The sequence below is a fragment of the Ornithodoros turicata genome, chromosome 2 (genome assembly GCF_037126465.1).
Source record: "Ornithodoros turicata isolate Travis chromosome 2, ASM3712646v1, whole genome shotgun sequence".
Classification (NCBI taxonomy): Eukaryota; Metazoa; Arthropoda; class Arachnida; order Ixodida; family Argasidae; genus Ornithodoros; species Ornithodoros turicata.
Window position 1 is genome coordinate 63,249,389 of NC_088202.1, and position 67,679 is coordinate 63,317,067.

General features: G+C 46.0%; 3 protein-coding genes across 3 annotated transcripts in view; 2 read left to right on the plus strand and 1 right to left on the minus strand.

Moving 5' to 3' along the window:
* Window positions 1-583: 583 nt before the first annotated feature.
* LOC135383624 (motile sperm domain-containing protein 2-like) lies at window positions 584-7,099 on the plus strand. Its single transcript, XM_064613012.1, has 6 exons — window positions 584-1,164; window positions 4,869-4,971; window positions 5,130-5,226; window positions 5,308-5,434; window positions 6,268-6,496; window positions 6,655-7,099. The coding sequence occupies exons 1-6, from the start codon at window positions 1,106-1,108 to the stop codon at window positions 6,805-6,807; spliced, it is 768 nt and encodes a 255-aa protein (XP_064469082.1). The 5' UTR covers window positions 584-1,105; the 3' UTR covers window positions 6,808-7,099.
* Window positions 7,100-12,130: 5,031 nt separating this feature from the next.
* Window positions 12,131-35,378, plus strand: LOC135383625 (motile sperm domain-containing protein 2-like). The gene is made up of 6 exons (XM_064613013.1): window positions 12,131-12,233; window positions 14,146-14,248; window positions 14,304-14,400; window positions 23,310-23,442; window positions 29,041-29,263; window positions 35,003-35,378. The coding sequence occupies exons 1-6, from the start codon at window positions 12,175-12,177 to the stop codon at window positions 35,153-35,155; spliced, it is 768 nt and encodes a 255-aa protein (XP_064469083.1). The 5' UTR covers window positions 12,131-12,174; the 3' UTR covers window positions 35,156-35,378.
* Window positions 35,379-61,090: 25,712 nt separating this feature from the next.
* Window positions 61,091-67,679, minus strand: part of LOC135385491 (titin-like) — a 9,121-nt gene continuing 2,532 nt past the window's right edge. The window contains exon 1 of the mRNA XM_064614833.1: window positions 61,091-67,679. This exon is cut by the window's right edge and continues 2,532 nt beyond it. Coding sequence (XP_064470903.1) covers window positions 61,174-67,679 — 6,506 coding nt within the window. The 3' untranslated portion in view covers window positions 61,091-61,173.

The window sequence follows — 67,679 nt, forward strand, 5'->3', positions numbered from 1 at the left end:
AAAAGTCCTTCTCGTACGGTGCTACAACAACGCGGTTTCTTTCTCGCGAGCGCGAGAAATGCTCCATGTGACATCCCATCCTGGACCCCATTCGCACAATCTTCGAAATCGCCGCAAGAAATATCCCACCAACATCCATTTCCAAATGTGGACATTGGGATCTATGTTGGACGTCCACAGGAGATAGTGTTCCCTCTGTGAATGTTGTTGTTCTTGAGACAAACAAGAAGAAGGAACGCAATGTTCACATCCGGTTTCGGTTTCACGATAATAAAAGGATGAGCTACCGCACCTTGGAGGACGTCACATGGTAATGCGACAGAGACAAAGGTCATTCAGAGCCGTTTAGAGATATGGCAAAACGTAATCAGAATATTATGTTTGGAATCGGTGGCTCGATTGCTAGGCACGGCAGAAACCGGAAGTTTCTGATAGGAACTTCACGGCCGCGGAAGCGCTGGCCACACAACGTTTTCACGTGGACGCCGCCATATTGAAATCGCAGCACCGTCTAGCCGGGGCAGCAGTTGAAAACTGTTTACCTCACAAACCAGAGATAAGGAAAGCACAAGTGTGAGGATGGCGGTGCATAACACCGTTTTCCAGCCAGGCTCACACCCAGCGCTTTTGCAGCCTGCCCAAGCCAGCAAGGAGGAAAGCGCTACCGGGGAGGAAGCATACGGCCCGTGTGCTTTCCTTCTCTCTGGCTTGGGCGGTAAGCAGTTTTCAATTCAATTATAAACGCTTGGTTGCGATGTTTTTCTAATTTTTTCTCGCGGTAATTCTGGGCATCACAACAAAGGATGTGACATCATTCCTTTAGATTTAGTGTGGGTCCAGACTCTTGCTCTAAAAGCACACGGCAAGCAGAACAGCACACGGCAGCAACGCCCTGGATGGATGGATGGATGGATTGCTGCTGGTAAAAAAGCGTGCTTTCGTACTTCGAGCTATGTATGCCGAACATTTATTTACGAAGAACTTTAAAGATGAAATTGTGCTAAAATTGGTCAGTTGACGAAGCCGTCATGAGAAGCGTGAAGAAAGAAGGAGACGACGTAGCCCAGGCGTGAGGGACGTCACACGCGCCTTTCTCTAATCGAAGATGTCTCCAGCTCGCAGTGGTGATTCCAACCCGACGGAAGACAACCTCATAAAAATTGAGTACGTTTCTCTGCTCATCCTAGGGACTGTTATTTCAGCTAAAAGTATTATTCTGCAGAACAGAGTCGTTCGTACCATACCGCTCTAGGTCGAGGAGGGTTGAGAACACATGACAGGTGTAATGCGTAGTGTGTTATTCTCTGCAGCAGATTGTGTTGGGCGGGAAAACCACTTAAGTCCTGTGCGGCGTCAGAGTATTACGTCTATTTTAAGACATATATCGTTGTACAGTGGTAAAATCATGGCAATAAGATTTTTATCAATGGTCATTTGCTCGCGTAGTGAATTTATTCTGGGCGTTGGAGGCTTACGTGTTTGTGTCGTCCATGTTTGTAGCCCCCCTCGGCTAATTTCTTGTTGTTTACGTAGCCTTCATGCGTACGATGTTTCTTTCTTTTAAATGCAATGAAATGAAAGTCTTGCTGGAAAAGTAGGAGCATTTCGACGCCAACTATAGATCAGCCGAGGCCACTTGATATTCAGCAAAAGTTTCAACCTCGTGTTACTAGCATGTGTTACTTGACAGTGAGCTGTATAAGTATGTGTAGCACGTTGCGCGATCAAATTTTTCGTTCGAAAATGCAGCGGCAACTATTATTAAACTAATACGGTTTCCTGGAAACCATACATTACGGAGGGCACACCTTTTTGGGTTGAGTAAGACATATCTGTATATTTGAGTCCCGAAGAGAACCCCGATTTCGAAGTAGAATGGTGAAAAATATAGAGTAGAAAAATATTTGGAAGAGCTTGGACCTCAAAAACGGACGAAAATTGGGCCAATGTGAAGCAAAGTTCTATCGATGCTTTACATCGATGTCTTATCTGACTTCCTTTTCTTGGAAATTCCATCAATACCATTTGGAAGGTCTACACTCTGCGACTAAATATTGTCCAGAAAAGGTTGCAGTTCCGGTTGAAGACTCCAATACTCAGTACTGGAAGTAACGTTCCCGGCGTTGTACGGGCTTCACAAAGCAAAGTTGACGTCTAATTCATTTGTCAACCACAAGAAGAGGGTTCGGATCCTGGGATCCCGGAATTTCGGCATAATTTCATTTCCCAAAATCCCGAAATTTCGCGAGGGCAAATCTCGGGATTTCGGGATAATGAATTTCGGCTTTCTGGCAACGAATATGCGGTCGTACGAGTGGAAAGGAAAGACCGATGTCTTACCGACTTTTGGTTTCATGCGGCCTTCCCCTAAAAATATAATTTGCAATCCGAAACCGAACCAACCTCATCGTCCACGACACATGACAAAGACGTTGCCTGCTGACTTATGTGAACCACGCAAGCTATAGCCAGGAACAGCCCTCAATTTCCATTAGAATCGAAATCGTGAGTCTTCCGATCCATAAGTCACACAAAGTATTTGAGAAGCTACTTTCTCTCTCTCTCTTGTTGACCAGAGGTGGTGGTGGTTGTTTTTCTCTCTCAGCAGGGTTTCTCTTTTTTGTTCTTTTAATCGCCATGAATACGTATGTTCGAAAGAGAGAAGAAATAACTGTGACAGCCTTTTCAGAAAACTAGATTTGGATGCTCCAGACCAAAACACAACCATTACTGTGGATGAGTAAAAGGGGAGAAGAGCAAAACACACATACCCCATCGGAAGACGCGAAAAACTCATTGCTTTTAGCAGCCGCTTAAGTATACATAAGTGCTGAACGTCATGTCTTCTCGTGCACTGCTAACCGCGGGAAATATGCTGGGGCGCATTTACAAGATCTTCCATAGCGGACGGGAAGAGGCGCATTATAACGCAAAGTCGATATTCCTACACGGTGCAAAAGCTCAATATAATACGGGGCAAAACTTTTGCCCGGTGAGCACTCTTTTTTTTTCTTTGTGTGTGTGTGTGTTTTCTTCCAATAGAATGTGCCGCGGGGATGATAGGAAACGCGCACTGTGTCTCAAGTTGTGATAGGATGATGGATGAGCGGGTGGATACATTTCTATACGGCATCCTAGGATAAGCTGCAAAAAAAATCCGATCCCGTCCTGGGTTCCCGGGATCCACATCTAGATATCCCGGGATTGTAAAAACTACCCAGGATTACGAACCCTACACAAGAACAAGAAGTCAACTTTTTCGAATCAGCTTCTCAACTGGAATATTTTCTTTCGAGAAAGCAAATGTTAAACATGTTCAAAAATGTTCAAAAATGTTCAACATGAGAATGCAGGAGGGATATATTATTATGTGGATCTGAGAAAGGACGTATCCTTCAGCAAGTTCCAATGAGCTAGTCATGTTCCACAACTTTTGCGTTTACCAACACAATCAGCACGAACAGAATTCGTAATTCCTTCCCGCACGAACAAAGAAGAAGAAACTCAAAATGATCAAGCTAAAGTCTTGCCGTGCGACCAGAGCAAGACGCAGCACTACTTGTGGACGGCCGTTCTGGTTTCCGATTTCTAAAGAGTATTTCCCCTCCCCGCTAACGGCCCGAAGCCATTCTCCTCTGCCTCTATCTCAGAGATAGAGATGTAAAGATGGGAAAAAACACAAATATTGTTTGTTTCTTCAGACGCTCAAATGTTGACAAAAAATCAAATTCTGGATGGCGTTTTTCGTGCGCCAGCATATTGTGAGGCACCCGAGTTTTGGTTTCACATTCAGCCTACAAAGCACTTCGATGAACAGCGGCGAACGATCGCAATGGTCCATTCATCGCTTTCGCTTTGACCGCAATGTTTATGGCACTGGCACTTTTGTAAAATAGTTAGTCCGCTGTCGAATGTTGGAAGCATTTCCCCTTGTGCGAATCGCCAACACCAGGGAAAGGCGAGCAGTGGGCAATTACTGCAAGCCAGATGGAAATGCTGTTGTTCAGAAGTTCTTTGCCGTTTCATTTCGCTTTCGTGGAACAGTTGCGTTTTGCTCGCGAAATGAACAACGTGAGAAACGAAATTGCCGATGTAATTAGCAGGCGACAACAAAATCAGATATCGTCTGCTTACTGAAGGAGACGCAAATAACATAAGATGTCCTTGCATATCTCTGCCAGAGCGACATGTGGCCGTCTGGGAGCAATCTCTCAACTGCGCTTTGCACCACCGCCATCTTGATTATTTTGAACACGAGATCCTACGTTTTGCAATATAACTTTGCACTGTGATGCTCAAGAGCTTTATATGTAAGACAATGTTCCGCTTGCATTGAGTAATCGTAGAAGCACGGTACGCTAGCACGGATGGACTTTTAGTGGGTAACACCCTGTATATACATGTCAATACACAAGTTACAGGATGCAGTAACAGTATCTACATTATTTTTATTTTTCGAACTTTCGGGAAAAAAACACGACAATACCTGGCGGGATTTCCCGAGGCTCAAATTTTCCGAAAATTATACGTCCCTGCTCAGGGAGAACAATGACGCACGAACGTATCCGCACGAAACTTTCGTCCAATATTTCCATGAAAAAGGCGGTACTGGATAAATCGTCGGTGCGCTGCTTACCCGTCTCAAGTGGCAGCCTTCATAAGAAAAGCGTCGAGCTTGGTTGCGAAAAATGGTTAAAATATAGCCGCTCAATGCAAATTTTCTAATAGATTACAATGGCATATGCTCATTAATTCATTTCATTATTTATTTCATTTCTCTTTGTGTGCATGAACAAGGTTGTATTTAGTATAACGCGTAAGCTATTCAATTTATTACCTAAAGACTATGTACATTTTCTCTTGCATAGACCGGAGGACGACCTGGTCTTCATAAAGGATGACGCTGAGGACAGCAAGGCCACGGGAAATGTTGTCATTACCAACACGACGAATGGCCACATTACGTTCAAGGTGAGCAATGTCGTATGAGACAACAATTTTATGAGGAATTTGATAACGACGAGTGTCTTGGCAGTTCTGACATGGCACGAACTTCGACACGCTCACGCTGACTCGGGCGTCTTGTACAGACAACAGGGGCTACCATTTAACATTTTTCTGAACTTCAGATTAAGACGAACAACATCGAAGGCTACAAAGTGAAGCCTTTCTTTGGAGTCGTCCAATCTGGAAAAACATTCCATATTAAGGTGGAACAAAATCCAGGTAAGCTATTCTTCGTCAATAAGCCTCTGGCGCGTAGAGGCGAGCTCCTCACGGTAAACGCCAATGTGTGTCCACGAACAGGTTCCGTATTCCACGGGACAGATAAGTTACTCGTCCTTACAACTCCTATCGCCGCCGTGGAGATGTCCCCCAAGGAACTCCTTGATCTCTGGAAGACAGTCGCTAAGGACGCTATCAAGGAACATAGGTAACCTCCATACAACAGCTTGCAACCACCAACAATTATTGGGCATCGAACTATGACCAGTGCGTAAGGAACTGCCAGTATGGTTCTGTTTATCACAAACATTAACGAACCAAAGAAAACATTGAAGAAAGATCGACGATACGGTACGAGCAGCCCTTGTTCCACGGTGTGCCTTATTACAAAGTCATTGCTTTTGCATTGCGGTGCATAAACAGTTAACGACACTCTCAGTCCTAATCAAAATATGGTGTTTTGAATGCGCGCAAACAATGTCGTGTGATGTTGCGAAAAAAAAAAAAATATGGGATGGGTCAGGAGCGGGCGCAAGAAGTGCCCGCAGCTCCGAAAATAATCCATGTAGCGTGTCTCTCGTGTTGTCCTCGTACCTATTTCGCTGCATCGATGGATGATCCATGAAGTTTACTTCCTCTGCCAGCGCATGAAATACTTTTTTAATACTTAGATCAATCTAAGAGCATGGTTTATAGAGCGCAATGCATGTGATGCTTCTGGTATCCTTGCTGTCACAACAGCAGTGGCATCCATGTCGAATTTCTGTGAAACGTTCTTTGTGTTATCTTCCAAGAGCACTGTACGTTCTAGGCTTTATTTCGCTGCCGGCCCTTGATAACGAAAGTAGGGGATGCGACTATGTTACCGCTCCCTGCAGGTATTGGCAAGGCCCCGCATTAAGCACGATGAAATGAAGGAGCGTCCCCATTCCTAGTTCGGCGTGCATGACCTATCGCGTACCATCAACACGTGCATAAGGAGCATTGATCTACCGTGGAAATTGAATATGCGAGTAGATATCTCTCTACCATCTTATGTAGGCTCCGTCTGGTGAACCATAACAACGTCCAATCGAAGGTGATGGTTACCAAGGATGAATCTGCGTATCGGTCAGTGGGCTCCCTCCTCATGAAGCCCAAGTCTCCATCGCGGAAGGATGTGACCAAGCAGGAGTCCAGCGTCTCCTTTGGTCCCAGCCGGCAAAGGCTGTCCACGGGCACAGCGCAGCTGGACAATATTCAGGAAGGCCTGGCTGATCTCCAGTCCAAGGCAAGTTTAACAAGATGCAGATACACGGATACAGAACCGTTGGTTACTAAAGTATCGCACAACTACATAGTTACATTTGCTCACATAGTTACATTTGCAGAGGGACAAATATGTAGCGCTGCTAAAGCAGACGCGATGTTTCTTTTCAATCTTTACAGCTGGGTGAGCTAGCCGTCGAATTCCAGACGACATCGAAGAACGTCGAGCAGATATGGTTTGTGGCAGGAGGATCTGCCGTTGCCCTCTTGGCGACGTTGACGCTTCTCGTCGTCATCAAGATATGTCTCTCAACTCCGGAATGGTTTTGCTGAAGTCAGTCGCGAGAAAATCAACTATTGCTTGGAGACTCGCAAAAGGAAAAATCCATAAAAGGCTTAAAGCTTACATCTCTAAGTTTGGCCTTCGTGGTGTGAGTTTCGGAGTTCATGTTGCTGGAAATTATGCAAATATTAGACGTTCATGTAGTCATAACACATTTACCAGAGTTCACTGGGCAAACTATAAGTGCTGTCACACAAACTATGAATGCAATGGGGTTCACTAAATCATCATGATCGAAAACTTGACAGCAATGATCTAACAATAAAGTATCAAGTTGTCTTACCTCTTAAGATTACCTTGTTCGCATTAATCGTAGAAGTATTTTTTGTTTTGCTGACTCAGATTGACCCGCTAGCAGGTACCGTGTGGAGTCGTATTTATACGTGGCCCTTGCATGTTAACATACAGCTCAGCACGCCACGCGTATCGCGTAGTCACTAATTTTGTCACTGATTCAGTGCGTACCCAAAAAGCAAGATAACACCAAGCGTCCAGCTTGCTCACAAGAAAGACTGGGCACCGCTCATTATCTTCGCGCCATTTCTCAGTGTTAAGGCATCACCCGCTCGCAGCCTCTTGAGTTTAGAAGGATGGTCTATGGTGAGAATTCAGTTCATACAAAGTGGTATCGGTGCACTCAGCACCATTGGGCCTCTGACATCTGACCCCACGTCGCCTGTCTCTGACTACCGCAGGAACATGACTACCCACTAAAATTATTTACCAAGGAATAGCAAGCCGTCCTTTCTGGCAGACTTTTCCTGCCAAAATAGACCCCCACCACCACCATGGGGCCATTGGTGGTGACTCGAAAGCGGGGAGAGTAGTGATAGATATAGCACCTGGTAACAATGGGCCGCTCAGGTTACATGCGACATGCACACGCACGATAAGATATATCGGAAAACAATGGGGAATCATGTATCGATAGTGTGAACAATGGGCTCCCAGGTATCAATAACATGCGCCGCCAGGATAAGGTAACTGTTAACTCAGGTAAACAATGGGAGCTCACGTGTCGATAGTGTTTGATAGGCACCTGAGCACATTTAATGACATTTAATAACACTCAGTGACATGTAATAACATGCAAATGACATTTAATGACACGCAATAACATCCGATGACATTTAATAGCATTTTCCGATCGGGCTGACGTCACGATCAGTCCGTCACCTGAGTTGATTGCCGCGTTAAGGCGGGGTCCCATAGCCTCGATTTGAGCAGCAGCAGCAGAGCAAGAGCAGCGGAGCAGCAGAGCTGCAGCGACACGAGCGGTCCCATAGCACTGGGCGAGAGCAGCAGCGCTGCCGAGCTGCAGAAATAAATTCCCTGCTGCTCTCGTATCCGAATTTTTGGTTGCTGTGCTGCCCTGTTGCTCTGCAGCCTGAGCAGCCGGTCTCGAAAGCCAATCAGGAGGCTGGTTGGTATTGTTTTCGTTCGACGGTGTTTAGGGTTTGCAGCGCGGTGAGTGACGGCAGAAGGTTTGTTTCTGGTTGTTCTGTGATTTGATTCTGAAGACCTGGGTACGCTTGTGATTGCCAGTAGTTTGGAGCGAGTGTTCAATCATCGGGACTGCGTGAAGTGCGCTTTCAGGACATAATTCAGTTCATAAAGTTCAATAAAGTGTTCGACCGAACCTACGTGATACATATGTTGTGTACCAGTTGTAGCTACATGTTCGCTTGTTTTCTGAAAAGTACTTCAAAACCCGTGACCTGATAACGTACAAGCACTTTCACGTCCATGCCGTGTGAAAACCAAACCGAACAAATTTATTGTGGTCGGTATTCCAAGACCTTGCTAGGTGGTTGTAAATGAAACTGACCCTTGAAAAGGGTTAGATGGAGACAGACACCGTTCAGACAACAAAAAAAGGTTCGATAGAGATAGATAATGAACCCATTCCTTGTGAAAACAAGCTGAAAGCAGTGAGTACTAGCAGAAGGGGCCTTTGTTTTCGTTAGACAATTTTATTTCACTAAGAGCAACGTATACGCATTTGACAGTCACCGTAAATCAAAATATCGAATACTATAGTTACGAGGCAATATTTATACGACAAAATCCCGTAGAAGAATCTCCACACAACACAGAAAGGACTGTTCTACACAGCAGTAGGACGAACCTACGTTGAATGTCATGGAACTGACTACACATCAACGAAGAGTAAATCAGGTAATACGAGGCTCAGACCACCACCACACTCATCTCAAAGTTCACTTATGAGCTCCAAATCCACAATATATCTCTCACACAAACGCCTTTCACCTAGGATTGCGTTCCTAGGTGTGTGCACTAAAAGGCTTAGCCGCTGCGTACGCCTTCGGAATGTGCGAAATGTAAACAATGACACAGTTGCCAACACGTTTTGTGTTTCCTAAGCCGCTGCTGCCGCTAATTCAAAACGAAGCTATGGGACGCCTTCAGCAGCAGAGCAGCGGCAGCAGAAAGCTGCTCTGCTGCCATGTTGCCGTGTTGCTGCTGCCGCACCGCTGCTGCTTTGCTACTGCTGCTCGCATAAAGCTATGGGACCCGGGGTCGGATTCACAAACAAGTTCGTAAGATTCGCTACGATGTCGTAGTCTACAACCGTCGTAAGACATCGTCGCAAATTGCGGGGTTCAGTATTCACGAAACGATCGTAAAGGAGAGGCAGTTTCACGATGGACAGAACGAGCAAGAAAGAGCAGCTGACGTGCTTCCTGAAATGTGACCGTGGGATTAATGAGCGATGGGGCCCGAGGTTATGTTATTGTTATAGCAACGACGTCAGCTCAACCAATGGGGCCCGTTGTATCCTATGCCACATGCCACGGTGTTTGTCAACAAAATCGCTCGGTATTTTCAGAAGTGTGTTCTGAAGTTGATATAGAAGGCACTCATCGGGCCTCAAAGCGTGTCCACCCGCCGCATTTTACGGAGAGCGAGATAGAGACCCTCGTGGAAGGGTACAAAACAAACAAAAACGCTATCGACGCCAGTGGAGATGGAGCAGCAGGAGCTAAAGACAAGCAAAAGGTCCCTAAGCACATCACTGCAGCCCTCTTCGCGGTTTCGGGAATTACACGGAACTTTGCAGAAGTAGAAGTGGACAGACTTTAAAAGTTCGAGCAAAAGAGAGGTATACGATGTGGACGTTCGCAGGAATAGCACAATGGGAGGGTTCATTGGGAATTACAATAGTTGTTAGGATGTATATTACAGAGAGGAAAGGAAAGGACGGTTATGAAATTTCATAACATTCACAACTATATTAATTTCAAACGTTAGGAGCAAGTGTAGACCGCAGCGCGGCTAGTACCGGTGACGATACTGGAGGAAAGAGTGGTTGGGGCCATTGACCGAACTGCTGTCCATGATATTCCTGGCAGTTTCGATATTGGTGTGTGTGTGAGGGGGGATGAGTGCACCAAACACCCTCACCACAAACTTGTGTTAATTAATTCGCTGAGAATGCTGTGCTCAGCTCTGACTCAGCACAAGAACTCACCAATCCAGGCCCATCCCATCGACCATGTCCAACGACGCCTCTTTCAGGGGGTACGTTTCCTCCCATGTGTACTTACCTTCAGAAAAAGCGACTGCGGATGATATCTATGTAGAGCCTGCTCAGCAGCCTCAGGCATCCGCCTCATGGTCAAGCAATGACTCATGTTTGAGCAGGGGCATTCAGAGTAGAACCACGCACAGAACCACAAGCATACTGTACCTCCTCATGCTTCGTCACGTGCATTCACAGTGTACAGTCAATTGAGTCAATAATTATATGCCTGTCTTCTCAGATTAGTGTGTGCATGGCATTTCATGAAGGCGTCAAGATGACAGCCGCACTGGGGCAGAGGAAGTTTTGGAGACTCACAAGAAAACTGAGAAACATTTAGCAGGCCTGCTTGTTCTGCAATGCGAATGCTTGCCATATAGAGCAGCATAAGTATGGGGTGAACACATTGTCAGGTGGCAGCTTAAACCATGGCAACAGTGAATAGACTGCGTACATAAGTATGTGGAATCTTCATTTATTTAGTTGACTTCAGTTACAAAATTATTTAGGAGCGTATTCAGACATAAACGTGTTTTCTAAAACAACCACACTTTCCATCCCCCGGGCACTCCTCCTGCACAATTTCAGAATATGCACACGTATACGGAATGTTCATAGAGAAGGACCTTGCTTACGCTACATTGCATGTCAACTGCCTGGACATGACCAAACATAATTTACCCAGGGTGTTTTTTAGAAGTTCACTCGGTGTGCGAATGAACTTCATTTGAGCGTCCACACTGCACTTGTTACACCAACGACGATGCGGGAACAACTGCTTTGTTTCACGGCCGCCAAATCTCCAATCACCAACTGGAAGCTTCCACTTGAATAAAAACGAAACGCAAATATCACCTGCACGTCCCCGCGAATAGCGTGGCACCGATCAGTTGGTCACCTCAAGGAGGGAGCCAACACGTACGTCGCACAGGCTATACGAATCCCAGCACTTGACATCCTATGATAGCGTAGCAAGTGGCTCTCGGAGACGTCAAACAAGGTCACACGTCAAACAGCACCATGAATTTTTCAGCGCAATCTTTGTCAGTCCGACGAAAGGAGGTTGGAAACCCAGCCCTCCCAGACATCGCAGAAAGAGATAAAACAGGCACGGCTTATCACGTTCGACTTTCGCTGGGATAATGCTTTCCCTCTCGTAATTTTAGGAACAGTTACTTTTTCTACTATCACTCTGTGGGCTGGCTTCGGAACCTCCTTTCGTCGCACTGAGAGCGATTGCGCTCAAAAAATATAAGTCATCGCGAGCTATGGTCCGGTGCCCCGAAAAGCATGATATTCGGCTATTTTTTCCGATGGGATAGCTCGTGAATATCACTGTGAATTATCATGGATTTCGGCAGTGAATCCGGCACGCTCTGCATATTGGTGGGGTATAGAAGTGACCTTTACTTGGCAAATTTCCGAGTTCAGTTCGCAAATAGTTACATAATTAAACTTGGAGCACATGACATTCACATTAGGAGGTGGCAAAAACCTAATAAGAACGAATGCTGTTGACCGCATGATTCTAGGAGGCGTATTTTTTTTATTATAATTCAAGGACACATTTTCTGGGACACCCTGTATATGAGGCTATGATAACACATAGGATACCTTGCCAATCGCCAACTGTAGGATGGGATAAGCGTTAGCTTGCGTAAGCGTTGCTTGTCAATATGAAGCTCCGTTCGGACCGCCTTCCGAGGTATATCTAAAGATACCTTGCGCCTTCCACATCCTGAATAGAAGAAGCTGAAGAAGAGCGCCTATGCAACACTCGTTCTACTGGCAATCTTTCAGCAACAGTTTGAAGATGCAACTCATTCGTGGTGGAGATTCTGGACCAGAGTGGACCAACCTCGTGAAAATCGAGTAAGCTAAGGGTAGTCTTCACACGAGAAGGGCTCCTCATGCTACATTAGCACATATCCTCCTCACTGCTGAATGACATCTCATACCTTTCTTTTCTTGTTCTTGTTATTTATTGTTCTATGTCAGTCCATTTCACGCGGCTTTCTTAGATACATACAACACAGCAGAGTGAGTGATGCATAATTTTCAAAGTAACAAAGCCTAAAGTCAGAAAATTGCACTTGCAATATTTACGACAAGATCTATATAGTAAACTACGAAAATAACACACCTGCAAGCTATGCGACGTCTGCAAAACAAAGTTGGACGACGACACGGGGGCTCAGACCAATCCCGGCACCGTCTAGAGCGGGCGCGGGGGGGGGGGGGGAGGACCAGTTGTTCAATGAAGACCACGAAAATGTGTGAGTGTTCTGCGGTGTTCACACTTCCGACGACAACACTGAATTCACTATTCTGTCCGTGGACATTGCTGTTTGGCTCGGTCTTCCACAGCAGGGAAAACATTTTTGAGGACTTAATATACAGTGTGCAGCCTGTAAGGGATGCCTTACATTTGAAATGTAAGGCATCGTTATTGCCGCCAGACTTTTTGAAGCAGAGAAGGAACGTTATCTCTTTTATGTAGATTACCTTGTGACATATACATTGTAATATGCAGGGTGTTCGTTTTTATCCGTTACATATTATTTATAAGTAAGGCTATGAATGCAACATAGTTGTAGTTTTTGCAGATGGGCTCTACGGCCAGGTGAAGATTCTCTCAGGGAGTGTATGTAAGTATACAAGATGTCTAATTACCCAAAATTCATTCATTAATTAAATTTTCCTGCAAAAATGAGATAGCAGAATGGGACACAAACCTCGTTGAAAATCTATATTTTAAAAATGCTGAAACGAACGCGTGCCGTGAAATATCCATTGCCCAATTTCGCTATGCAAATGAGCCGGAAACAAATCCGCGCGCCACAGGAGCGCATGACCTTCGGCCATGGCGTCTTACCTAGGCCTCAAAGCAGTCGATCTGGCCTGCAGATGAGCACCTACTCCAGTCATCTGCATCGCTCTAAAGTACGTGGCCCCCTTCCGACGTTGGAATGCTCGTCGCGCTGCTTGCGCTTGAGAAGTTGCGCAGTTCTGCTTTTGGCTCATTTGTATAAGAAAGTTTTGGCAAGTTATATTTCAAATACGAATGGATTTCACCAATAACTGGAGCTTAAAAAATAATATCTTTAGCTAATTAGTTTCCAGTATTTACATACGCTTTCCGACTGGACATCCGCCTGGCCGTAGAACCCACATGCAAAAACGGTACGTGTACCTTTCATTGCTTTTTGAAAATCTGTAACGGATAAACATGAATACCCTGTATATTGACATATTGTTACATAGTGTGACCAATTCATAACAACCGACTATCGAAACATAAAACGTTTAGTATGTATGCATGATACACTAGATATAACGTCCGTTCTTCATCGGTGGTTCGTATTGGTTCAGATGCAATAGACATCGATAGAACGGAGTGAGCGCAGACTAGCTGGTACATGATGACAGGGAGAAAACACGGAAACACTGAGACAAAAAGGAACGAATACCAGCACTTTCTCAAACACAGCAGCGATTTATTGATCAAAAACCACCCTATATACCTAGGAAGCCCCGAAGAGAAGGAAGGGGAATAAGGGAAGGTTTATTAACACAGTTCCGTCTTCTGGCTATTTCGCTTGACTCTTAGCACTTGTTCGATTGGGTGGTTTTCGTTCAATGAATCGCTGCTGTGTTTGAGAAAGTGTTGGTGTGCCTCCTTTTTGCCTCCGTGTCTTCTCTCCATGTCTCTGATATTTCTCCTAGTAATAGACATGTCTGTTGCAATTATATGGTGCACAAAAATAATGTTCCCTCTCCACAGACCGGAAGAGATAATATATCTTGACAAGGGCGAAGTGGAAACTGGAAGCTGTCCAGCTGGTGTTAGTATCGAAAACAGGTCCAATCGACATGTCACATTCAAGGTACGTAGTTACGGAAACATTTGCCATCCCTGACCATTCGTCCTTTTCTTTTTAGATCAAAACGAACAATATCGAAGCATACAGAGTGAAGCCTTTCTTTGGAATCGTTCGACCCAGAACGACGTTCAACATAAAAGTGGACCGAAACCCAGGTATCAGGTCACTGATAACGATTTCAAGCTTGAATATTTGACGCAGACGCCTGAGCAGGACGTAGTTTAAAAAAAAAAAAAAAAAAAACAATACATTATCGGTCAGAAAAAGGGTTCAAACAGTTCAAATTTTCATCATCTGGAAAGTGCCAATTCTCCGAAGCCGACCCCAACACGTGACGCGAGGTACCAGGGCACACGTCGTACACAAGAACTCATATCACCTCAGCGTCGAGCAATAGAGTCATAGCTTATTTTATGTAACAAAAACTGTTAGGTTCGTGCCCAATATCCTTCAAGTTAGTGTATCGACCTTCAAGTTAGTGTTTTTTTTTTCTTTGTTCTACGAGGGGTGTTGAAGTCAAACCGGGACTTTCTGTACAAATGAGTGTACAAATGGCTCGCGCTACTTCTTTTTCGTCATTTTCACACGCGACAGGCCTCCGCCTTCACCACGTGGTGGTCCAAAGTTTGTGCAAAACAGAAGGCACATGCTGGACAAGATGGCCGACAACGAGGGGAGCGCGCACATCGAACAGCGAATTGCCATGGAGTTTCTCGTGAATGAAGGTGTAAAGTCATCTGAAATTCACAGAAGACTTCAGGCTCAGTATGGCCACGGTACGCTTAGCCGCAGCAAAGCGTTTGAGTGGCGCAAGCGGTTCCGAGACGACCGTACATCAGTGCAGGACGGTCCCGGCCGGGGCGGCTCAGCGCCCAGTGTCAGAGTTCCTGAGAACATCCAACTTGTGGAGCGCCTGATCCTCAAGGACCGACAGATAAGATGTCTCGAACTGGCTCGAAAGACGGACCTTTCTGTGGGAACGTTGAACACTATCATTCATGAACACCTCCATTTTCGGAAAGTTAGTGCCCCTTGGGTTCCAAGGCAGCTCTCCGTGTTTGACCGGCAGAGAAGACTGGAAATCTCCCAAGAGCTAAGGTACCGTTTCGACACTGAAGGACAGCCGTTCCTTGATCGGATCATCATGTGCGATGAAACGTGGGTGCACCATTTCAGTCCTGAGTCTAAACGCGCATCAAAACAGTGGAAGCATCCGGGCTCGCCAGCTCCCAAGAAGTTCCGAAGCACACCGTCTGCGGGTAAGATCATGGCCACAGTTTTCTGGGACAAGGCTTGCGTTGTTCATGTTGATTTTCTGCCCAGTGGTACCACCATCAATAGTGCATATTACTGCCAGGTTCTCAGGGATGTGCATAAGGCGCTGAATCAAAAGTGGCCGGGCCTCATCACCAAAGGAGTCCTCCTCCTATACAGGACAATGCACGCCCGCATACCGCGCATCTCACGACACGCACCTTATAGGAACTTAGCTGGGAGTTTCTGCCACACCCCCTTACAGCCCAGACCTCGCCTCCAGTGATTTCCATCTCTTCGAGCCACTGAAGGCGTTCCTTGGGGACCGCCACTTCAGCTGCGACGACGAGGTCAAGAATGCGATCCGATCATGGCTGCTACGCGCCGGTAAGGATTTCTACGCTGCTGGCATCCAAGCCCTCGTGAAACGCTCGGACAACAGCATTAGTGCAGCTGGAGATTACGTTGAAAAATAAAACTAATTTCTCGCCTGTAAGTTCATTTTACTTTAGCGAAAAATGAAAAGTCCCGGTTTGACTTGAACACCCCTCGTATATTCTCGGGGTACACCCAGAAATAACGTTGTACTGCTGTGGAGAGACTTATTTCTTGGCGAAGCGAAGTCCAAGGAGTGACCGATAACTTACGGTCTCCGGAGCGGTGTGGAAGTTCTTTGGAGATCGCACGACTGTAGAGCTGTGTGCCATTGCTTTTCCGGGTTCGTTGGGAACTTCAAATCCCAGTCATTTTTTGTTCTACAGAGAAAGCTTAATATCGAACATCGTAGTACAGTCGACCCCCGTTTATCCGGACTTCATTTATCCGGATCCCGCGGTATCCGGACAGAAGGCACGGGAACGGATTTTCCTCCATGTATTTTGTTCTCGTTTATCCGGACTTCAGCTTCCGGACTCGGACAAGAATTCCAGGGAACGAAAGTAGAAAATTCTTGTAATACAGCTTCAGTTATCCGGACTACCGTGAGCAAGAGGAGACGCTGACCCCGCTTCGTCACCCTTTTCGCTGTGTTGGGGTTATTCCCGTCACACGTCAGGGGCCTACATTCCTCCGTAGGGGAGACAACCCTGCACGATGACCCCCTTTTCTATTTGTGTGCGTTGGGTCACGTTGACCAGTCGAGTCATTTGGAAATATCTCGAGCAACTGCCCGGTTCTAGAGGGGGGAAATCCAACCCGAGGACCTGCTGCGATCCCTGATGCAGAGGCTCACTGCGACTGCCGTAGATGATGCTGCGGTTTCTGACTACGTTGACGTTGATAAGGATGATGACGCGTGTGCAGCTATGTCTGATGACGGTGTGATTGCTGATATTGACTCCGATGATGTGCAGCAAGACGGTGCCGATGACGCCAGTGAGAAACAAGGCTCCGACATTGACACTTTGCGTCCGCACTGACATTCTTCGAGCAGCGCAACAGCGTGGCTCAACTCTATGCAATTAGCAAAAGTTTGCAGGAATCGAGTGCCTACACTACTATGTAACCGCTGTCATTGACGAGGTTTCTATGTTTTAATTAAACCTTGCTATGTAGGACGTTTCTATTCGGTCGTTTCATTTATCCGGATGCCCCGGTATCCGGACGATTTCGCCGGGAACGGCACCGTCCGGATAAACGGGGGTCGACTGTATATAGATAGATAATAATAATAATGATAGCTCGCTTATGATCTCAGCGGAGATCATAAGCGAGCAATCACTATCTTGGGTTGTTTCGCGCACGTTTCATATAATCTATCAAGGCGCGTTCCTACTACAAATATGGCGGATTACCGCGCAAATGGGAATGGCACACGGATTTTCCGAAGAGTGTGCACATTAGCGTTCGTCGTAGCACCGAAATATCTCTGTGGCCCCGTTTACATGGGCGCGCTAGAAGCGCAACGTGTCGGAACGCTTGCGTTTACATGGGCTGCTCTCAGCGGCTAGGAAGGAGGATGCGAGACTAGAAAACGAGGGAAAATGGGTAAAAGGACGTGACGTTTCTGCCAGACTTGGGAAGTAACCTCGTAACAAGAAACCAGGTTCTCAGAAACTAACTAATAACTAATTATTCTTCCTCGGACAGTAACATTCAGCTCCAACTAGTTACTTGCTTCAGTAACTATAGTTATAGTAACTAACTACTTTCCTTCAGAATTTCATGTTCTTCGCTAGAATATACCTCTCCCTGTTTACAAACAAATGCCGTCATATGGAACAACAGCGCCGCCAACTTGGTAGTCTGGAACTACTATAGCAAAAAATAAACAAGTCACAAGAAAGCCACGTTTAGATACAGTTTTTCATATTGTAGGGTTTTTATGCATTTCCTTGCATCCTATTAGTTGTATGGCCTTGTTCTGCTCCATTCTACCGGTCACCCTTTTCGGTAGCCCTTTCTAAAGATGGCTACCCGGCTTTCCATCTTCAGGAGCCTTTTTTTTTAATTCGGTGTTAGCGCCGCGAAGCAACCGTGGCTATGAGCGGCGTACAGACGTGGCCAGATGGAGAGAGGACAGCAGGAAGGAGTGGGGGACAGGGGGGTTAATATGCGTCCTGGGCAGTTCAGGAGCCTGGAGGGCACGAGTTTCTTTTGGGGTGCACGTGGTGTCTCTGTACAAAGCAAGCACGAACTAAGTCTTAATAGCAAACCACATTCCGCACAGGATTGCGACGTTGTCTCTCGATACAACCTAGAGTCACTAAATAGGGGTACAGAGTATCGCATTCCTTTTCCGCGCCGGAGCCGCCGTTCGGTATCTGCGATTGGGCCGATCGAGTCACGTGGTCTCTCCTTCCAAGAATTCGCCGTCTATGTTGAGTCCCTTTCATGTAAAATTAGTTTCCTGGGTTGCGAGCTGGCTCGACTGCGCGTTGTTCTCCGCCGGAGAAGGGGGAGATTGGCATCCCGTTGCTAGGCGACGCAGCCGCGCCTGACTCAAGATGGCGGGCTCGCTCGCCGGCGTGGCTCAGTGTCGCTACCCTGCTCCCTATTTAGTGATTCTAATACAACCAACCCTTGGGTGGAGTCTTCTTTTCTGTCCGCGGTGGACCGGGAACGGGAATGAAGACATCAAAGCGACAAAAAACGTGACGCCATTTCTGTAGCATTAATGCAAAGAAACGACCCCTGACCTTCGTGAAGGAATACGGCTTTGTGAAACGGTGGTGTTCTCTGTCCCAGCTGTTTCGGTTTCGCTATGTCTACCAATGTCTACATTACGTCACGGTGACGTTTCTTCTGTAGAGGTCTATTGCGGCAACGATTTAAATTTTGTTTCACGGACGTTGCCAGGTGGTATTCGTGGCTCACGTTACTGTCCATATCACTGAAAGAACCGAGATTTGAAAAGGAATGCAGTTACCACTCATACTCAGGAACAACAGCGTGCAGTCGCAATAACTACTTTGTGAAACTATTAACGCCGAAACTGAATTTGGAAGGTGGAAAGAAAGTGGTCGGAGCACAGCACTTATTTATTTTACCCTCAGAGCCGTAGTAATATTTGCTGTAAACAATTTCCCTCTGATAAGAAAAATCATTCGCCGGTATAGATAGATAAATTTTACTTACATTGTGTAATGGAAAGTAACGTTTATCTATATGGCTATATATTTTCTTATCACACTAGTGCTGTGCTAGGAGCACTTTCCACCCACCTTTCAAAAATGCTTCGGTTTCCGTATCGAGGCTTTCAAAAACAAGTTAAGCTAAGTTATTGCGGCGTCAGGCTGTTGTTTCTGAATATTACTGACAACTGCATTATTTTTCAAATCTCTGTTCTTTCAGGGCTATGGACAGCTACGTGAGCCACGAATACCGGATGGCAACGTCGCTGAAAGAAAATATAAACCGTTGCCGCAATTTTAGCGAAGGACACGCAGTTCTGAAGGCAATTAGGTAGTTGCTGTAACTGTAATAGTTACTGAAGCAAGCAGCTGGTTGGAGTTTAGAGTTACTCTCTGAGGAAGAGTAATTACTACTAGAGAATTTCTCAAACTATAGTTACTGGTAACGAGGTTACTTCCCAAGTCTGGCAGAAACGTCACATCCTTCTACCTCCTTCTCATTTTCTAGCCTCGCATCCTCTTTCCTAACCGCTAGGAGCGGCCCATGCAAACGCAAGCATTTTGATCCCAAACTCGGAGCGATCAGACCCGGTGCGCTTTTAGCACGCCTACGTATAACTGGGCCATTCATTGACGCCGGAGAAGAGGCCTTTGGCAACACCTCATTGATATTTCTGCAGTTGCGCGCGTCTGCAAGGCACTGGGAAAGCGTCTTCAGGACATAACGTCGGACGTCAAAACTATTGCTTATCGGCAGTTCATGACGGGGTGCATTTTAAGTGCCAAATACTAAAGTACCACTTTAAGTACATTTCTGGGTACTTGTATTTTAGTTTATGTGCTCTTCTTTAGCACTTTCTTGCCAAGTACTCAAGTACACAGGTGGGAAAGCAATGACAGATTGTAATGCCAATAAATACTTTGTATGCGTGGGAGGAGCATTTTTCAAAAGTAAAGTGACATGTTCAGAATGTTGAATAGTCATAAGAACTTGTACTTTTATATTCCTCAAGACACAATACGCACACTGAAAAATACAAGTTTACATAGCTGTAGTGCGATAGTCACTGAAGTGTATTTACCGGTTCGTGATCGTCTACATCTTTTCCATACTTCCTCGACCTGACTTCATTTCACTTTTCGTTTACGTTGCCCCTACCATTGACAGTTGCTAATAACAACTTTATTTTTGTGATGATGACTATGTTTGGGCAGTTGTTGTATTACATAATAATTCCATTTCACCATGCGTGACTGAATATTAATAATTATCTGATAAAGGCAAAAAAAAAAAAAAAGGCTGGAAGGCACACCTGCTTTCCTTCTACTATCTGACGTGCTAACAGGGATACTTCTGCTGCAAAAAACAAACATACAAAGCTTTGCATTGCATTTCATATTCTTTCATTTTTTTTAAAGCGTAATACGTCAAATGTTCCATCGATGCTGATCCGGAGGTGCGGTACCTGTGGCAGAGCCTGCTACTCAATAGCTCGTAGGTACTCAGGCCACACAGACAGAGAGTGGCAGGTCATAGTTTCAAAGGGGCGTGCAAGACCAATTGGCGAGTTGCAATAAGGCCACATTTAGCGGCAAGTAGTTGCAATCGTTTCCTGAGAAATAAAGCGCGTTCACCTTCTGTGATGAAACAAGAAATCACCGGAAGAAGCTCGATCCCTTTCTCTCTCTACCCCAAATACTTACATGCTCCGCGACCTTGCACCGCAGATCGTCTTTTTCATGCAACTTGGACTAGTATTAACATGTATGACTTTACTGCCCGTTTGCGCTTTGCGTAGTCCTGTGCAGGGGTCGAAACCGGAACTGAACCGTAAACATTTTTTCTCTCCCCTTGAACGAACCGGAACTGAACCGAAAAAAATATGATGCTGTAACCGGTTCGCAGGACGGTAAAAACGCCTATAGCTCACCACTCGACTGCCGCGCACCAGCTCCTTACATCGTTCGGAGTCTCGCCGAATTCATAGAGCGGACAAATGACAAACCAAGAAGTGGTGAGTCCATGCACTTCCTACAGCCTCACCTCCAAAAAGTTCACGGCATCCCTATACATTTTTGTGACTCAAGGTGTAAAAAAAAAAAAGAAACAAGAAAAAGATGTGCTACAGCTAGACTTTGCATTGTTGCCTCGGCTGCTTGCATTCATTCAGCGTCGCAGTGTGAAGGCGACGTAAATTTTATTAGTTCACAAGCAAGGCAGACCTCTAGCGACTACGGGAAAGAGGTTTTTTCTCTCTCTCTCTCGTTTTCTTTAGAAATTGGAAATAGCTTTTTGCAATGGAGTTCAATGGTATGCTAGCTGTACGGCATTTCCCAGCACTTTCTGGTGCAGTAAAAGATTGCAGACCACGTGTGGGTTTCTTAGTCAGATGTAGATGATAAGCATTGCTCCGCTTTTATCCATTATCACCGAACTCCTCATGTAAATATCTCATTGTCACACTTGTAGATAGCTTTTAACTGCCATGCTCGCTTGCTATCGTCATCCCCCTCTCTCTTATCCTGGTCAATCAATCATCGCTCATCGCTCATACCTGTAGATAGGTTTTAACTACCACACTCTCTCTCACATCATCTTTCCCATAATCGTCTCCGACACACTCAGCATAGTTTTGGCGCTCTATGGCCTTTGTTGCCTTTGTGCCATTAAACACATAATCAATCAATCAATCAGTAAAAGATTATCTGCTGTGAACTGCATGGTTCTTTGCACCTATGAAGTGTAGAGGCGAGGGAGTAAGAGGAAGAAAGGAGCAAGTCATCGCCGGAACCTGATATTAATTTTCACATATGGTACACTGATTAGCACAGCACACGTAAACCGGTTCAAACCGTTATTTTGAACCCTGTCCTGAACCGAACCGATAACCTTAGACCGGAACTTGAACCGAACCTAAAAAAATAACGGTTTCGAGGCCTGGTCCTGTGTTTCTAATATCTCGCCTTCTGCGCTGACCTATTCTTGAGCGGCAGTAAACCGCTCAACGCCTACAGTTCTCGCTATTGCGATGACCTATACCCCAAATAGCTCCGTGTTCTATAATTGTACGAGCCCGCATGCAGTATTTCACTCAGGGTCGGTGTCAGGAATCGTGTGTCGCGTGTCACTCTGAGGAATGCGCGGGAGCATGTTCCGTAAACTTTTGTCCAGAACTGTACATGTCCTGTGCGTGTTCGGAACGTGACCTATCTGCACGGCCGATTTTCATTTTTCGATTACATTATCTGAGCTCACTTTCCTCGCCTCCTCCGGTTCTACCGACAGCACTGCTGACGACGGTAGTCCTTCTTGGGATATCGTCGAGCGCAAGTAATTTAATTATCTGTGATTTGCGAAATTACCTTTTCGCGTCAAACGCGTCAAAAAGCGTCAAACGCGATGCAATGCGCGCCTATATTCTATGCAATACAAATCTATTTTATATGGCGCTATGTCTCAAATTTCCTTTTCTAACGGACATTTCCGTGTCTATCCAAGATACGAAAGCATGGATTGTCGTGCACATATGGAACTTAGTTTGTTGAGTGCAGTACCAGAAAAAGCGAATTTCGAGCAAAAGATGCCTCCGTTCAGAGTTTTTTCTACTGACCGATACAAGTCATATAGCGGCCGACAAGTCATATAACTCGAGTCATACAAGTCATATAACTCGAAACGAAAGGTACGTGACGGTGCCGACGGGGGTAGGAGGGGGGCATTACATTTACGAGATGCGAAAACTTTAACATATCTCATTTGTAGCGATGTAATGTGTTTGTGGACACTGTAACAACACAGTCGACAGTACGTTGAGCTCCGTGTTTGAGAGCAGAGAAAAAAAATGTTCCTACATAAAAACAGGATGTGTCACACCGTATACTTCTGAAACATGACAGAGCAATGCGAAGAGGACACGGACAGACAGCGATAGAGTCAATCTTTGTCCTCTTCGCCTTGCTCCGTCATGGTTCCAAGATTAACCCACATTCTCTGCATCTTCTTACACCTCCCTCGTTCTAATGTGTTTCCCCTTTATGTTCACTCTGCGTCCCTCTTTGTTGAAACGAAACTTGCAACGGTGCGATTCGGTAGCTCAAGCCGCTCTTGTGCGGGGGAACTGAAAAGCTTGTGTCGGCGTTTCGTATGTAGCCTCTGTACCCCATCAATCTGGCCCTGCTTCCACCTTTCACCTTGAAACACCAGCAATGTTTATTAAATCTTTGTTTTGTTGTCCTAGGGTCAGTGGTTTTCCCGACGGACAAGGTATTGATACTCACAGCCCCCATTGAGGAGATTCAGATGAGCCCGAAGGAACTCCTCGATCACTGGAAAACGATAGCCAAGAATAGCACCAGCATCAGAGAACACAAGTGAGGTGATATGAGTATTCCGAGCGTGTATGTCTCTGTGAAACTAGGAACGTGAAATGTATCGATAGGTCATAAAGTGTGCGAAATTAGCGGTTCTAACGATTCAGCATGGCATAACCAGGAGTCGTGCAGTTGTCAATGTAGGCCAGCTCCCTGGTACGTACACGGTGGCCTTGTGTGTATGTGCTTCGCATCGCACGCAGGTAACGGAAACATATTACGTCACTGAAAGACCCAATGCCTCGCGACAGACCGAAGCTGTGCCCTGGGCTGTACCACGAATTTTTAGGGGTGCCCATTGTACTTAAGCACAACAGAGCCAGAATGTCGTGTAGTAAAGAGTTGCCCGTTCAGACAATAAGTCTGCAAAAAGACAAACTGTGGGCGGACAAACAGTGCGAGCACAAGCTGTACGCCTCTAAACCACAGCAAGAGAAACGTTGAAGGGAGACAACTCGACCCTGACGATGCTGAGTACAGCTTCACAGAAGCACCAGAAGGTACGTATAGCCGGTCATGGAAATAACCGGTTGTGCGCTGTCATAGCAGTACATGGCGCGAAAATTCAGTAAGGATGCATGTCATGGCATGTTCTACTTCTGTTCTGTGTAGCAGCATGGAATATGAAGCAGTTGCTAAATAGGCCCTGCTGTGAAGCGTGTGAAGCATGACATTCTCTTAAGGCGAGTTTATTTCTTTTAGACTACAGTGAAGATGGTCCTGCAGACTGATGGAGATATGTGCACAAAGTCTGAGCTTGAGTGGAGCGGAAGGCAGTAGGATGCGTCGGTGTCTCTGCGTGTACAACGAAGTGGGCGCGCAACTGAATGATGTGCGCCTATGGGCAAAAAAGAATGGCAAGTTACGGATCTGCGTGGATTTCACTGAACTTAATAAGCAGTCCGTATGAGAACGAATGGTCAATGTCCACCGTCGAAAAGAATGAATGGTCATGCCCACCGTCGAAGAAAATCTTGTGGAGATACAGGGATCAAAAGTCCTTAGCAAGCTACATGCTAGTGCCGTCTGTTGGCAAGCTCACTCACCTGTCAGCAAGGAACTGGTCAGCTTCATTACACCACTGGGTCGGTATCAACTTCTCTGGAATCAATAAATTTCTTTCTTTGGAATTGCAGCAGCACCGGAATTTTCTCAACGCGTGTATGGCGTGACACACAGATGCATGATACGCGTCTGCATGAGGCAGGTATTACATTGAATACGGAGAAACGTGAGCTCCAGAAGCCGCGGATCCACTTAACTGGGCATATTCTCTGGGCGGACGGAATTTCAGCTGACTCAGAAAAGGTGAAAGCAATCCGTATTATGAAGGTACGACAGTCGGTTGCAGAGCTGCGATCATAATTCTCAGGAATGGTAAACCACCTGACGAAATTCCTCCCAGGGCTAGCCGAGAAAACAATACTCTTACGAGATATTTTGTCGTCAGAGGCGGCATGGCTATTGGGTCCTCAACAGCAACAGCGACCTTTGATGTAATCAAAGACGATCTTACCCAGACTCCGGTCCTGACTTACTGTACCGTGCGACAGCAACTTAGTGTCAGTATACGCATCATCATGGCCTTAGAGCCGTATTTGTTACAGGAAGATTCTGACGGTCTGTAGCGACCCGTAGCATCGCATCACAGGCTCTTTCCGATGCGGAGCCGAGGTACGCGCAGGTGAAAATACAAGCTCCGGCAGTGACGTGGGGTTTCGCATGCTTTGGTCTCCGTTCCTGGGGTGAGACAGATCATAAAGCCACTCCTTCCTACCTTCTTGACTAAGCGAATCAACGAATTACCGCCAGGGATACAACGCCTGCGATTGCGAAGTTTAGAATATGACTTTTCGGTTTCGGGTGCACCTGGCAAGGAGATGTACACGACAGACGTGTTGTCACACAACCCAGGCAGGACCTCCTTCAAGAACGGTCTGGACTTCGCTCCACGAGGTCATTGAGAACTACGAAGTGCTCTCAGTACAGCTTCTTCAAGCATCAGCGAACATGCCGTGAGTGGCGACACAGAAACTATACAGTTTTTAGTTTACTAACAAACGCAAGGGCCCGCAATGGGCGTGATTTCTCCAGACCTTCGTAAATATAAAAAAAAATGTTGCCGGAGAACTGTCGGTAGTGGACGGACTGCTAATGCGGGGAACACGATTAGTCATTCCTGCATCACTACGGGAAGAGGTCCTCGATCACACGTTTGCCGATCACACGAAGCAATGCCAAATTCGCAGACGTTCGGGGACGAAGGCTGCGCTAAGAAACGGTACTACTTGGTCGTTGTTGACTATTTCTCCAAGTTTCTTTTTTAACTCCTGGAGCTAACGAACATGACTCATGATGTCAGTAAGGCTCTGCAAACGATAGTTGCCTGCTTCGGGAATCCGGAGTAGACACGGTCAGACAAAGGCTCGCAGTTCGCTTCAGCAGAGTTTTGACTGTTCCTGGTTCAATGTGGGATTGTGCATATAACGTCTAGCTCGAATAAAATAATGGGCTAACGAAATGAGCAGTGCAGACAGCGAAGGCGCTGCTGTCCAAGTGCTGAATCCGGTATGGAAACTCTTGAGATCCTACAAGAGGCACATGGGAGTGGAGGAGACGCTTACGTGCCACATTGTGACTTCACGACCAACCTTACGACGTAAACACGAAGTCGTGGGTTCTAGCAGGAGCACTCTCGCACGGAACAATAGTTCAAGAGGCCTTAACTCCAAGGGCCTACCTCCTACACACCTCTACCAGGTTATGTAGACGGACACAGCAACACTTAAAAGGGTCCGCGACTGGTTAAGAAACCGCTACATCGGTGCAAGAAAGCAGTCATCCTCACGAGGCGGTCACGACTTGGTTGTGAAAGACGGTAAAGCCGCCGGACCGGCTACTGTATTGCACATTTGTTATGTGCGATTTTGTTTGTGAGGTCTGCATAGATGTCTTCTTCTGGTTAGGTCGGCTTGTTACCTACGGAGGAGGTGTCGGATGTCTGCACGTGGACAACGAAGAGGGCGCGCGAGACGAGAGACTGTCTCTTGTGGTCACAGGGTTAAGTGGAATAATAAATAATAATAATAATTAACAGACGGGCGGGTTTGTACATACTCTAGAGGGTGCGGAAATACTTCGTGTTCTGAAGTAAAACACAAAACCACATGTATGTTGAATTTGTGACAGGAGTAGTACATTCGATTCCCATGTCATGTGGTAGAATATATGTGGGAGAAGCTGGACGCTGTCAAAACGACAGACCCCGAGAACATTCAGGGAAAGTGAAGAATAAACCTACAAACTTCACAATTGGTGCACCATGCGTGGATGTGAATCGAAGTATAGTGATACAAAAAATTGAGGGCGGTTAATCTAATTAATGCGATGACAATGCGTTAGCATTAGACGTTCGTCATGCTTCTAATTGCTTCTCTTATTCGTATTTTCTGCTGCTTATATTTTTATATGTTTCGACTAGTATTTTGACTAGTAGAAGGTCCAGGATTCATTGGAGAACGTTGCACGACACGACACGACATGAGACACAAACTCAGCCGTTCTCGAAACTCTCGGGGAACGCACAGACACGTCGGAAGACGTCCAGAGACGAGGCGCAACTGACGACGGCTGCAGCTCCAGCTGACGAGCTCCACGCTTCCACGTGATGGAGAAGAACGAACGAGTTTGCGGTGTGCAGACTGATTCGCTGCTCCGTAACGTGCCGCGCTGTACACGCACACCACAGTCACGCCGCTACGACGACAGCTTTTCTTCAAAGTGCGGCTTCTAATGCTAACGCATTAATAATCAGGTGGTCGTCTGACTTACACACGCGACACACGGTTGAGACTAGTATACGATAACGCGAGAACAAACAATTGTGTGAGCAAACCCACCGCACTTCTCACGGAAAAACGATATCTTACCAACTCGTCGAAATGGTTTGGGTGATCAAATCTAGAATACTTCTCTGGCCAATAGGATGTTGATGAATGTATACACCGTTTTCTCGTGGACGCCGCCATATTGAAAGCGCAGCGCCGTCTAGCCGGGGGAGCACGTTGAAAACAGTTCACCGCCCAAGCCAGATAGACGGAAAGCACACGTGTCGTGCGCTTCCTCCATGGTATCGCTTTCCTCTTTTCCGGTTTGGGCGGAAAACAGAGGCTGCAAAATCGCTGGGTGTGAAGCTGGCTGGAAAACGGTTTTTAAAAAGCCTTGTATTCCCCTTTTCCGCTATTTGAAATAAATAATGGTTGAAAATAACGTTCGTCTGCGACTTATTCAGCAACGAGTAAAATGAGCATACCTTTCAAAATCGACTGTTGGAAAGAGTTTCTCGGAGAATGAGAAGAGGGGGGTGGTACGTCATGAGTGACGTAGCCTATTTCCCCGGCATGTGACTCGTGGCCTAGACTGGCGCAGCTCAAGTGCGTATAGGCAGCGCATGTGCTGAGAAGAAAGAAAAAAAAAACATGAACGGCATAGGGACTTGCTGACGTCACGCGAGGATCGTGCAGGCCGTTCGCGGCTACTTTCTCCGTCTGTTTTTGTAAATTTGATTGTGCAGTGACAATACACCGCACACTGAAAACATTTTTGCGTGATGACTCCTGATGAACGCCTTGACGAATGAGACAGGATTTCGATCCATTTTAAGTGTCACTACATTGTTCCCTTCATACTTGTAGAGTTACAATAACATACTTCATATCTGCATAATTGTTTATATCCTTAGTGTCACTGCACATCTGCACTTATCCCCAAGCAGGTCGCACTGAAGGGAAGCCGTTGCGCGCTCATTAGCTGCGTTTTCATCAAAGCGATACCCTTAAGTCGACCTAACTGGATAAGTCGGTCTATCATCTGCATGTAAACTGACCTGTATCGGCTTAGAGAGAAGTTGACACAGTAAGGATAAGCCGCTCGACCTGGGTATTTCAGATGACAAATATCGACTGAATTCCGCCACGTAAACCGCGTCAGTCCCATACGTCATATCCGGATGCCTCGCCCTCCCTCGCCTCGTTATAGTAAAGGTGGATGACTGCTAGAGACGTAAGATGAAGAAGAATAGGTGGCAGCGCAGATTCTACTGTGGCCTTCAGCCGACATATCCGTCCATGAAAACGCAGCTAATCAATGTAGTTATTTAGAAGATATCGTTCTTGACCACATTGCTTGGGACAGTTTTATACTGTTGCCACCCTGGGGATGTCCTAAGAGAAATAATATACAACTGTACCGAACGCAAGCACGGAATGCCTTCCTATGCTCAAGACGCCCAGCCCAGTCCCGCAACACGCTGTTTCCCCCTTCTACCAATCCGCACGCCGTCGTACTATCCGTGCGTTCCCTATACGTAAACCTAACTGTGGAGTTGCGTGAGCGGAGTAAGTGGATGCGCATAAACCCAGATAGTCTTACAGAAGGCACGTTGCAAACGTAGAAAACGTCGTGTTATCATTTGTTATAACAGCACAAACTTGAGTCCAGAGGAGACACTCGTATCGATGTTGCGTCAACTGCAAACTGAGAGTTCATCCACTAAAGAACTAGCATGCTGTGGTATTTTGACTCTGTTTGCTTTTTCAGACTCCGCGTTTTGAACCATAGTGCCAGTCCATCTACGCCCATCCCCACTCAAATTGAAGATCAAAGTCTACGGCCCTTACCTATCAAGTCAACATTGGCAAGGGAACCCAACGCTCTCAGGCCGGAGTCGAGCGTTCCACTGGGTCCCTGTGGACAAGATTTGCCAAGGGAGCAATCGACCTTGGATATCATCCAGGAGGGTTTCGCGGAGCTAGAAAAAACGGCAAGGGAGTTTTTACGTCTGGTTCATTGCGCTCATTCAGGAACAAAAGCAAAGCTGTCACACCCATCAGGCTTCGAAACACAAGAGAGTACTGACACGGAGACACTATTCTCGTAGGGTTAGTTCGACAGCGCTGATATTGCAGCTATGTCAACAGTGCGTTTCAGATGAACCACGTCATTTTGAGCAGTTTGGAAGTAGTTCTCAGAAAGGTTATCGCTGTTCACTGGCACTCGTCTCTCCCCTTTTATTCTTTATTTTCGACTTCGCCAACCGAAGACGATGTAGCACGAGCAAAATGGTTTGCGGGCAAGACATAGCGCGTGTATGAGCAAGGCCCACGAACAGGTTGCGGTAAGCAAATACAGAAAAGCAAGAAGAAAATTAGAGAGATTGTCATCAATCGGTTCGGCTCGAAAGCACGGCGATCCCATGCTCACATCAAGCCGATTTGCGAGACGTCTTGTTTACATTCTCATTCACAATCGGTGCGCAAACAGTACAGTTACGCGAAAGATACGTTCGTGTTATTTCTGAGCGCGTTCGCGCAGCTTATACAGTTCTTACTCTGTAGGTGGCCCCTTCTTGTAGGTAACATTAGCACCCATCGATGCACCACCCCTATATAGACAGAGAAAGGTGTGAGGAGTAGATCAACGGCTACACATCAGGTGGCCACATGAGCCTCCCTGCCGTGAAATAAACATGAAAAAGGGAAGCACACAAATAGCAGCACTTTAGGAAACCGTGTCAGTATTCCTTCTGTTTCCTCTTGTCACCTATCAGGAAACTGTTGGGAACGTGCAGTCATGGTCAAAAGTTTTGTGACTGACATCATTTAGTTTTTTTCACAGGTTGCTGAGATATTTTCGCAAAATGTTTCTATGGTGTATACATATACTGAAGTGGAATAATATCGATTGTATGAGTTTTTAACGTTATTATGTACATCATTGATATGTATTATGTACATCATGTACATTATTGACATGTACATCAAATTTTACACTGCTGACACTTTCAAAACTTCTGCAATCAATCCTAGCATGCTGGTTCGCGGCTTAAATCCTGACTGAAGCCGCACCGTTCTCGCCTTATGAGTACTTCGAGTCCATCAGGATACCTGCGTTTTGTTTTCCCACCCTCTTTTTAAGGATTAACCACAGGTTCTCAGTCGCATTGAGATCTGGGGAGTTCGCTGGTGATTCACCCAAAATTTCAATGTTCTCTTAACCGAGCCATCTTGTTATTAATTTTGCCTTGTGACATGTGCTCCATCATGCTGGAAACAGCATGCTCATCTCCAGATTGCTCCTGGATCGTTGATAGCAGTTCCATTCCTTGTTCATGGTAGTGTTCTTTTTTTCTTTTTTTACAGAATTATGATCGAGCCCACTCCCTTTGATGAGAAGTAGCCCAACACATGAATGGTCTTAAAAATAGTCCAAAGACCGGGGAAAGCCTGTTTATCCTTAAAAGGACCGAAAAGTGAATATAAACCTATTGAAACTTTAGGTTCAGCGAAAAGCTTGAACCTTCAAAAGTTCAAATATCAAAGAACTCCGCTGAAATCGCTGTAGTTTCTCTGTGATCGAATTTTTCGTGATTGCATGTACAGGGACCTAGTAGGAAACCGAGCAGTCTGTCAACAATTGCATCACCCCGCGCCATATGTCGAGGACGCATGTAATACGCGCGCTTCCGGTCGCTAATCCGGCGAAAACGAAAATGGCCTTAGCATTTGTGACCACTTTCTACGTCGAAAATGTCGAACTTCTTGAACATGAGTGCGCTGGAATTCCGCATTCGAGAACTATCGCTCACACAACTTCTGTTCGTGCGATAGCGTGCTGGAAAGTGTGTTCTTCGCAGCAGAAGGTTCCTCGTCCAGAGATTTACCGGGGTCACATTCGTCCTCACCAGTAGCTCACCGCGCCGTGAAGACTGACTGGTTTGTGAAATTTACATGTATCAGGGAGAAACACTTGTGTAAGCCGAAACAAGCGCTGTTTTTTCGTCGTGCAGGTGTTCATATGGGAAAGGCAAACCGATGGATACCACGGACCAGTGTTTTTGCTGCCGAGAGGTAGAGAATGCGCGTGAAAAGCAGAAACAATTGCATCACAACTAACGAATATTTCGAAATACTGTGCCTGGACACCGAAGTACTGCAAATGTCCTTTACATACATCCGAGAAACTGAAGAGCATGACAACATACGCGGAAGTGCCGTGTGGTCTCTACGCGCTACTTGAACGGCAAACCCTTATTTCTGCAGGAAATTCCGTCATATCACCTGTCGGCTATTCACAAGGAGGATATGGGGTGCTCTGAGAAAGTACAATAGAAAGTATCTTCCTGCGTGCGTCGTGCATGCTATTAGGGACGCTTTCCCCATCAGTGTGCGGTCTTGTAGAAATGTATATATTGAACATGAGATATATTGAACATCTTTCATCTGTATATATTGATGTCAGCAAATTTTCATTTCTCATTTTTTTCTCATTGCTTTTTCTTTGCAGTCACAGCATATTATAATTATTAGTTTGTTCCTAGAGTGTTAAGTAACCTGGGGGCATATCTGTATTTGTAGATTATAGTCGTGTTGTATATATGAGGAGTAAATAAGATAATTTTCATCAGTGTCACTCAGCTGAACTGTGCTCATAACCTTTTAATATACTTCTTATTGACCAGATTTCCAAATGCCAATTAATATTTGAACCGATATTGGGATTTAACACTTAATTAACTCTGTTTTGCTAAACGGAGTACTTGTAACTGATTCATTATCAACCAACTATCAACCAACTAACATTCGTAAAGAAGGACTTCAGTCCATGTTCCGGCAATCTTCAAAATATTTATACGTAAAAAATATGCCGAATTGAGAAGTAATGCTTTCTGTATGTGCACAACGACGTTGTGCACGATAGTTGGCAAAAATATGGGGGTTATTTTTCACTTTTCGGTCCCTTTAAAGATACGCCCCGGCTCTGCAACATAAAGCGATAAAATACTCGACGTTTCGAGACCAGGCCTGGCTTCATAATCAGGATGAAATGATTTGGCTGTGTTGCCTATCAGTCTGTTAAAGGCAAATAACATTCCGGTAGGAGGCCTGGATGTTTGCCATCACCACCAAACACAATCAGGCATCCAGGCCCCCTACTGGAATGTCATTTGCCTTTAAAGGAGTAGAGAGGGCCATCAAAAAAAAAAGAAAATCAGATTAAGACGTCTGATAAAAGTGTGTGTGTCATTATACCGAGTAGCGAAAGGTTTTCATGTGTGCAATTTGTTTCCCAGAAAAAAAACTCGCATGGACATGGCTCCGCGCGTTCACCCTTAACTCGCCACTCCAGGTATAACGAGGATGAGGAGGTATGATGCCACGTCACCGATGACGTTATAAGGAGAACTCGTTCTGGTTCGCCGGTCACTGGGGGTCAGCGCCTTGTCCCTTTGCCGCCGTAAACCAGTTTTGCCAGTTCTCCCGGAGAATTTGGGATAGAAGAAGAGGCCGAATCATACCGAGCCAGGAGAAAGGCTTTTTCAGAACCCCGAACAGCTGAGTAGCAGACATTTCTCTAGGCCAATCAGCGAGCGTTCTCCTCATAGCGTCAGTGCGAGGTTCCAGGCAGATCAGAGGCTGGTACTGCTCTTCACCGCCGTTGCGCACGGTCGCTTTTTGCGGCGTATTTTAAATTCAATTTCTGCAATAATTATGACTCTGTGGTGTGAATTACTTCGCATGGTGCATCTTACTGGCCTACTTAACAGTTTTATAGGAAGAAAACAGGGTGTTAAAAATGACTTCTGTGAGCTACTTTAACAGATAGATAGGTAGCACAGCCAAATCATTTCATCCTGGTAATGGAACCACGTCTGGTACCGAAACGTCGACTATGTTATCGTTCTTATGTTGCAGTGCCGTAGTGTACTTTTAGGTTTGGTTGGATGGTTTAGTTCGGAGGGATGGTTTGCTGTTGCCATGACACAGGACTCATGGTAGCGCTCACTTTTCCATCTTCGGACAAGCATATTTCTATTCATATTTGCCAGTCTCCGTGACTCCAGGCCAGCCCACAATATCCTTTGCCCATACGCGCAGATGCACAGACACCTGCCTGCATTGCTGAGCAAGCTCTGCACCGGTGGCGAATCGATCCCGTAGCTGAGACCTGTTTGACAAGAAGGTCCTGGTGCTTGGTGGACTCTATTTGTGCACCCCGAAGCATTCTTCGCATCAGTTGAAAATATCCTCTTGAAGTTCTTGACGATCCGATAAATGGTTGACTTAGGTGCAATCGTACTCGCAGCTATGTTCTTGCCTGTGAATACATTTTGATGCAGAGCAATGATGATTGCACGCGTTTCTTTGCACATAACCTTCGTTATGAAGACAACCATTTCAAGCACCGCCCCCTTTTCGAGCAACCTGTTTCCTCTTATCTTGTTTCATCTTAACCAGACTTGTGCGTAACGGGTAACGGGTAATTGCGTTACTAGTAATCAATTACCTTTTTGAGTAATTTGTAACGTAATCGATTACTTTTGGGGCCCAGTAATTTTTTGAGTAATTCAATTACAATTTTCAGTAATCAATTACCAAGTAATCGATTACTTGGAAACTAAAGAATCCACATTGTTCGGGACGACGCACACACACACACATATGGGATGATTCACCGCCGCGAGAAGACAAAACCAACTGCCCTCTGCAAGTTCGGTGCAAGGCAGCTGTCTTATCCCTAGGACTTTTCCCGCAACAATTACTTACCCGAGGACCCCGAGGTCAATTGCCACAGTGTTCCGCACGTGTAGTGCATTTTTGAGTCCACTGTCCTCTCCCCATTCATGTGTACTATCTATCCGTAACCCGGCCTGTATGCAGTAAGTTGGACTATAGGTTGTACCGGGTACCTGGTGAGTCATTTGTGGGAGTTCCAGTTGGGACTCTTTTCTGCTTTTGCAATTCTGCTTCAATGCTGACTTCGTTTTTGCTTCGTTTCGCTTCGCCTTTGCTCAGTTTCCTTTTTTCTATATCTTTTTTCTATCTTTTTTTATATCGTTTTCTCAGATATCGAAAGTAATTGGCAAAGTAACGCGTTACTTTTCAAGGCGTTACTTCATTACTTTTTCCGGCAAGTAATTTGTAACGGTAAAAAATTACTTTGCCGTACAAGGTAACGGTAATCAATTACTTTTTTTTAGTAACGTGTACAAGTCTGATCTTAACTGACTGATAAGTGACATTCAGCTACCTTGTCGTCGTTATCAGTTTCCTGTAAGCTAAAAAAAGATCAGTGAAATTATCTTAGCATGCTATTTTTTTTGCACGGCTGAAATTGGGAGGGAATAGGGTTTCAGAGATTACATTAATTTTTCGTGGCTGGGAAAGACTCTGTAATTATTGCAAATCATCTGATCATCTCTTCATGGCAATCTAAAGTGAATGCAAACTGCCGCTATAGCAACTAAGGCACTAACTCTTTTTGAAACAAAACTTTGTCAGTCTTAAAACCTCCGCCCACGACTGGAGATTGTTGCTTCGTTAAATGTTTGCCGCGTTTGACATGGCGTTGTTTCGTCTGTATCTCTCCCTCTCTCTCCCTGTCTCGGGTTTTTATTTACTTCGTAGGTCATGCACCAGACCACCTGATAGCCACTCTGCCCGCTCCTGTTCCGTTGTATTAGTGCACATGCCCAAAATCAGTTGTTTCTATTTTATTGTAGCTCGAAGAGATGAGAACCGAAGTGCGATCAACGTCCCAAAATGTCAAGCAGATATGGTTCGTGGTTGGGGGATCTACTCTCGGCCTTCTCATATTCCTGCTGCTTGCTATACTTGTCCAGACGTGCCTGTCGTCCACCGAGTGGTACTGCTGAAACCTTCAATCACTGATAAAGATTCACACTGGAGAGTGCAGAAGCCTTCTTACGGGCAGTGAACGTTTACAAAGCATAATCTGCGGTGAAGCGCATTTGACGCAGAAGGACTAGGCGCCCAATCACGCCGTGTCTACTTCGGGTCAAGGACACGTCTGTAGTTGTCAATCACGGTGACTATATGGCAACTACATGAGAACCATAATAAAATACGAGAAGAAACCTGCAACACGTATGAGAAACTATTCCGTGACGCAGCGATTGCATGTGAGCTAGACCGAACACATCATAGACGTCATATTCTACACTCGCATTCGCTGCCGTAACGCAGTTGCCTTCTCCTACTTGATAAATAGACCTCTACCCGAGAAACATCGAAAAGGTTGGTAGACAGACTGCAACCGAAACAAATCGGAAGGGGAGGGCTGGGTTCCACGAATGGGCACTTGTTCGCTGCCTCCAATTGAAAAAAAAGTAGGACCGAAGGTCGCGTCCCTTTCAGGGACCATCGTAATCCCCTCAAGTCCGTGGCTTTCGGGCGCGACCTTGTTCGCCCTTATCTTCCAGCGTAGTTCAACTCTACCAAATTAGTGGCGCTGTCGAACACTATGACGTCATTTGTTTACAAACAGGGAGAGGTCTACTGAAAGAAAAGTAGGACCGAAAGTCGCCTCCCTTTCAAGGATCGCAATCCGCTCAAGACCGTGGCTTTCGTGCGCGACCTTGTTCTCCTCTAGCTTCCAGCGTAGTTCAACTCTACCAAATTGGTGGTGCTGTCGAACACTATGACGTCATTTGTTTACAAACAGGGAGAGGTTTTTAGCTGGCGATGTTGAAGCAATTCACTATGTCCTACTTCCCCAACGTTGCATGCGACTAATACTGCCGCTCTACTCAAGGCGCCACCAAGAAGACTTACAAGGATGACACAATAGGTAACCTTAAATATTTTAGTGACAGTTAGTCGAACCTAATACTCCAGAAACGGGGTTTCATTTTTCTACTTAGTCTCTCTGCTTTTAAATGTAGGCAAGTAATCGTTCGGGAAGCGCTTGTATTTCATCTGAAAAGTGGGTCAGATGTGTAGCTATTCATGCATCGTAATGCATGACGTCACCGTAAGAACCAAAACTTCTGGCAGCCTGCCCCTCCTTGAGACCGAGAGACTAGGTAGTTCGACGATGAACGTTAGGCGAATATAGCGGATGTGGAAAACGCTTAAATATAATATCCGGATGCTTGAAGTATAGCCATACGTGACGTATGCGGGTGGGATTTGTCATGTTGGAGCATTTGTTGTCGTCACCAAGGGATCACAGTATGTTTCGTTGTTCACTGTCTGCTCCTAGGTATTGTAGGTAGGTAGGTAGGTATCCTAGGTAGGTATGTTCAACAATAGTACCTGGTCATTTCAAAAAAGGAGGAGGATAGCTTCGGTCGGTACAGTCAGTCTGCGGGCTACCAGGTCAGGCGACCCCAATGAGCTTGTGTTGCCTCCTGCGAACTGCACTTGCTGCAATGATATGCGGGTACATTCTGTGCCCATTTTGTGCTTTCATGCGACGGTCAAGAGATACTTCCAGGATATTCGTCTCGAAGTGGGGGGGGGGGGGGGGGCGTAGGGGACAGGTGCACGTGCAGCGTTTCTTGCTTTTCTTTTTTTGACTTTCTGGCCCCAATTTGGGGTTGCATGATTTTTGGGGGGTATTGGGGTAGGGGTGCTGGGAAAATCCCTGGGTCAGTAGGTTTTATACCTTCGCTTAGGGGATGAATGACTAACAGCTACACTTCCTTGATGCAATGCTCCTGGGGGGGGGGGGGTGCCAATCTTTACACAGTTATTATACGTGACTATACGTGTGGGACGCTGGGGCTTCCGAAAACAAGCTACATATTAGAAGACCTGACTTTTCATCTACGGCAAGAGTAGTGAACACAATACAAAGTACAGAATTTTAAGTGAACTTCACTTTTTTTTCATCCCCTCGCCTCGTAACACTCGTGAACAATATTCGGCATATCCAACTGGCTGTCACGTGGACCTCCTTGGGTGGTAGATGTCTAAAAGGCCTCAGATCCACAAGATACGCAGGAATACTGGCACAGATCTGCGCTGTATACTCCCAAGCAGCACAATGTACTGAGTATTGAAGGTTTAAAGTAGCACAGAAGTCATTTTTAACACCCAGTTTTCTTCTTATAAAACTGTTAAGTTTGCCAGTAAGATGCACCATGCGAAGTAATTTACACCACAGAGTCATAATTATCGCAGAAACTGAATTTAAAATATGCCGCAAATAGCGACCGTGCGCAACGGTGCTGAAGAGCAGTACCAGCCTGTGATCTGCCTGGAACCTCGCGCTGACGCTATAAGGACTCGCTCGCTGATTGGCCTAGAAAAATGTTGTCTGCTACCCCGCTGTCGTCTGCTACTCGGCTGTTCGGGGTTCTGATAAAGCCTTTCTCCTTGCTCGGTAAAGCTTCGGGCGCTCCTTGTATCCCCAATTCTCAGGGAAAACTGGCAAAACAGGTTTACGGTGGCAAAGGAACAATGCGCTGACCCCCACTGATCGGCAAATCAGAACGAGTCTCCTTATGCCGTCATCGGTGACGTGCCATCATACCTCCTCATCCTCGTTATAGCTGGAGTGGCGAGTTAAGGGTGAAGGCGCGGAGCTATGTTTATGTGAGTTTTTTTCTGGGAAACAAATTGCACACATCACACCTTTCGCGCTATTCGGTATAATGACACACACACTTTCATCAGATGTCTTAATCTGAATTTTTTTTGGATGGCCCTCTGTACTCCTTTAAGCACAAAAGCGAGTGCAATGGGGGTGGACGGGTAGGTGGTTGGCTTTGAACAGTCCCGTGAAATTACAGAACACTGATAAGACACATACCTTCCACTCCCACTGGACTCGACTTTCAGTACATTGTGCTGCTTGGGCTCGCATACTGGAAGAAATATTGGTCATGCTTTCATTTCGTTTTGCTGGGCAAAAGTAGGTAAGAAATGACGGAAAACGATGTATGTACGAAAAATGAAACGTTCTCGTGGAGATCATTACGGTAGGTGCATCTATACTGCACTTGAGAAGCACACGTGCACGGAACGTCCAGCAGTACAGACCATGCCTGTTGATCATGTAGTAGTTGTGGTGAACTGATAGCTTACCGCACCGGCGTCCTCACGTAATATTTCAGCACAGTGTCTGGAAGCGTTGCTCGCATACATACACCTTTTCGTCGTGTAAGTGATGCCAAAATATACAGCAGTAAACATGCCTTCGCCATATTCAGTTTGATGATGAATAACACAAAGTGGTAATTAATGTATCAATTGCACATCATCGTCATACCAGTTAATTCGAAATTTAAGTGAAGTGCGTTTTAGGATACTGTCGGGAATGTTACACTGTTTCTAAGTGTGCTATTTTCTAAAGTGTATTCCCCAACTTTACAGATTGTGTGCAACATGCGAACGTGCACACTTCACTGTCCGCCTAGGTCAGGGCCTAATAATGGGATCCGCTCCTTTGAAGGTGTCTCACGTAAGGTCAGAAGACGTCCTAGGTAGCCTCTGGTCGCTCAGATGACTTACTTCACGAATTCAAATGTAAACTCGCCGGCACAGAGGTCACCGTTGGAATGGCGCTCAAAAGCTCGAACTCGCCATAATACGAGCAAAGTAACTGACTGACCAACGGCCTCAACACCTACAAAGTAATCTAGCAGCAGTCAGGAGCTTCCGGGTCTGAATACAAACATTGTGCTACCATTAGTCTGAGTGGGCAGTTCCATTGGCAAAATTACTGCCCATACCGACCAAGTGTTTCTGCTCTAATCGACGAAGTGGAAAAGGCAACCCAAGCTAATTCACGTCAATGCATTTATAAATGACCGTACTGGCGCATTTCGTAGTACGGGAGCAACCATCATCGGCATCAGTGAAAACGTCTACGGGGAGCTTCAACTTCAGCTCATTAGGAATTCAGGTATCCGCATTCATCAAGTCACGTCACCATCCCAAACCTTCGGTCGTGTCAACATTCACCTCCGAATGTGTGTAGGGTCATTCCCATAAGTCGAAGTCCACGTTCTACAAGCAGTGCAAACCTAATTAGTTCTCGGCCTCGGCAACGCTTCTGATTTTGGACTGTCACTCGATATATCACCTTCACCTCCATAAGCCACTACAAATTGTACCCTTGGCGATTTTGGTACGGTACTGGAGTCTTCCAACCCCGCTAAGTATTCCCTATATCACTTCAACGGAGCATAAAGTTTGCAAGTATTGTACAATAAATAAATAGTTGATGATAATTTGTTTCTGAATAAACACTTATCTAGTAATTGTTTTGTTTTTTTAATTCTGTGTTAGCACCACGAAGCAACTGTGGCTATGAGCGGAGTGGACAGATGAAGAGAGGACAGTAGAAAGGTGCAAGTGACGGGGGGAGGGGGGGTTAATGTGCGTCCTGGGCCGACTTCAAGGGGAACTGTGCCGACATTCGTCTGCAAAGTATGCCGGAAAACACGGGGATTCAAACGGGCGTCACGTCCCACTCTCAGCGCGGAAGGCGATCATCCTAACCACAATGCCACGGGAGCGGGTCTAGCGAGTACCATCATACGTGCGGTCGACCTCGACCAGAGGCCTTCGCTCAAAATACTCAACAGATCTGCATACAAAAATTTTTTACACTATACTCGTTATACCCTTTCCAGCGGAGTATTCATGTGGCACGCTCACGAATGAGGTGGCGTGATGTAATTAGAGTGTGCGTCGAGGTGCTTTTTGTCGTCGGTGGCACGAAAGTCATTCAACTGCCACGGAATGTCGACAATAGAAAATCTGGGCTTAGGTCTTCAACTTCTCCATATATTCCATAGCAAGCATTAAATGCATCACTTCGCCCTTGCATCTCGCCACGAGCTTTTGCGCGAAGGTCAATTGCAAAGTCTATTTGAAATCCAGGCTTACCAAAAACGCTTTAATGAGACGTCGCGCGAGGTTTGGAGAGCGCAAACATAACAAATAAAATAACAACAACACTCGCTATGTGCGAGTTCAAGATTGGTACCCTGGAAACGGTAACAGAAACGGAACACATGCCACGTTCCCGCATTAACGGACGCGGCAACGGAAACGAAAATGATCAGTTGACATTGAGTTCGGGATGTGGCAAAAACTCATACAACGACTAACACCCTGCGACTGCATGGCAAACGCAGCATGAGGCCGTCGTCAAGCACCCGTCGCTCGCGCGCCCCAGTCAACATCGCTATGACGCAAACATATCCGAAAGGGATCTACACAGTAGACACCAGGCCATGAAGGACTCAGGATGAACTGAACGAACTCACAGTTTCAGCAAGGCACTATGTAGCATCCACAGTCGTTTCTGCAGGTTGGCATTATATTCCGAAGTACGTACGATGTGTACGTTTCATGTTTCCTAAAGCATTTGCTTGGGACAACAACTACAGAGCGAAAGTGGTGTTCATTCCATAAGAGCCGTTCCATTGCCACAAACAGCAATGGAAGCGTGACGAAAGCGAAATTGAAAAGCAGGTATCGGAAACAGAAACTGGAAGTGGGACGATGTGAGCAACGAAATGAAGTGAGTAATGGACGAAGCTACGCTCGTCACCATTCCTTAAATGTAACCATTCGCGGCGGGTCGCCGGTCCATGGCTCTACCAATTAAGCTAAGCTAACACACCTCCCCAACGACTTCCAAGGGTGCGTCATTTGAAGGGACAAACTACATCCACTCACTCACTCATTTCACTTTCACTCTTACATGTTTTCCCACTCACACGCACATTCATACGACGGGACGACGCAAGCGGCATCTGTTGAACACGATGGAAATTGAGGTTCTGAGGCTGGAACACAGAAGAAAGAACAGCACGCAAGCCTCAAGTGCCTAAGAACAATGAAAGAAGGAAGTCACTGAAAAGGTTAGCCAGCTCTAGGACTCTAACCCACATCTTCTGGATTGCCAGATCTTCATTGTTCTTAGGCATTGTTCAGGAACATCAATTTCCATCGTGTTCAACAGATGCCGCTTCCAGGGAATGGGTAGTCTACTAGACGTCCAGACCTGTTCTAACCCTAGACTTTAGGGATAGTGCCCAAACGAGACGTTGACTAGACGTCTAAAAGTCTTACTATTACTTAGACGTCTAAAATTAGTGATTTACTAGACATCTGGTAGACATTTAGTAATCGACGTCCAACTGTAGACGTCTTCCCAGACAACACGAAACTTTGTAGGGACATCCCAACAGGTCCCAACATCCGCAGTCCCACAGGCGATGTGTTTCGTACATTGGTAGGATGTGCGTTTGAAACGCAGCATTTGAAATCCGCGAAATCGCCCTGTGGATGCCACATTGGGACGTTCGGCGATGACCAGTACGGAAAGCGGCGGGAAGGAGGCCACTCGGGCGTCCATTATTGTGATGCCTGTCTGCGAGTCTGCTACGGAACTGTCGTTAGCAATGGCAAGCAAAAGTAAGTATATTTAAACTTTCCGCACTCTTGAACTGCACTGTTATGTGACTACTATTGCATGTGCAGACCCATCGTGACTACGTCAGTCCGATGCAACTGAGATGCACGCTTCCCCATCCAGTGTTCCTCCGCATGCTAACTTTGAAGAGCGGCCGAGGTTGTGGGAGCTTGCATCGTCTGTGTCACATATGTAGGTCTGACAAAACTGTTGAAATTGCTGAAGACGCAGCCGTCATTTATCGATCTCCCAGCTTGTGCAAGGACGTTGCTACGAACCCCACGTTTTGCATCCGGTGTGGAAGGAATGGAAGATGGAAAATATTGCCATTTCGGTTTGGTCAGAGGTGCGCACTGGAAGGATTAAGCCAAATACTACACGAAATTGCGATAATTATGAACGTCAATGGGCTTCCACTGACAAAAGATCAGTTTTGGCCTATACTCTGCCACATCATGTTTGAGAGCAGGTTTCGCGTTCTTGTAATCGTTGCATATTCAGCTGTACATTTAACTCCATTTGTATGGTTGTCTTGCAGTGAGTCGTATTCGCTCCATCTCTACTTCTGCTGTTCCTTCGGCTGCCCAGACCAGAAGTGCAGTTGAACTGCGCCACAGCCTGTACCAGGAGCATTCCAGTTTGTACTATTTTGTTAGTTTGGACCCTTGTTTGTTGTTTCGTTCGGACACTTTCCTTCCACACTCACTGAATTTTTGTTTGAATTTTTGATATAGTCTACGGGCTTGTGGTAGGTCTTGCATTTATAACATTGCTGCATATTCACCTGTACATTTCATTTCTTCTGTATGAATAGTGAGTTTTAGTGGATCGTACGTTACCGCATTTGCGTACGCAAGAGGTAGCGTTGCTGGTTCTGTGCACGCGCAAGACATAGAGAGAGCTTCGCGCATTGCGCAGAACCACCACGCTATTCCTTATGTACGCAAAGGCGATAGCGTACGGTGCATTAAAACTCTCTATTGAATTGCAGTCAGCCGTATTCGCCATACATCCACCTCTGCCTCTGCTCCTTCCTCAGTTATCCAAACCAGAAATGCGCCTCTACGAGGTAACATAATAGAATTTCAGGTAAAATTTTCAGTACCTGTCGTTGCTTACAACATCCTATTTTAACTTTTGTACTGCCTTTTCTTGCTGCAAGTTGCATTATCAAAGTCCGACGCTGCGGTGTGATGCAGAAGGGATTTCATGAATGTTGCAGTTGCATATTATAATGCCCATACTTGCTTATAATGAGCTTAAACTTCTGCTACCTCACCATTTGACCCTTTTCGGGTTGGGAACCTCTTTACAGTTTTTACAGAGGGCAGTTTTAACAATCTATTTGGAGCTTTAAATTTCTTTGGAAGCGGCAGCTGCTATCCTCTGATTTGGATTTTTTAGTGTTTACAGGGAACAGTTATAACCCCGTACAAGTGTTTGTATTTGTTCGAACTGCGATATTTTATTAATAGTCAACATGCTGGATGATGACGAATGTAACTCAAAGGAACAATAAAATGTTGTCATGTTTACTCAAGGTGTGTGCATGTTGCTTGCAGTGCTTATAATACATTATATAGCTTGAAAAGTGGAAAGAACAGCACTAAAAGGGGGACGGGACGAGGGGGAGGGGCTTCTCAGCGATGTCCCATTCATGTCTGATGCACATCCCTCGGGGACATCCACAGGATCTCCCTGAAACATTTCTCGGTGTCTCATTTTTTCATGTTTGGGACAAGTTTAGGCTGTGTTTGGAACATGCCTGGGATGTCCGCAACATCCCCAATGTGACATCCCAGTAATATTTATCGGACCATTTCGTGTTGTCTGGGTTGTAGCTGGCCTTGTATATACCACATATTAGAAATCATCAAGATTTTGTCTATTAGATTTTTAAGAGGTGTGAACACGTTCACACATCAAATAGAGTCACTAAATTATAAGAGGTGGTTCTAAGCTTAGCCTTCAGGCTTACAAAACTGAAGTTCAATTGTTACAAAACATATGCAGCAAACAGTGGCGTAGCCAGACCTCAAAGGTAGGGGGGGCTCGATACGAAAACTCGCCCCCCCCCCCCCCCCGCTGATCCTGTGTCGACAACACACACATACTTGTGCACACTGCAAACTGAGGATTACAAAAGGGAACGAAAATAGTTTATTTAGACGTTCACAGTATGATTACATGTATAGGCTGTCATGACCAATGAAGTGGTGTCACGAGATTGGAAATATGTTGAAAAGCTCATACTTTGAAAACTATTCAAGAGTGCTTCTTAGATAGACGCCATGAACTGCAAGAACTTTCGCGATAGTCACACTGCCCCCCCCCCCATATATTATGTTCTCGGATTTGCACGATTTGTGTGGGTCGGTCCGTGGCAGGTAGGGGGGGCTCTAGCCCCCCCTGGCCCCCCCCGTGGCTACGCCACTGGCAGCAAACTGAATTACTTGATGGCAGAGTTAACATAATTGTGTTGTTCAAATTGTCCGTGAACTGGCCTTGGTGGCTGAGTCTGCAGTGTGTTCACCTTCTGATCCCGAGATCGCCGGTTCGAACCCGGCCAAAAACACCAGCAACTTAGTGCCAGGATAGAAGTTGCTTAGACATGCCATCTTCCGCAAGGGACATTAAATACGGTGTGTTGTGTGGTGAGCTTTCATTGCACACTCAGGTGGGCTGTCCATAGACCGACTGCTGTGGCGTCGCAATGTAAACCCCTATTATTATTAAGTCTTCCATGCTGGTATCTGTCCACAAGAGTCGCCACAAGAAATCTAAAAAATGTAGCCAAATGCAGAAAGAGGGTCATCCAAAAATAAGTTTCCCGATATTTGTTATTCAAAGGAAACACCACTATAGGACAAACTGAATGGTGCAGTAGTTGGGTGTGACATCCCGGCACTGCAGACGTTGGTTAATGGAGTGCCGTTCACCTATGTGTCAGGCATTCAAGAATGGATGTAATATTTCCGAGTACGTCTGACTATCCTAGTAAGTAAGAGTTATCCTACTTTTCGTTAAACAAAAAAAAAAAGTGCTTTAGAGAATATCCACTGACAGTTAACATCTGTTTATGCAAAACACTTTACAGGCATTGAAATGGTGTGTCCTCTATACAGGGTCGTGAAAATCTGCACAATGAACAGTACAGTGGGAGATCAGCTATAACACCACGAAACAACGTTTCTTTTCTGAAATTCCGAGAATTGTTAACGGAGACTGGCGGGTCACTGGTACTGCACTCTGATACTAATGGGAACAAATTTCCTTCAGCTTGGTCAACGAAAGTTATGCGAGATGGGGGCCACATTTGCTCGGTAACGTTCGTAAAGAACAACGAATGAATGCAGCTTGCATTTTCCTTCAATGGTATCAAGACGGTCAAGATGAATTTCTTGGAACAATTATTATTAATGAAACGTGGGTGCATCATGCAAGTGCTGAGACAAAATACCATAGGAAGTCATGGTGGGTGCCCGGTGAAAGCATTCTGAAGGAGGTCAAACTCGCGTTTTCGTCTGGAAAGGCTATGCCGACAGAGTTTTAGGACTATCGTTGTGCGCAACTTGTAGATTATCTCACACGCACAGTCACAGTAAATGCAGATGTACTGCGAAATCCTGGGTAAGCTTCAAACTACAATGAAACAAAAACGCACAGGACTTGGAAGGGTGTAGCATACCACGTCAACGCTGTCTGCACTCGTCTTGAAAGACTCGAGATTTGTTCCAAAATTCATCTGGAAATTTGCCAAAGAGAGAAAAAGTACACAAGCGAGCTGGTACAACGTTGAAGTAGGAAGCATCACCTTGAGCATGATGAGAATGAAGTATACAGGAGACACACAAACGTGAGCTTCCTTTTCGTGAGCTTCCGGTATACTTCGTTCTCCTCATACTCAAGGTGATGATTCCTACTTCAATGGAAATTTGCCCAATTTGCTGTTCCATCTTCCTCTCAAAGCGCCTCTCGGCAGTCACGTACCAATTCGCAAGTGATCATGAAACACAAATTGATCAGGTGAAATGCCTCACTTTGTAAACAGGACATAGCATGGCACAGACAATACAGTACTGAATACTTGATATCACAGCACCAAAAATGTTCAGCTAAATAAAGTGACTATATTAGGCAGTAACGTTGAGCTCTAATCTGTACATGATTTTTTTCAATGTTATGCTATAGATTTATTATTTTGTTCACAGCAGAGGAACTTTTGTTGGATGATCCTCATACATGAAGGAAATTCCTTATCCTGTTACTTTCCATCACACATGTGTGAAGCAGCAAGTACAATCTGTTTGCAAATGATCATACTGAGGTAAGAAAACGGGACTCTGTAACAACTTTCAGAAACTATGCACGAATGGACCACATTAACTTTGTCTAATTATATTATGACCAAATGGATAGTATGTAGTCTTTCATGCTATGTGAGTTGTATGCCCATATACTGTAACAAAAGATCAGTCAGATGAAGGCAGTCTGACTGAGATAGGTAGATAATTTAAATAATGTCCATACATATGATGATCCGAGTTTTTTTGGCTCACTGGCATACATATATATAGCATCCACAACTAGAAGACATTACCAGAATCTAAGTGCTGTGAAGTAATATTTTATTTTACTGAATATATATCTTTTTTCTTAACGAACGCCCGCATTTGTTCTGGCCAATGTTTCTTGAACTAGCGTTCCTGATGGCGTTACCGTTGCTGGTAAATGTACGTCAGTAACTCCCCTGCAGAATACTACGCTACACCAACTTAAAGAAATCAGCAACTAAATTATCGAATCACTTAAATGTCAATAAAAAAGTCGACGACTCCGACGAATCGTTCAGCGCAGCACTATAAACCAATGCCCCATAAACATAGAAGCACTTTGCACGTACTGTGGGCAGCAGATGGCAGATGTTTGTTTACTGCACATAACATTTTCTCACAAGCTACACAGCTGCAGCAGTAAAATGGAATCTGACGTGACTCACGGATTTCAGGACCCTTAAAAAAATCTTGAAACTGCCCATGGTATCTCTTTGAAACCGCTGAACAGGCAATACGGTACATATTAGGCACACCTGCAGCTCAGTAGCAAAGACACTGATAAAATGTTTGCAAAAAGAACAGCGATTTTCAACACACACAGCACCAAAATACGACACTCGTCACTCGTCGCTGCAACGACGATGGCGATGGCATAATGATGATGATGTTGGTGTCACTTCCGCTGGATTGGCATATGTGTTATTTAACATTTAACCTCCGCCACCCAATTATAATGAACGACCACATAAATTAAAGAATATTACAAAAAATAAATTTATTAATAAAAATAGTACTCAATAAGCACGAGCTAAAGCAATGTCAATGACGTCTGCCCGTCTACCCAATCACCATCCACCACCATCCATCCATTCATCCAACCAGTTCGAACCTGTTCAGTTTCAGTTCAACGTTCAACCGTTGAAACTTCAAAGCCCTCCGGGCGCGCAACGGGTAGCAGTTGGGTCATGGCGGCTGCACTCCACTGGTTGTTATACGGAAATCTTTCAAAGTTCCAATCTCCCGCACGTTTTGTCTTGCAATTTTTGAGCATAGCGAGAACGTACGCCGTGCTGTCCAGTGATAAGAACTGTTGAGCGCAGCAGAGCTCCCAGAGTACACTGTGGTGGATAGCGTTTCTTTGTTCTCTGGCTTTCAAGTTTAGGGGTGAGTTCAGTCTTCATTAAAAGTATGTCCCTGTTTCTGTGTACCAAATCCCATGTAGTAGAGATGCGTGGCATAATATTGGAATATCGTTTCCTTTATCTATTTCGGCTTCGTATCACCGATTGAAGCACATTGGAAGTGTGGGTTGACCTGACTGCATTTGCATTCAAAGTAGTGATTAACGTTGTATGTTCGGCAGTACAATGTTTCAGTAAGTGCCTTGGTCCGTCTTGGTGCTAAAACAAATACGGTATCACTAATTAACCATCGAGATTCACGAGTTTTCGATGACTTGAAGTCTTGAGTAAACGAAAGTCGACAGTTACGGTTTGCAGGGCGGACACGCCGGAACATAAATGCTGGTTAGTTCATTGTCATGTCAGCCCGACTTCGGTTGTTGCATTTTTCGCTGGTAGTGCACACACTGCACACTTACACACACTGAAACTTTTGCGCAAGTACTTTTGTTTGCATATCATGGTTTCATAGCAACTGCATTTTTCTTTTGATAGCTGCTTGGACTACACTCTAAAATCCGTACCTCTTAAAACCCCCTTTTATAAGGTACATTTTTGCAAAAATGTACCCTTTATTTTATGCGGTACGAAAGCGCCTAAAAGGTACAGCACTTTTAAGGTGCTGCCGTCTAAGAGGTACGCCCGTCTAACTGGTACGCCCGTCTAAGACGTACAGCCGTCTAAGAGGTACAGCCGTCTAAGAGGTACGCTCGTCTAAGAGGTACGCTCGTCTAAGAGGTACAGCCGTCTAAGAGGTACAGCCGTCTAAGAGATACGCCCGCCTAAGAGGTACGCTCGTCTAAGAGGTACAGCCGTCTAAGAGGTACGCCCGTCTAAGAGGTACGCCCGTCTAAGGGGTACAGTTGTCCAAGAAGTATACAGTCCACACACAACGGACAGGAACATATTTGTGGTGACATAATTCGTACGCGAGGTATCGCACGCACAGCAAATCGCACGACGTGCATCATGTATTGTGTGTTTATACTTTGATATCGGTAGTGGTAACATACACTCGCAGAAGTGTGCACCTGTAACATACGCGAATGTGACCAACGTGTTGCAAGCACGTGCGGGATAGAGACAAAAGGCGACCTAATACTGAACCGCTCTTTATTGACATTCAGCGATTTCAGCAGCTGCGAAAGCCATGGCTTTCTGTACGGCTTCGTTGTCGCCCACAACCAGGGGCGGATCTAGGATTTTTCTGAGGAAGGTGAGGGGGTCCGCTATGGACAAGTGCCACGTGGATGCTGGGATTGGTCCATTGAACTCTATGTTCAAGTCTGGAATCGAGGGAGGTCCGGACCCCTCCCCACCCCCACCCCACCCCAGATCCGCGCCTGCCCACAATCTATATTTGCAGCAGGCCTATCAATTGGTCAAAAGCAGCTGGGTATGACAAGTTTCTTCTTTTTTTTTTTAAGTAGCAGCAGGGCAGCACAAACTCGTATAAGCATGCCCGACGGTTCCAGCTGCACAGCCTGTCGGTCACTACACCAAACAAGGCTCTCCTGCCCGAAAAAGAGTTTCGGTCCCGCGGAGAGACTACCTCTTCGGGGACGCTCTGGAGAGGAACGCCGCAATTAGTTCGTGTTTGTGCCTTCCAAAAGAATTTTCTCAAACAAAGGTAGCACTCTACGTACCGTTGATATCAGGTCATACTTCGATTTTCTTTTTTTTTTTTTTTTTACGTAAGAATGCGTCCACATCGACGAACGTCGGCGATTCTTTTCCTTCATGGCTGAAAAAGCCGCCAGGACGTTGGTCATCTCCACCATTGCTTGATCAAAGGTTTTGCGGAATCTGACGTCGAATTATAGTATCCGCTAAGAAACAAATGAAGTTTAGATATTAGAGATAAAACTACACTGTCGGCTTGAGCAGTAACAGGACAGCAAAAGCGATCACTTCCCCAGATTTATTTCAATCGTATTAATAATTAGTGTTGACAAACTAGATTACTGACATGACAAACTACATCCCTACGCCGTTAAGTGAAGACGTCATTGACCCATGGGTGTTTTTCCGACTGGTTACTCTTGGTGCCTGACTTTTCAGCAAAGCAATGTGTCAAGGCGATCAGATTTCGCTCAGTATAGGATTATAATTTTATTCTTTACTTGGAGAGCTGGAATCGAAAAAATCCATTGGAGGTGGCCATGTCATGGGGTAGTACCGTTCGTTATATTGACGGGAGGTACATTGGCGCGAAGACTTGTCTTAACCAGCGGAGCGCTTGTCATTTGGTGCTGATAGGCAGCTGGAAGCGAGGTTGGGATTATCCACCATCCCCATGAAGGGAGGGTCGGTACACACAGTGGATTAGTTCGCGTTTCGGCATCTCCGTTGTGCGTACTGACCCTCCCTTCAACGGGATAGTGTATCATCCCAATCTCGTTTCCACCTGTCTATCAGCGCCCGATGACACGCGCTCCGCTGGTTAAGGCAAGTGTACGCGCCACTCTATATACATCGAAAAAATTGGTTGGGATCTACAATATGGTGGCCGATGGCAGCAAATCTGCCTGCTAGCGACAGTGGCGGTCTCCTGTGGATGACGTCATGTGAATAAACCTTATAATATTTGACGTGGTGATACAGCTCTTGCTTTGTATTGTCTTTTATAATATACACAGTGTTTATTGTACAGAAATTTTGCACCAAAGTTATTAGAGCAGCACAGTTGTTGTTTTAGCGTAATGCAGTGACGGAAGTGCTTCGCCAATCATGGAGTGCTTCGCACTCGCCTGCTCGACCAGGTAAGGTCGTGCATCACGAGAAAACGGCTGTCACATTGATGTACTTTCACTAGGTGTCTTTCACAGCGACAGCTGTTACAAACTCGTTTCCCTGAGATCCTGGCACCGTCCACATCAGGTAGTCACGCACAAACAGATTTTCAGCTGTTTCTGCAATTCGTGTTGTGTAGCTGTAACAGTCCTGTGATTTTTGTACGTGCAGCTTCTTTTCTTTATGTGTCTCTCAGATCAGTGTTGATACAGTTTTTGCTCTTATGTGGCGAGACAAGCATCCCGTGAAAGAGTGTGCATAGCAACTAAACAAACTAGTTAGAACTAGCAGGCTACATAAAGCTTTCTGACATGTTTTGTTCAATTTTCTATCCACAGTGAGTCATTCGAGGCAGTGCTGCAGCACCAAGAATCACTCATTGGAAGAAAGGAATGAGGTGGCCTTCGACACCCTGCTGCCAGTACAACACTCATCAGTCAAAACACAAGACACCTGCTTGGCAGCAAAGTGAATCCATTTTGAGACTGAGTTTTGTACCATAGACTTCGTGTGTGGTTTACTGTGGTTCATGCTGAGATCCATGTTGCTATCAATTACGTATATCACATTTCTGCATGAATGCATGCCAGGACGGTAGCAGGACTAGTCATGGTCTAAAGTACGTCTAAGGGTAGCTAAAGTAAGGTACAGGAAATGTATAATCCTAGACCTGTCGCCTGAATTGAGGGATAAAATTGGTCTAGTTGTAGACTTCATGTCTAATACATGGTTAAGTGTCTGACCCTGTTACAGGCATCAGGTCAAAAGAATGTCTAAATCTCGGCTAGGTACATAGACATCGGATGTCTAGGGCTAGATGGCTAGGTGGCATAACGTTAGACGTGTTATTTGACGTCTAGTGGACGGATACTTGACATTTGGTCTAGTGCCTAGATATTCTATAGACATTCCTTATCTCTTTTTTTTAGACGTCATTTAGACGTCTACTAGCCCACCATGTGCTCCCTGGGTTGCGTCGCCCCGTCGTCAGTGCCGTGTATTTCAAAGGGAGTCTGGCCATTAGGAGGAGCCTAAAAAAGAGGCTCGACCTGTCAATCAAACTTAGGCGCATTATATTGGTTACCGTTTTTCATGGGAGCTGCCATGACACCAAATTTTCTCCAAGATGGAGGATGGTGCTTGGAACGGCGAAGCCATAGGGCGAAGCGGAGATTTCCTGACAAAAAATTTTCACAGACTACTTTAATTTCATACAGTGAGTATATATCATCATGTACGCATCTGCAAAATCAGCTTCAACTTTCGCTCCGCCATCATTATTTACGCGAAAATGGGATGTTTCGTCGCTAACGTTAGGCCTAGTTAAGACCGTGATACCAAGAAAATAGCAAGAAGGACGACCCTTATACGTAGGATTTTGCATTATATAATTGCATTTTATTTATACGTACATCTCTGCTCATTTTTGATTCGATCTACTTACATTGCGTGATTTAAAGCTTCATACCGGCTAGTCGTCTCCCTGTTGAAAAATCTCATATGTGATGTTGTGGGAATCTGGTGTGAGATCTCATATCATACATCAATGTAGGTTCTCATATTCCATATGAATATAGTACCTCACATCCCACATCAATATAGGACCTCATATCCCACATCTGTATAGAATCTCACATTAGTATAGGATCTCATAAAATTATAAGATCCCATACCATATGCGAGTGGCTTGAGTTTTGCTGTCTTAGCACATAATATGAAGATGACCTCAACAGTGTCACATATGTACTTAGTTTATTTTCATACGAATTTGTATTTTAGTTGTTCAGGTCGTTTAGCATAACTCTCATGTGAGTCCCGGAGGCACCTTTCCGAGTTACTTGCAAACTGATTCGCTTCTCCCTCTCCTCCTGAGTCTCCTGTTGGATCACGAATTTCTGCAGTACGGTCGACACTTGATGTACATTACGCATGACCAATGCGTTTCATAGGTATGCAACATTGTGGATCCTCGTCTTATAACTCTGTCATGTGTCTTGTTTATATGTGCCTTCCATGATACTTAATATACCATGGTAGCAAATTGTGTGTTAAATTTCACTGTGCTGAGGCTTGTATGGAATCGTGTTGTGTATAATTCTAATAATATAGATATGCCTTTGGAAGAGCCTTACATTTCCTTGCAGTTCTTTTTATGCTGACACCAAATAGTTCAAATTAATATTACCAATCAACAAAACGTTAAATAACAAAAATCAAATTAGGAAAATTTTCATTCACTGTCATTTTCACAGGAACGTGAAGCTTAAAATCTAAAGTTACTGCAATTCGAAGTGTGTTTGATATTTTTTTCTCAATATGCATTTTTAAGTGCCATCCACTCAGTACTGGGGAAATATAGGGCCCCAGGGTTCATTCTAGGAAATATGTGGCCACATATAGGAAATTATGATCTCATGAGGGGCCAGTATAGTCGCCACAAGGGTAATATGGGTTCCCATAAAAGGCTGGTGTGGGAAGTATAGGGTCCCATAAAAGACCGATGTGGGAATTATAGGTTCCCATAAAAGGCTGATGTGGGAATTATAGGGTCTCATAAAAGGCTGATGTGCGAATTATAGGGTCTCATAAGTCTCATATCGATGCTCACATCAAATCAATATGGGACATGTGAGATCTTACATGTCTCATACAGATTCCTACATGTAATAATGTGGGACTTTGTGGGATTTTTCAATAGGGCTGCTAATCACTTCTGCCAGCAACCATTTCTGCAATTCTGAGCCTTCCCAACATGCCTCTCTCCATGCAGATGGCGTTGATAAAAGTGGGCTAAATCCGTCGTATTGGTCTGTCACCAGTGATATCCGTTTCAATCCGTATCAATCGAGTTTCTCCAAAATGGTGGCACCCAGTAAATAAGGGTGAGGTATAAGTACTGGATGGCTGTAATAATAGACAACTGTACTTCGACCTGTGATTGGCTAGACACCTCAAAAAGTGGGTGGAGCCTCAGGCATAGGCAGGTCCTATTAATGGCCAGACTCCCTTTGACATACACGGCACTGCCCGCCGTATGAATGTGTGTGTGAGTGAGAAAACATGTAAGAGTGAAAGTGAAATGAGTGAGTGAGTGGACGTGGTTTGTCTCTTCAAATGACGCACACTTGGAAGTCGTTGGAGAGGTGTGTTAGCTTAGCTTAATGGGTAGACCCCTGGGCCGGCGATCCAAAAGGTGTGGGTTCGAGTCCTACAGTGGCTAACCTTTTCAGTGAGTTTCTTGTTTCATTGTTCTTAGGCACTTGAGGCTTGTGTGTCGTTCTTTCTTCTGTGTTCCAGCCTCAGAACATCAATTTTCAACCACTGCATTCTGCTCGTTCTGAAATTTTAGTACGCCATATGCTTCTGTCTCGTAAGCACATGCTTTTAATCTGTGCGACGTGCTGGTTGTAATACACGTCCATCATATCTATTGAAAAGCATTTGAAACCTGACATATCTCTACGTCCCTTAAAACAATCGATTACCTAAAGCAAATTGTTTACCTCGAAAGGATCATTAACAACTAATTATTCTAAACCATTTCTTAATTGTCCTTCTGACTTCTATTCTTCTTAACGTTTGGCAAGGAGCATTAAGCAAGTTTCTAAAAAGCGGTTTAGAAAACTAGGTGTTAATAATCCTCTCGAGGTAAAAAATTCCATTCAGGTAATTGACTTTTTTTAAAGAGATAGGTACAAATTTGAAATGTTTTGAACTACATGTGATAGACCTATGTGTCTAAGACCTAACTGTAGACTGTAACCTGTGTCTAGACCACGACCATCTCTATAATACACGACCATGACACTCGCCCGTTCGCCAATGGGACTTCCGTCCGCGCCTCGAGGAGCGGAAGTGCCGTATTTACGCGCGGAGCGCAGCCAGGGGCGCCACTTGCGGGACCCAGAAGAGCGCCTGTTGTAGCTCAGCTGTTTGCAATATGAGTGGTCCTTGTGGCTAATTCTTCGTGTGTACATGTTTGTGTATTGTCGCAGGTTCTCTGTTCATGTAGAGCTAAGAGTTCTGAAACTAAATACTCAGAAATAGGCTGTGCCCTGAAGCGTAGGTGGCATGTAAAACTGTGAAACTCGCGCACTCTGTGCCGTACCTCTACACATAAACTTGGCAGCAGCACCTTGTGTGTTGGGCCAGTTATCATGCGTTTATGATTGTCAAACGCAAGCGCGTTCAGACTTTACGTTTCACGTGAGAGGCGTTCCGTGTTAACATATACAGGGCAGTTACAGGGAATGGGTGAATGCGACCGTAAGAAGAAATTGTTCCTGACAAAGAGATGACTGACACCTGTTACGACGTCCAACAGAATTTGTTGTATAAGCAAGCACTTCAGTTTTAAATCAGGAGTTGCTTGTTTTGTTTTCCTACTTATTGGTCCCTTTTTATTTTACTTTTACACTTTTTTTTTCTTCTTTTGCGGTTTGCCATTACAATGCTCTGCTAACCTTTATTATGCTGTTCGGATAGAAGCCACTCTGAGAATTTTTCTTGATGGTGGCTTTTCTGCGACGCTACCTTTTGGTGTCTTTTTTGTGTTCGTTTTGCACTACTGGGAGATGCAAGGCTGTGTAAAATTCGTGATCACTAAACGTAGGTACCGTAGCCACGGTGCCACGTCTGAGAATTTTGCGCTTTGCGCCGATGCTAAAGTATTCGGCCTTGAAATGCCGAGAACCCGCAGAGTTCGAGCTAGCATGCAGGCGAAAAGCGATTTTAGATGGAGAGTTTTTTGCTGTTGTTGCAGACCATGGTCACGGCTGATTACTTTGTTGTACGAAGTATCTTCATCAAATTTAATGCAAGCCTTTGCTCATCGGCACCAGTGAAGATGCTGTTCTCCTTTGCGAATCTGATTGTACGGCCGAACACAAGAATCCTAAGTGATGCAGTCAAAAAATTCTAATATTAAAATTACCTTGATAATCTAACAAATAAATGCTATTTTTCCTTGCTGACTTGTTGTTGTGTTCATCGTTATTTCTGTAATTCCAGATGACATCTTCATCACAGTATTTATGGTACTAGTTACGGCATTTAAATACTGTATATTTTATATTTAAATATTCTCCTATCGAAAAGTATTTATGAAGAGTATTTAAACACCCCTTTCAACAAAGTCTTTTGTATTTATATTTAAACTACTCAAAAAATGCATTTATGTCCACCCCTGGTCGGAGGCCACGGTTCATTATTCGTTTTTTTTTTTTTTTTTTTTCAGAGAGAGATGCGTAAAAGGTACTCAGCTATATTAGATAAAACTATTTATGGTACACACTGCCATCCAAAAAGTGCACCCTATATGAAATGGAACAATCGCAATTCGCAATGAAGTTACTTGTGTCAAGACGCCGCGATATATTTCGAGCCACTTCTCCCGTAAGACAGCCTTTGAGCGGAACTTGTGGAATGAAATACTTGTGTTCGACACTGCTTTCTTCGGCTTGCAAAGCGGGACGGTGCAGTACACCATGTGCACCATGCAGTGCACCATGCACAAACCATGCACTGGAGACAAACACTGTCCACCGCGTGAAAAATAGCAAAAAAACAAACGCGAATGACGGCAACAACGGTATCCGCATAACATGCGTCGTCTGCCGAGGGTCCCGTATTCAGCGCCACAAACGCGCGGCGGCCGCGTGGCGAAACTACATCAGTGGCGCTGGGCCTAGGTGCGAGTGTGATGGTCGTGTATTATAGAGGTGGTCATGGTCTAGACATAACTAGATGTGAATTACAACCTACCGTCACACATATTAAAAAAAATGCGCCTACGATAGCAGAGAAACATATGAACCACTGAAATTCCAGCATGGGCTTGAATGCAGTATTGAGGAATTCCGACTGTTACTAGATAAACACTTAGAATATATGTTTGTCGAATTAAAAAAAAAAATTGGAATTCATAAGACACGTCTTATATCGGTTACAAAGTTGCATCGACTCTAAGCAGCTTAGGTTCAGCATGACACAATTGTGACACAGGAATGGTTGGCAAAGGGAACGGTCACCTAATAATTAGAGCTTTTAAGTACGTGAGTGATTTTGATTTTCACTAAAAACATAAAAAGGGACACGACAAATTCAGGACATCATCGAGAAAAATGCCCCAGGAGTTGAGTTCACTTTTGAGGTCCCAGAGGATGGTAAAATAAATTTCTGCACCTTCTCATATCCCGACAAAACAACAGGTTCGGTAGGGAGCACAGGGATGGTATCCAATGTATTGCTCCATAGACGAAAACATGCTGGGCGAACGCAATGCATCCTGGACAGGTCCTGGTCACACATCACAGCAAACGTCAACGCACACGTGACCTTAAAGCGCCCGTGATCGGCGGCGAAACCGTTTATAGACAACGCGTTTGTTGTTTCTGACCGACGTTTTGGATGAATTTTTTTTAGCCGATAATCTCGTAGTAAAACGCACAGTTTTGTACATAAGGCCTCGTACTGTTGACGACTTCCAAAGATGTGGTGACGACCGCGCGTTAAGACGCACTGAGCCGATGCGACGTACTTAAAGTGCCACTCTGGACTAGGAAAACAGCATTTATTCTATACGCGATTCTGTACGTGAAATTTCAATCCTGTTTACGAACATTGTGCATTTCTGTCAACCTTCGAAGATCTGCTGAGCCTCCACGAGTTTCGATGACGCGAGGAGCGGGTGACGTAATCACAAGCCCACCAATTGCAATGATGGAGAGGCATTTGTCTCCTAGCAACGACGCCGCTGTCCGGGGAGGGTCACGTGGTGGAGAAATCACGTCACGCCGATCGAAAGTGGGGAAAATGGGAGAGATGTCTTCTCGCTCCTTCGTGTTTTCTCGAAGGTCGGAGCGGTCGGATGATATGTCACGTGGGGTTCCACTAACGGGGTACAAAAAGCGAGCCCCCAGAAGACACGAAGGGCAACAACGTTGCCAAATGAGAGCAGGGTGCTCCGTCGGAGCCTAACATGACGTCACAGTTTTCAAAAATAAAAAATAATTTCCTCTAGCTTTCACATCACGTAGAGCAAAAATATTTTGCAGGAATGTAAAGTAAGACAAGAAGATTTCAGTAATATAACTTTGGTAGGATTCTGAAGACAACATATTTAGTCCGTATTGACACTTTCTAAGGAGAAATGGACTACCATGTGGCGGAAGAAGCATCGCATAGTTTATACTGGCAAAATACGTTCATCTCTTGGCTTTATGCTTGCGGAAATTTGTCGGCAAGCGGTAAAATGACACGTAAACAAAGTCACATCACCTCAAAATTACGTTTTCTATGATGTGTGACCAGGACAATGTGGCGGTTTTACAAAAAACACCCGCTTGAGGGTAGCTACAAAAATGGCGGATTCATGTCACCCCTGTGGTTGGGAGCGTGGCGGACCGTGGACAACAATGAGGATGGACCCGCGCATGGAGTACCCACTCCACAGTTTTACCGGAGCCATCCTAACGTGAGACCACGAACAGTTGCCTGCTGGGACATTCCATCATCGCCGGTCAGGACTGATGTCGAGGAACACAATGTCATTTACATTTGGAGCGAACGATGAACACCGTGTTCGGCCCGTGTTACCATCCCAAATTTGGCAACCTTCTCGCAAGTCCAGCACCGACGACACGCTGCCGTGCAGCCTTGAAGTCCCTCTACCATTAAATGACCGACCGCTACGATAGCTCTGTGACACGGCAACAGATCGAGCCTGATGCTGTCTGCGTATCCACAACCTCAACGGTCCAGACCCACTGCCACGACTCACATCCGTGCATTGCATTCAACATCCTGTGCTCGTTCCCGAATGGCTTCCTGAGCTCGTCAAGTGGTCTGTTGAATACTGACTTACTGACAATCTCCTGCAAAGTACAACGAACCAGCACACACGCGCCTCACAGCCTCATCAACCTTCACTTCTGCCCGATGTTCACCGCACCCCGGCGCTCTTTCACTGCCGGCCGCGACATTTGAGCTTGCGGCAGTCGCGTCAACCGACGCCACGGCCCGTTTCAGCCGGCGTCTCGGCATCACACCACGACTCGGAGCTTCGACTCCCGTGCGGTCGCGGCACCCCAGTACCACGACCTCGACAGCGCCTCACTCTCTTCCCCGCTCTTCTCGGGCTAACTGATCGTTGTTCCCTTTCCTCACCAGCTGTGACGCCTCGCCAACGTGTGACGTGCAGTGAACCTGTTCAACCCACGGTCGCCCTCGCTGTCCTCCTCCAGTGAAGTCGTCGTTTTCTTCTGCTTTATCACCTCTCCGCGTCTGAGGGGGGAAGTGATGTGGCGGACCGTGCGGACAACGATGAGGATGGACACGTGCATGCAGAGCGGGGGTCTGGCCATGGACAACATGCTGTTACACTACCAAGGTCATTTGAAGCTCTATGTAGCGACAGAAATTGAGGGGGTTCGAGACGTCCGGACCCCCCTCCCTAGATCCGCCCCTGTTGCATGCAACACCCGCTCCTCAGTACTACCGGCACTGTCCTAGGCCACGAGCAGCTGCCCGCTGGGGCATTCGCCCGTCAGGACTCCATGCAAAGAAACACCATCTCCTCTACCGGAGTAACAAAAACAGAAAGACCATTTCAGTCATACCATTCGACAGCAATAAACTGTGAAACTGTGTTGGGTGCTTTAAAAATACAAATGGGGATACGCATCAGCCAATGTAGCTGTACCACAAAGAAGGGCTTGTTGCAGGACGTTTGGGGGCGCTCCGAAGCAGATCTGCAGGGCCAATGGGTGGCTTTCAAGTTGAGAGGTGGCGCTACGCATGCTGGAACTTGGAACCTTCTGTCCGGAATTTTATTTTCGCTCAATTGAAGCAAAGCAAAAGTTCATAAAATCTGGCTTGAACACCAAGATGCGTTGGCCTGGGAACGCCTGCTTCCCCCCCCCCCCACCCCCACCCCACCCCACAAGTAACTAATAACTAATGCTAGTAACTAATACTTTGCACTCACTTTTCTTATGGCAAAGTTTAGATTTCGTGACAGATCCACAAGTAGAATGCGCCACAAAAGTCTTAGACTTCTCAAACCATTCAGTTTAGCTCTGCAAAGTAGGGCACTGAAACCTGAAATACCGCACAAGTCATATTCAAGCGTCCACAAACTATAGTACGAAAGCCTTTGACTGAACATCAACACATAAAATGTCTCATAAATTTTACTGGAACGTTTGCCAACGCTATCCGTCCTATTCGTTTCGTCCGTGCTTGTTAGCTCCAGAAGTGAGGAACGGACCTTTATCAACAGGCCTATATTGCCGTCTTAGGCACGGTTTCAACAACGCGTGTTAACAATTGAACCGAGACCAGACTTCCCTAAACTTGGAGTCAATCGTCAACCCTGCTTCACCAACGCGGAATGGGGGGGGGGGGATTCCCCGTCAAACAGGGTCACACAGATCCGTTGGTAGCACAGGGTTACGACAGGGGCGGATCCAGGCCATCACTTCGGGGTGAGGCGGTTTCTTTGTCGAAGCGCGTAGCGGCTGAATGAAGAGAGGGAAACCTTGTGCTTAACGTGTGGGAGCTATGAAAGACTAGACTGCCTGCAATGATGACAGCTACTTTACTGACGATAATTGTGAGAATGGGAACTCTAATGGGACCACCGGAGTCTTGTAATGGGGGGTCACGCTTGTTTCTTCCGAGACAGCTCCCTTCTCCCCCGTACCGGTCGCGGTAGGCCGTGGTCCCGCACTCTTCTTCTGGCCTCCACCTACTTCGTGACGGCATTCCCCGGCACCACCAGCTACGCTTCAAAGAGAAATGCGCTCCGCTGCCGGTCTCGGCGTGTCCTTCCGCCTTGACGCCGCACATGCGTTATGCCGGTTCACATTCTGGGAAACGTTCGCGACCATGCCTCACGCTGCCCCCATCGCCCAGCTGTCATCTCACACGCTGCAACTTCTCCATTGGCGCAGCAGCACGATGCACGGCACACAACAGTGCCGAACGTCGATACCGGCGACCACTGCCACGAACCCAGGCTGTATGCCCGGCCGTGTGGCTGCCCGGAATGATATGGCAGCCAGTGGACGGCAACGATGTGGCCTTTTTGCCACGCGCTACCGCGTTGGCTCATCAGTTCTATCGGCAACGGCCTCGAGAGAAGCCATTGGTTCAGAGGCTCCCCAGCAAATCTGGACCTCTGGGACACTCCATCACCGCCGATCAGGACGCATGTAGAGGGGCGCCTCCTCCTCTCGAAAACTTTGGGAGGGAAGGGGGAGCGAGCGCCCAGCCGCCCATGGCATGCGCCACCTTAGTCTCATCTCGGTTCACGTGTAACTAGCTTTGGCGAAACCGGGACTTTGGGCGACTAATGGAGGACTGCTGTTGTACCGTCATGACAGCATATGATCTCTGGTCGCACCCAAGCTTTCGCTGGAATTGCGAAGGAAATATGCTTCGCCGTGTCCAATGGCACAACTTCGTTGCTGTTTTAGTGCAGTCTTTTCTTCCTTTCCTTCCGTTACGAAACATCGCCAGATCATCTTTCGAAGCAAATGTGGGTACTGCTGGCATACATATTGGCGTTCCTGCGTCCGGCCAAAGTGCTGTCGTCTAAAAATGGTTCCGCACACATACGATACCTGGAAATGCTTTTCCGTGATCCCGCGATTCTCAGCGGGATTCTCAGCGCAAGGTAGAAGGCATTTATCTTGAATGAGGTCTACACAATACCTTTGTAAGATACCAATGCCAGTACCAGAGAGGGTCGGATCGGGTTACTACAAGATGCGCCTGCTGTAATATTCATCTAGAGAGCCCCTAAATGATACAGTCGATCAGATTAAATGTCAGCACGAAACTGAACCCACTAGTTGCTGCATCTAGCCATCAGTTGGACAATGTTGTCTGCATGTTTAATTATCAAAACAATTACGGCACGAACACTGACACATTATTGACTGAAAGTCAGTGTGGTGTTATCAGTTTTGCTTTTGATCTGAAGCTGCGTCACCGATCCTTCTGTGCAGTTCTTCTGTCACACACCGCGTTTCACTGAGTTCGGTGAATTCACTAGCTTTGCTAACCTCAGAGCAAGCAAACATGCTTCCCAAATAACGTGGTATCACACCTCTGGAAAGAGGCACAGCGGAAGAGGACATTAAACTGCCTCCTGTCCAGTCCTCAAAATGTTCTAGTTTATCTAATTCAGAAACATTGAAGCATGCGTCGACTACCTCCTCTTGGCATGTAGGTAGGCCGGCCTTCGGTGTCTGCCTAGGGAGCGTTGCTACGTAGTCCAATGGCATAAAGTCTGACGATGTTTCTATTGAGCTTCTCATGCTTAACTGTTTACCTCTATTGCTGAACTCGTAAAAGTCGGATGCTCTTCTCAGCCCCAACAGACTTAGTGACGCAGACCTAAAGTTCTCAGATTCTCTTAACTCTTCCGAGAGGCTGCTCTGCTCCATGCTAAGCATCTTTTGATGACGCCTGGTTGCTGCATCGGTGGGCCCACCGCTCATCGACTGTTCAGACATGGTTTTCACTTGTCGTCTCTTATCCTGTGACACCAATATGGGTGCGGTTGGTTCGGGCGGCGCGGGTCCAGATGCTTGACTGTCGTTTGTTGGCTGGGTTTCACCGGAATTCGGTTCTACAAGAAGTTCGCTGTACGACCTCGTCTCTCTTACAACTTTTGTCTCTGAAATATGCGTCCTCGTGACTTTATGGTGCGGATAGTGGATCACCTCGCGTACCTCCGAGGTCATGAAGGAGCTTTCGACGTTTCTCACTTCCTTCACAGATCGTGTTTTGTGAGGTCGTTCTAAGGCTACTTCAATCAACTCTGCATGGCTTAACCCTGCAATATCGCCTATGTCACGTTCTATAGTGAAATCAGAAGAACCAGCGGGTTGCTGTGCATCTTCTGTCTGTTCAGCCTTACCCTTAGGCTCTGCACCTAGTTCAGACGGTGACACTTGGAATGGTTCATATGTTATGGCAGGAATTATTTCTGGCATTTCTGGCTCTTCCAGCAGTTGCGGTCTTGGCTCGGATAGGGATTCAGCTATATGAAGCGGTGGTGCACGCATTGGTTCTTCAGATGGACGTTCTTCGCCTAGATCGGGAGGGCGTGGCTCGGTTTCTTCGAATGTCTTTACTTCCCTAGGTAAAGAAGGCTTTGCCTCTGGGCTTGGGAGCGTTAGTGGCGCCTCCTCTACAGGAGGTACGCGTGCTTTCTCTTCCTGGGTTGTACGGCTTGGTTCAGCATGCGGGATTTCGGGTGTAGGAGGCGGCAGCAACGGTTCTTGTTCGGAAATAATTTGCACCCTTTCAGCAATAACGGGCTCCTGTTCCGCGATAACTGGTGGAAGTATTGGACTGTATGTCAACATCAATGGCGGTGTTCCGTGGAGAACCTCCGATGGTTTCTCTTCTTCTGTCGGAATTTTCTCTGTCATTTTCGCAATTTCCTCGGCTTCCTGGGAGACCTTCTTCGTTGGAATCCCCTTGGCTGCTTCATCTTTCAAGATCTTTTCAGGTGGTTTCTTAAGGATCTCTGTGGTAATGTCTTGCTTAGAAGGTTCTTCTACAATAGTTGTTGTTGGAACCTCAACAAGTGCACGAGCTGCGGGTACTCTCTGATCCTCCTGCTTTTCACCTTCCTTTTGCAGCAGTTCTACATGCACGACATGCTTTACGATGTCTTCCAAGGGGTGCTCGGATATGCCTTCCTCTAAAACAGGTGCTACGTGTTCAGGTCTGATCTCTACTAGGGCCGTTTCAAGAGACAGCTCTAGGTGAGGTACAGCTTGGGCTTCAGCAGGTTCGTGCACTTCGTACACAGGAGTCTTTCGCATCTGATCTGTTTCTTCCGTGGGCTGAGTGGTGCCTTCTGTTACACTTTCGACGGGGACACTTTCAGGAGTAGGCTCCTTAACAGAAGGCTCCATGACAGTCTCGCGTTTGTGTTGAATATCTGGCACTCTTGCCTCGGCCACTTCTAATGTTGGTTGTTCAATCATTCTTCCCTCTTGCACAGCAACTATCTCGGTCTCTCCCGTTGGTTTCCTCTCAACCAGCATCATATTAGCAGCAATTTCATAGCCGGTCCTCTCCATCTTAAGCATCTCCTCCTGACTCGCTGCTTCTGCACGCTCCCCGGGGACGCTTAGTACAGGACCTTGAACTTCATTGCTAGGCTCCAGTTCCTTGTGTTCTTCGCTTATTTGAACGACCACCATGTGAGCGACTTCTGAGGGCTTTCGTGCTACTTCTTTGGTAACTTTCTCGTCCTTTGTGAAGTCGGCTATACCTGCAACGGGAATCTCCGGCACTTTTTCCTCAGCCTTCTCCTTTATCGCTGTCTCCCCCTCTTGTGCCGTCATTTCAGCTGGGCCACTAGGATACACTTCAGGTCTTCTCTCTACAGGCTGTAAATCAGTTGGTTCCTCAGCTGTTCCAGCTAGCAACATGTGGGCAACCATTGAAGGCTTCCGTGTCACATCTTTTGCAGTTGTCTCTATTTCTTCCATAGTTACTTCCGCAGGAACTGTAGGCGGTACTTCAGGCGTTTTCTCCATTGGTGCCTCAGCCTTCTCTGCCAGTTGCAAACCGGTTGGTTTTTCAATTGGTTCGGGTAGCACCATATGGGCAACCATCGAAGGCTTTCGCGTGACCTCTTTCACGACTTCCTCTAACTCTTCCATCGCTACTTCCGCTGGAACTGTAGGCCGTACTTCAGGTATTTTCTCCAATGGTGCCCCAGCCTCCTCTACCAACTGTAAAGCTGTTGGTTTTTCAGTTGGTTCAGGTAGCAGCATATGGGCAACCATCGAAGGTTTCCGCGTCGCCTCTTTTAGAATAGTCTCTATTTCTTCCGTCGTTACTTTCGCTGAAACTGTGGGTGGTACTTCAGGTATTTTCTCCACAGGTGCTTCAACCTTCTCTGCCAGCTGTAAACCCGTTGGTTTTTCAGTTGGTTCAAGAAGCAACATGTGGGCGACCATCGAAGGCTTCCGCGTCACCTCCTTTACAACTGTCTCCATCTCTTCCGTCGTTACTTCCGCGGGAACTGTAGGTGGTACTTCATGTATTTTCTCCACTGGTGCTTCAGCCTTCTCTGCCAGCTGTAAACCCATTGGTTTTTCAGTTGGTTCAAGAAGCAACATATGGGCGACCATCGAAGGCTTTCGCGTCACCTCCTTTACAACTATCTCTATCTCTTCCGTCTTTGCTTCCGCGGGAACTGTAGGTGGTACTTCATGTATTTTCTCCACTGGTGCTTCAGCCTTTTCTGCCAACTGCAAACCCGTTGGTTTTTCAGTTGGTTCAGGAAGCAACATATGGGCGACCATCGAAGGCTTCCGCGTCACCTCCTTTACAACTGTCTCTATCTCTTCCGTCGTTGCTTCCGCGGGAACTGTAGGTGGTACTTCATGTATTTTCTCCACTGGTGCTTCAGCCTTCTCTGCCAACTGCAAACCCGTTGGTTTTTCAGTTGGTTCAGGAAGCAACATATGGGCGACCATAGAAGGCTTCCGCGTTACCTCTTTTACAACTGTCTCTATCTCTTCCGTGGTTACTTCCGCGGGAACTGTAGGTGGTACTTCAGGTATTTTCTCCACCGGTGCTTCAGCCTTCTCTGCCAGCTGTAAACCCGTTGGTTTTTCAGTTGGTTCAAGAAGCAACATATGGGCGACCATCGAAGGCTTCCGCGTCACCTCCTTTACAACTGTCTCCATCTCTTCCGTCGTTACTTCCGCGGGAACTGTAGGTGGTACTTCATGTATTTTCTCCACTGGTGCTTCTGCCTTCTCTGCCAACTGCAAACCCGTTGGTTTTTCAGTTGGTTCAGGAAGCAACATATGGGCGACCATCGAAGGCTTCCGCGTCACCTCCTTTACAACTGTCTCCATCTCTTCCGTCGTTACTTCCGCGGGAACTGTAGGTGGTACTTCATGTATTTTTTTCACTGGTGCTTCTGCCTTCACTGCCAACTGCAAACCCGTTGGTTTTTCAGTTGGTTCAGGAAGCAACATATGGGCGACCATAGAAGGCTTCCGCGTCACCTCTTTTACAACTGTCTCTATCTCTTCCGTGGTTACTTCCGCGGGAACTGTAGGTGGTACTTCAGGTATTTTCTCCACCGGTGCTTCAGCCTTCTCTGCCAGCTGTAAACCCATTGGTTTTTCAGTTGGTTCAAGAAGCAACATATGGGCGACCATCGAAGGCTTCCGCGTCACCTCCTTTACAACTGTCTCTATCTCTTCCGTCGTTACTTCCGCGGGAACTGTAGGTGGTACTTCATGTATTTTCTCCACTGGTGCTTCAGCCTTCTCTGCCAGCTGTAAACCCGTTGGTTTTTCAGTTGGTTCAAGAAGCAACATATGGGCGACCATCGAAGGCTTCCGCGTCACCTCTTTTACAACTGTCTCTATCTCTTCTGTCGTTACTTCCGCGGGAACTGTAGGTGGTACTTCAAGTATTTTCTCCACTGGTGCTTCAGCCTTCTCTGCCAGCTGTAAACCCGTTGGTTTTTCAGTTGGTTCAAGAAGCAACATATGGGCGACCATCGAAGGCTTCCGCGTCACCTCTTTTACAACTGTCTCTATCTCTTCCGTCGTTACTTCCGCGGGAACTGTGGGTGGTACTTCAGGTATTTTCTCAACAGGTCCTTCAGCCTTCTCAGTCAGCTGTAAACCTGTTGGCTTTTCAGTTGGTTCGGGTAGCAACATATGCGCAACCATCGAAGGCTTTCGTGTGACCTGTTTTACAACTGTCTCTATTTTTTCCGTCGTTACTTCAGCTTTAATTGTAGGTGGTACTTCATGCGTTTTCTCCACAGGTACCTCAGCCTGCTCTGCCACCTGTAAACCTATTGGTTTTTCAGTTGGTTCACGTAGCAACATATGCGCAACCATGGAAGGTTTCCGCGTCACCCCCTTTACAATTGTCTCTATCTCCTCCGTGGTTACTTCGGATGGCATCTTCTCCACGGTTGTTGCAGCCTGCTCCACCGGTTGTAGATCAGTTGGCTTTCCTGTCACTTCTCCTACAACTGTTTCTCTCTCTTCCGTTGTTATTTCAGCTCTAGGCATTTTCTCCATAGGAACTTTAGCCTGTTCCACTTCATGTAAATCAAGCGGTTGTATAGTTATTCTAGGCAACAGCATATGGGCAACCATGGAAGGCCTTCGCGTCAATTCTTGTACGACTGCCTTCGTTCCATCTGCCGTAGTTTCAGTAGGGAATGTTACAGGTTCTTCTGAAACTCCGCCTGCCAACTCTGTCTGTTCCGGCTCTGGTTGCACTTCGCGCAACTGTTCTGTTGTTTTCAGAGCCTCAACGCGTCCATCCTCTGTTGGTCTACTTACAACCTCTTCTGGGGTTGTTTCTACCAAGGACTCTTCTGCTATAATGGCTATAGGCTGTTCACTTCTTTCGACAGGCAATGGGTACTCTATCTTAGGTTGAACCTCGTTCAAATTTTCACTTATTTCTACAAGCGAGTTGTCAGTGACTGCTTCCTTTTCCTTTGTCATTTCTTGTGTAAATTTCTCTGCCTCATATAATACTTCCGTCGCCTTTTCGGCTGCTACTTTTGTTTGATCAATTGTTTCTGCCTGAGCTGCTTCTTCGGCTGCAACTAAAGCAAATTTCAAGGGCTCAACAGGTATTACGTCTTCTGTCGCTTTCTCTATGAGTGCGCCAAATTCTGTGTATGGTACCACCAGACCCCGCTTTTCCAACGACTTTTCGGCTGGCGAGGCCATAACCTTTTCGTAATGCGCTACAAGCTCTTTTACTGGTCTTACGTCAGGTAAGACACCTGTTACTTTCTCTGTAACAACCTGTCTTTTGGGCGTTACTTCCGCTTTAGTTGTCTCCACTTCGTCTGGCTTTCCTGCTCTAGCTTCAGGATGTACAGCAGCTTTTTTGACAGGTTCTAGACCTACCCGTTTTTCTGCTACTGCTTCTTGAAGAGCTGCCACGGCTTGTTTTGATGGTTCCGTCTCAGCTTGCTCTCTTCTATCGTGATCGCGGAGTGCTGCAACCTTTTCTGGAGGCTCTACATCAGCAGGCTTTTCTATCACTTTTTCGACAACTCCTTCAGCCCCTTCTACAGGCTCTTCCTCAGTAGGTTTTTCTGTCAGTTTTCTCGGAGGTTTTTCAGCCTCTGCTGCTGGCCTTGCCTCAGCAGGCTGTTCTGCCACTGTTTCGGGAAGTTTTTCAACTTCTCCTACTGGCTCTACCTCAGTAGGTTCTTCTGCCACTTTTTCGGGAAGTTGTTTCGCCTCTTCTACTGGCCTTACCTCAGCAGGCTTTTCTGACACTTTTTCGGGAAGTTTTTCAGCCTCTTCTGTTGGCCCTACCTCAGTAGGCTTTTCTGTCTCTTTTTCGGGAAGTTTTTCAGCCTCTCCTACTGGCTCTATCTCAGTAGGTTTTTCTGCTGCTTTTTCGAGAAGTTTTTCAGCCTCTCCTA

Excerpts from the sequence above, each read along its gene's own strand:
- LOC135383624 (XM_064613012.1), top strand. The coding sequence starts at position 1,106 with ATGTCTCCAGCTCGCAGTGGTGATTCCAACCCGACGGAAGACAACCTC. Across the intron at positions 5,435-6,267 it reads GACGCTATCAAGGAACATAG|GCTCCGTCTGGTGAACCATA; the intron begins GTAACCTCCATA and ends CATCTTATGTAG. Across the intron at positions 6,497-6,654 it reads TGGCTGATCTCCAGTCCAAG|CTGGGTGAGCTAGCCGTCGA; the intron begins GCAAGTTTAACA and ends CAATCTTTACAG.
- LOC135383625 (XM_064613013.1), top strand. The coding sequence starts at position 12,175 with ATGCAACTCATTCGTGGTGGAGATTCTGGACCAGAGTGGACCAACCTC. Across the intron at positions 23,443-29,040 it reads ACCAGCATCAGAGAACACAA|ACTCCGCGTTTTGAACCATA; the intron begins GTGAGGTGATAT and ends TTGCTTTTTCAG. Across the intron at positions 29,264-35,002 it reads TCGCGGAGCTAGAAAAAACG|CTCGAAGAGATGAGAACCGA; the intron begins GCAAGGGAGTTT and ends ATTTTATTGTAG.